Source organism: Hemibagrus wyckioides, linkage group LG03, assembly GCF_019097595.1.
Source record: "Hemibagrus wyckioides isolate EC202008001 linkage group LG03, SWU_Hwy_1.0, whole genome shotgun sequence".
Taxonomy (NCBI): domain Eukaryota; kingdom Metazoa; phylum Chordata; class Actinopteri; order Siluriformes; family Bagridae; genus Hemibagrus; species Hemibagrus wyckioides.
The window spans coordinates 26,642,431-26,714,519 of NC_080712.1; the positions used below are offsets into that span (position 1 = coordinate 26,642,431).

General features: G+C 38.7%; 2 protein-coding genes across 11 annotated transcripts in view; one reads left to right on the forward strand and one right to left on the reverse strand.

Moving 5' to 3' along the window:
* Positions 1-206: 206 nt before the first annotated feature.
* On the reverse strand, positions 207-32,217 carry tmem63ba (transmembrane protein 63Ba). 4 transcript variants are annotated; one of them, XM_058385688.1, is made up of 24 exons: positions 31,885-32,216; positions 14,534-14,767; positions 13,435-13,514; positions 12,833-12,871; positions 11,815-11,905; positions 11,281-11,318; positions 10,978-11,120; positions 10,735-10,786; positions 10,522-10,630; positions 10,320-10,390; positions 9,228-9,308; positions 8,985-9,108; positions 7,735-7,868; positions 7,343-7,480; positions 7,048-7,201; positions 6,702-6,808; positions 6,388-6,474; positions 5,178-5,243; positions 4,791-4,953; positions 3,822-3,927; positions 2,884-3,051; positions 2,379-2,494; positions 2,220-2,291; positions 207-1,560 (listed from the first exon to the last, which is right to left on the reverse strand). In XM_058385688.1, the coding sequence occupies exons 2-24, from the start codon at positions 14,711-14,713 to the stop codon at positions 1,381-1,383; spliced, it is 2,499 nt and encodes an 832-aa protein (XP_058241671.1). In that variant the 5' UTR covers positions 14,714-14,767; positions 31,885-32,216; the 3' UTR covers positions 207-1,380. The 4 variants fall into 4 exon arrangements, with proteins under 4 accessions (XP_058241671.1, XP_058241672.1, XP_058241673.1 ...); XM_058385689.1 differs by lacking the exon at positions 12,833-12,871; XM_058385690.1 differs by lacking the exons at positions 6,702-6,808; positions 7,048-7,201 and having other exon boundaries at positions 31,885-32,217.
* A 3,268-nt stretch (positions 32,218-35,485) lies between these two features.
* The window catches only part of LOC131350846 (arginyl-tRNA--protein transferase 1), an 80,094-nt gene continuing 43,490 nt past the window's right edge, over positions 35,486-72,089 (forward strand). For 2 of the 7 annotated variants that reach the window (XM_058385790.1, XM_058385788.1), the window contains exons 1-7: positions 38,371-38,527; positions 43,005-43,068; positions 46,796-46,858; positions 47,574-47,686; positions 50,643-50,849; positions 57,576-57,790; positions 66,180-66,308. In XM_058385790.1, coding sequence (XP_058241773.1) covers positions 38,428-38,527; positions 43,005-43,068; positions 46,796-46,858; positions 47,574-47,686; positions 50,643-50,849; positions 57,576-57,790; positions 66,180-66,308 — 891 coding nt within the window. In that variant the 5' untranslated portion in view covers positions 38,371-38,427. Of the gene's footprint in view, positions 35,769-38,369; positions 38,528-43,004; positions 43,069-46,795; positions 46,859-47,573; positions 47,687-48,132; positions 48,229-50,642; positions 50,850-57,575; positions 57,791-61,741; positions 61,871-66,179; positions 66,309-72,089 lie in introns of those variants that run through there. The other 5 variants (XM_058385794.1, XM_058385791.1, XM_058385793.1 and 2 more) reach the window with 5 other exon arrangements.

The window sequence follows — 72,089 nt, forward strand, 5'->3', positions numbered from 1 at the left end:
AACGATCCTTTAGTTACTCCTTTTATAAAACAGGTTGGGGACACAGAACTCCACAAAGACGTAGAACTCCCGATCAGACTATCTGTGTTTTTAGAGTTTTGCTCGTTCACTTTTGTTTGCGTCACAGGACATAAAAATTCGCATTCAGTGACAGACTACATTAATTGCTACATTTTTTATGGCAGGATAGAGAGAACTTGTTGATGTTGTTTTTTTTTTTTAAAGAAAGAAAGAATGAACAAAAGAAAGAAAGAAAGAAAGAAAGAAAGAAAGAAAGAAAGAAAGAAAGAAAGTCAAATACACAACTCTCATGCTAGAACGTGCAAGGAAGTGACGACTATACAGAGTCTGTCTTTGAGAACATTCAAAATCAAGAGTTCATAAGATCATATTACAATCAGGTAATAAAGGCATCTAAAATCAGTGTTATAACCCCACAGTCTGTTTAATAAAGTAGTCAATAAATCCCATTATCAATGAGAGCACCGCTGCAGCCTAACCCTGATGATAACGAATAACCCGCAGTTATAAAGCCCAATGATTCGCTGGACAGACGGCTCTGCTTCAGCACGGATCCACGTAGTGCTAAAACAATTCAATGAGGGGAAAATGTACGAGAAGCCAAGGCAGCTCTGTGTTTAGGTCAGCTTTAAACACTGCAAGAAAGCAAAGTACTTGGTGCTTGCTTAATGTTTTTTTCCCCCCATGTATAGCTGAAGCCACAAAGGACATTCGTAACATTAACATTTTGGCTCATAACTGCAAAACTGATGCATACTTTTTTTTAATAGAGAAAAAAAATAAATATCCCTGCATTTGCAAAGATAGCAAGGTGGAGTGTGTCCAGGTAAAATACTCACCTTTACAGAACAGTATACTTTTCTGAACCCGTGAACCTACTGATTAAAAACTCCAGACATGTAACACAAAATAGGTGCATAATGCATAAATACCATGATCAAAAGAATTTCTCCCAAAGCAAAACCAAAAACATCATCAATAATGCTCAAGGAATGGATTTGCAACCATTACAGATTCCTCTATCCAAAGGTGATGTAGGTGATTGACAGCCAGTCGTACATGATGTGAACAAGCTGTCATGAAGCAGCAGGAGTGCCTCAGTGAACTTGATTAGATTTAAGTTAGTGTGTAGTAGCACAGGTGGCTTTTTCCACGTCAAGTAAGAAAGGTAATGGTCAAGCCTTGTTAGTGTTTGCTAGCTGCCCTCCAAGCCCAAAGGAAGGAACGTATCCATGTTTGAAACCCTGGTCCGGACAGCATAAGGGCCCTGGAGCACAGCTTTATCCGATCTCAGTACAGTGTGTTTGCTTTTGATCTAATTATAGTCTATTTAGCTCTATTTACTGAATGTAGTGTGCCTCACTGGTGCACTTCGTTGTCGATAAGACTGTCCTCGCCTGACTGGAAATCGGCCTCATTGACAACAGAGCCCGGCGCGATGAGATCATCATCCTGTGAGGAACTCTGGCCATACTCCTCACCACTCCCAGAGCCTGACTCCTCTAGGCCCTGCTCCTGCAGAACCTGCGCGATGTACTTCTGCAGAGGGACAAGAGGAAAAGGGCAAAAAAGTAAATGTTTATTATTCTTTGTTTTTGTTTTTTTTTTCAGCAAGGGCCAAGATATTAGTACAGTATGCCGCTCAAATAGGACTGGACAATATGACATCATTATACTTGCAATACATCATATGTATTAGGATATACTGTAAGTAACCTTTGCCAGAACAAGTGCATCATTAAAACCAATGATGCCACTAAAACATCAGTATATTGACTACTGTTCAGCACACTATGTTCTTGATCCGTCTTTAAGACATCGATATTTTAAAATGACATTTAAATTTGCATTTGGTAGCTGTTTCACACTGTACTCTATTTGACTACCGTTTAATGCTGCCGGGCATAATAGCTCTGGGCAACCAGAAAGAAGAGTTAAAACAGATCTTGCAGACAGGTCTGACCTCTCTAACTCATTCATGAATGAGTTATACGTAATACATTTCCAGTTAAAAGCAATATGGCTCCATCTAAAAGTTACTCCTGATAAGACACTGTCTGTGTGGTTTTAATGCTGCATTCAAGGCAAACTGAGTGCTCAAAGCAATGCCACTTAACTGTAATTTATGTGACGGTGTGATGAGTTACATGTAAGAAAATGACACACAACATACTACACTAATAGACATTCAATCTCACCGCGGATTTGGTGGGTGGAGAGGTGCCAGGCGGCTGTCCGTTCTCTACTCCATCCACATCCTGCGAGTCGATCTATAGAGAAAACATGAAGCTCAGGTTCACAGAGAAGTACAGTACAGAACATACAACTACGTTCATGAATGTGGATTACACACTTACCTTGTAATTGTGTGCGCTCAGGTACTTAAAATGTCCGAACACAACGTGTGAGACGCAAACTATGATGGTGATGATCAGAACCACAAAAGTGAACATTGACGTGCCAGCGAAGAACCCTAGAAAGAGCAGAGAACAGAACACTTTGGTGGGATGCCCTTATTAATTCTATTCAAATTAACAAATTAGTGATCTTATATAATACATGAATACTGAAAATTGCAAATCTTTTACCAAGATGACAAATTATATCTACTTAATAGTCTCCATGTCTGTTAAGATTGGTACTCGCAGCTGTAAACCAATCATTGTACTGGAACTAAACACCATGGCATGTGTGTTTTGCTGCCATTATTTAACATCTTCGAATACAGCGTGCATTACAGAGATGTTCAAACTATACACAATACTTAAGCTACTGGTATTGTAATAAGCTGAGTGCAGTAATTATTTATGAGCATGGTAGTAGCAAAAATATTTAATGAAAGTTTCTTAGAAGGCTGCTCACCTGTGCGTACAGTGGAGAAGAAAAGCAACCAGAAGAGGCAGAGGATGGGTGCAGCCACCACCTGGTTCACAGCTCCGGAGTGGATCTTCTTATCCAGTTTGGACGGCAAGTAGGCGTAGTACATATTATACCTGTCGACTAGGTGCTTTAATAACATGTACATTAAACCTAAAAAGAGGACAGAGAGAGATATTAAAAGGCTTAAAGTAATTCTCAGAACTTCATGAAGTCTGTTTTGTGTCGGGCTGTCTGTATATTTTTGTGCCTTTTGTTAGCCTTAGCATTAGTCTTCTTGCCCTGTCGTGAGTCACCCTAAAACATATCCTCAATGCAAATCTGCAGCTGTCAGGTTAGACTTGATGGATGTCTTTCTGACTCATTCATGTCTGTTCAACTCCAATCAATTTTAGACATCAAAGAAGGCATGGCTCTTGTTACTCGATGCTGATTCACAGCAGCTGTCATATCAAGCATTAGGCTACTAATGTATCTTACACACAAATTATTTATTTATTTCTCGCAATGGCTATTATACTGCAGCTTACAATTGCCCCATATCACATGAAAGCTACTGGATGTGGAATGCTGAAACACATGGATGGAAATGCTTGGGAAGATATGACTTTTGCAATGCTTAGGGCCCTAAGACAATGCAACTGATAAGCACATCCTCAGAAGAAGTCATCAAGAATGATTTATGGCAGAGAAGATATTCAAGAATACAGCCATTAAAACTGTGCAGGGAATTACAAAATGATCCTCCATCAGATGAGTTTTCAACATCCAAAAGAGACTGAAGATAAGTTACAACAAAAGGTAATGTTTTGGTATATTTTAAAAAATCTAATATTTAAAGCCAAATGGTCAGTCTTTCTGAAAAGTCAGTCATTTTTTTCCTCTTTCCACCGTTAAAAGTTGGGTGAGTTTGAGAAGCTCACCGAAAGGAACGATGATCGGACAGGTGATGCTGTAGGTCATGACTACAGTGAAGACGTTCATCAACCAGGCATACGCTGCCCCGAACTGGAACTCATACGCTTGATGCTGTGTAGCAAATACCACATTAATTTAGCTTTATGATTCATTGTATTTTTACTGTTATCCTAATGAAAGCACTATATTGGGTTTTGATTTTAAGTATGCATAACTAATAATGAAATGCAAATAAAATGCCAGTGAGGATATGAAGAGGTTTCATGTATTTTCAGAGGTTGTGCGCACCATATGGCCAAAAGTATGTGGACACCCCTCGCAATTATTCAGTTCAGATGTTTCAACCACCCACTGCTAACGGGTACACAACATCAATTACACAGCCATGCAATTTTGTACTTATTTAGGTGGCACTGTCATAGGATACCAACTTTGCCAAATCAGTTCAAGAAAAATCTGCCCTGGTAGATCTACCCCAATCAACTGTAGGTGCTATTATTGTGAAATGGAAGCATCTAGGAGCACATCACCACTGGATTCTGAAGCAGTGGAAACATTGCATTGCAAAGAGCCCTGACCTCAATCCCACTGAATATCTTTGGGATGAACTGGAACATTGATTGCAATGCCAGGCCTTCCTGCTTAGCATCAGTATCTGACCTTGCAAACGCTATTTTGAGCAAATGGACACAAATTCCCAAGAATCTCCTAGATAGCATTTCTAGAGGAGTAGAGACTGTTGAAGCTGAAAAGTGGGGCCAACTCCATATCAATTACCATGTTTCTGATTGGGGTCTTCAACAAACTCATGAGTGTGATGGTCAGGTGTCCAGATACTTTTGGATATTTTGTGTATATAATGTTAATAGTGCATAAGACATTAACTGGCTTGTACCCCTATTAGCACCTAATAATGTGTAACATTAACATGTGCTAGTATGCTAAAAGCATGACGGTCTCAGGAAAGTCTATACCTTTTTAACATTGCGTCTTTCCGCAGTAGAGCGAGCCAAGCACAGGCGAATCATGTACATGAGCAGACCCGGAATGCGCAATAGGTCCAGGGCGTTACCGATGAAGGACGAGGCAATGACATAATTAACAAAAAAAGCCCCGTTGTCCGGAAGAAATACACACCTGTAGAAAAGAAAGAAATAAAATTTCAGTCAAAATCTATTAAGAAATTATATCTACATAGAGCTGACAATGTGCAGATGATGTATATAGATAATGTAGATAGTGTACAAATGCCAAATGGCACTGCTGCCAATATAATATACAAATACAATGCAATACTATAGTCCAAGCCTAATACAAAATAAAATGAAACTGATACAGTATAATTTTACAGTATAACTTACTCGAATCTCACTGTAGCATTATCCAGGAATGTCTTGTCAAAAAGCCATCGAAAAAACACATCCAGACTACATTAGGAAAAGAATGAAGACAGAGCATTTTACTAAAGTGACAGCACATTCCTTTATAGTACTTGGTACATAATACTTTAAATACCATTGATAAGCCAACCTCAAGATTTACAGGAATTTACACTGATCAGCCATAACATTAAAAACACCTGCCTAATATAGTGTAGGTCCACAGTAAGCTGCAAACAGCTCTGACCCCAAAAGAACTCTGAAGGTATGCTGTTGTATCTGGCACCAAGTCGTTAGCAGAAGATCCTTTAAGTCCTGTAAGTTGTTAGGTGGGGCCTTTTACTTGACTGGATTGAGATCTGGTGAATTTGGAGGCCATGTTTCTGAAAGAATTCCTGAACAATTTTTTTCAATCGCGCCACAATATCATGCTGAAAACATTACTGCCATTTAACAATTCCATTGCCATGAAGGGGTGCACCTGATCTGCAACACTGTTTAAGTAGGTAGTATGTGTCAAAATAACATCCACATGAATGCCAAGACCTGCGTTTTCCCAGCAGAACATTTCCTAGAGCATCACACTGCCTCAGATATCTTGCCTTCTTCCCATAGTGCATCCTAGTATCATTTCTTCCTCTAGTAAGTGACAAACATGTAACTAGTTATCTACATGATATAATAGAAAATGTGATAAATCAGGCCGTCTTCTTCCAGTGCGCCATGGTCCAGTTTTCATGGCATTTTTGGCAGGAACTAATCACTGCATACCAGAAAACCCCATAAGATCCAAGATGTCCGTTTTGGAGAAGGCATTTAACAATCACAATTTGGCCCTTGTCAAAATCACTGAGATTCTTAGACCTGCCTATTTCTCCTTTCTGCTTCCAACACATCAACATCACAAACAGACTGTTCACTTGCTGCCTAAAATATCCCACCCCTTGACCGATGCCACTGTAACAAGATAATCATTGTTATTCATGTCACCTGTCAGTGGTTTTAATGTTATAGCTGATCGATGTAAATGCCCATTGAAATCTTACACATATATGATGCACATAACTATTCCAAATATTGAAAGCATTTAATCATATACAGTAACATAAACAACTGTAAGATAGCCAGCAGTTATCACATTGCATTTTCCTCCAGTCTAATACTGAAGAATTTTATGTATTCAAGGTCTAACCTGCTGAGGCCTAGAGATGGCAGCAGCAGGACCATAAAGATGAGGAAGGTGTAGCACTTGTGCATAGTGGTTCTGTTCTCCCCAGAACTGTTAGGAAAAATGACCAAAACACCAGAATAAGGAAAGAAAACAATTGTAGATTTTCATTTATGTCCAATATGGCATAAGAAATGATTTTTGTTCAGCTCTGCATCAACTTAATTAGAAGCTTTCCCATTTTAAATAAACCTATCCTGTGCCTCCATTATGTGCTCTTCTAACACAGTGCTAGCTGATGTGTGGGAAAGAAAGGAAGCAGGGAGGTGAGTGTGTACCGTGTCCAGTGTGCCTCAAAGAAAGCAGAGTAGTAGACGATGGTGGGCAGCAGCGCCGAGAAGCACCACAAGAGCAGAGTGGGGAAGAACTGGGTGATAATGGGATTCTGGAAGTCCAGACCAAAGCAGAAAACAGTGAAGGGAAGGACATGAAAATCCATTCAGTTTATTACATTATAAGATCTCAGTTCTCATTAAGAGGAGCCCTAAAACACCTACAATGACTAGTCCTGCATTCCTTTATAATCTGTCGAACAGCCAAGTCCAAGTTCCATTAAACACACCATGCATGTATATAGTTCAGTAAAGGGCAGCCATTCTCATGCTACATGCAAAATCTACTTACATTCAGGTATTCCACAGGTTTTGTAACATTAAACTTGTCCATGGTAGATATGATGATGGCAGGAGTGGTAAGAAAGAAGAGCAGGAGGAAGAGGAAACAGTTGATAATTAAGCAGCGAAGCCACCAGGTTAGGCCGCTTACTGACAAGTGCTCCCTGCAGGAGAAATGAAAAAATTACTACCTAATCTTCATCTAATACTGGCTCATTTTTCAAAAAAAGGCCAGAACTTGTATTGCGGTTTGTGCTGTGATTATGATGGAACACAGTTGGACTGTTCAGAACAGAGGCTCTTACCAGTAGACGTTCTGTGGGTCAGGAGCGTAGCTGACTGACCAGTCGTGTGTATGTAGGATATCGCTAAAAGGTGAGGATTTGGGCTCACGCCGACAGTGACAGCCATGAAACTTGCACGCATTAAAGTCCTTAAGAATACTAACAAGAAAAAAAACACAAGAAACACAATACTTGTGACAAGTCTTGTGACAAAGAAAAATCAATTGGGCAAGGAACTAATGCAACCAGTCAGAAAGCATGAAACAAACAAATCATCAGGCATTACACTGAAATTACTGTTTATTTTATATGATCTTGATACAAAAAATATCTAACTAAAATACAGGGCCATATTATTACTATAATAAAAACTTATCTAGATGCATCCAAAACATCCAGTCTCTCAAACCTACACTGCAGTCATGGCTTCATTCTGGAAGGTGACGAAGGCCATCTCCAGAGGCTTAGTGCTGACCTTCTCTCTCTCCCTCTTATAATCCTCTCTCAGCTTGGCCTCCCGCTCTGTGTAGTAGATCATTGCTTCTCTCTGCACAACACCATGACATATCAGTTTAAATTTTATTGGGACAAGGTCAATGTCAGTCATGCACATGAGAACGTATACAATATTACATTGTGTGTTATATTATATATTAGATTATACCCCAACACAATATATGGCAAGTAAGTGATAATTTCATTAAACTTTGCTTCATTACACTTCCAAACAATGTTCTGCTGCCTGTTTATTAAGTTTCTGTATTTTGTTACATCATCAAAAGATGTAGTTCAACAATTTCTGGTTTGTTATTTTCAATTCTTCCAGTGCATATATCCACTTTAACTGTACAGACATGATGTCTTTTGACCTTGTACCTATAAAAATGAAGTGTGTGAGCCTTGACCGCCCATGACCCTGTCGCCGGTTCACCACTACTGACCACTGCAGACCAGGAACACCCCACAAGAGCTGCAGTTTTGGAGATGTTCTGATCCAGTTGTCTAGCAATCACAATTTGGCCCTCATCAAACTCGCTTAAATCCTTACTCTTGCCCATTTTTCCTGCTTCTGACACATCAACTTTGAGGACAAAATGTTCACTTGCTACCTAATATATCCCACCCACTAACAGGTGCTATGATGAGGAGATAATCAGTGTTATTCCCTTCACCGATCACTGCTCATAATGTTCTGCCTGATCAGTGTATGTCTGAATATGTCAAGTATCTGAACACATTTTCCCTATCATTTTTAAAAAATATTTTAATGCATCTTTATTTATGCATACGAATAAATTATTTCTGTTCATATTTAGAGGCACAAAGGCATCTGAATTGGACTAATACACCAGAAGTATGCTAAATAACCAAGACAAAAAAGTCTCCTGATAATTATTTCCCCTCACGGCACAATGCAACATCTCAGATATCTCATTTTCATTCGTTTTCTCAGCCGTGCTTTTCATGCAAACAAAGTTGACACAATCCTACTGAGCATCATCTGTAAAAGGACCCATATGTACTGGATGATGTACACCTGTATATCACACAGTTGTATATGCATTCCAAAAACGAACCATTTTTCTAAACAACTTGTGTTATAATATGATTCTGTACACTGCATTTTATCCAGTAAATACCTGTGGCCCTAAAGAGGCCTCACCTGCTCACAGCCCTTTATGATGCAGCAGCAAAGATGACCACAAGGTTTGGGGTTGATCATAGTATGTACGTGTTCCCTGTTATACAAGTCCGTGTAGAACTTCTTGCTGCGTCCCGTCTTTTTCCTATGAAGAGTAGCTTATTAATGACCTTATAACCACTCGGTTATATAACTAATCTCAGCCAGCCCAGAAGCCATTTTTGGCTGTTTAAAGGAAATGAGTTGGACACGGTTAATGTTCACCTTTCTGAGTCCAGATACATGAGCCTGGCCACATCATAACAAATGCGGGCTTCCAGTACAACACAATTTTCATATGCTTGCCTGTGTGTAAAAAGAGAGGGAAGAAGAGAAGGTAAAAGAGAGACAGTTCAGTTAGGGAATAAAATAAGTACACAAATTAATAATTTAATGAACAAAATAACCTTGTTCATGACTAATGGGGATGAAAATAATTAGAGAGAACAAAAACGTGATTTATAACACAAAGTTGACAACATTACTTAAACCAGTTCATCCTTCTACCTATAATGAACACTTTCAATTTTCTGCATAAGTGCATGTGAATTGCCCCGGTGCTTTTGAGCAGCCCGATGTGGGTATAGGGTATAGTGTTCGACATCCTGTCTGTTATTACTGATGAGCACATTAATTTGTAATGATGCTTGAGTAACTAACTAGTTAGGAGACCTAGCTAGCTTTTTATTTACTGCCCATTATACTGTGTTTGGATTTAGCCCCAATTTCCCATTTTGGCCATCTGCTAATTTCCATCATCCAGACAGCTTTCCTCATCATATGGCAGCTATCAGCTTACGGACACTGAGGGCTATCATGCGTTTCCACAAACTCCATGCTGTGCGAGTGGCGTCACAGAGCAGCTGGACACACTCTGAGGAAAGCACTACATGTCCTATTCCACACACATGAGCTCACATGTTAGTGTCACTGTGATTGAAGGGGAAAGAGAGTATATCACCCCCACCCCCCTGCATCAAAAACATATGGCCTCTGATTATAATGAAATTATAATGTAAATTTTATATGCATTTTTTTCTAAGCTTTTATAAATGTAATGCTAGATACAAACTACTTTTCATAGTGCAATTTGTAGGGACTCTATATATCTATTTATAACTCTGATACCGTCTTACAGCAAATGAGTAACGGATCAACTGGGTCCCATTGCTGACATTTACAGAAAAAGTGTGTGTTCCTGTCTTTGTGATCCAGTATACAGCCAGGAGTCAAAGTTACTATGGCAACCCTACTACTGTGCATCTAAAATAATGTAAATGATGGAAGTTTGAGTGTCATGGATATTAGCAGCCTTACTCAAAGTGGAGCTTTATCTGACTCTCTTCTGCAAATTTGTTGATTCCATGTATGAATAAAGTGCGTTTCACCTGTGAAAGAAAGAAAAAAGGAAAAATTTGTTATTTTGGACAGAACAAAATATGAATTATGAAGTACTTGATTTGGATTGTGCTCTTGGTGAAAACATCACAATATGGCAGCAGTGCTGCAGCCCACTCACTAGATCGTCTTCTTTGTAGTGCATCTTGGAGGTGTGTCGCCTCATGCTGTAGACGGTCAGTAACAGGTAAAGGAATGCAAAGATAGTGTGCAGCCATAGCAGGTTGTTCCTGTGTTAATACATCAATTGTAATTAAAAACTACTGTCGCACACAGGATTCACAAAAAGCAAATACTAAAACAGGCAGTAATTAAATTAATTCATTCAATTTACCCAGACTTTAAGTTGGCTATTGTTGTTCTCCCAAAACTGTACGCATTATGGTCTGTGAAGGACAAGGAAAGTTAAAATGAGCTGTTCGTGTATTCTTATTTCAGAGCACAGAAATCTGTTTAATTAGATCATTAAACTCATATAGCAGCAATTAAATGGGGAAAATGGTGATTGTCTTTAGAACAAAAGTCATTATCAGAATAATCATCAGGGCTCGTCCTGTGCACTGACTCAGTGACTCACCCAGAAGATCTCCTGAGAAGTTGACTGGCAGGATAATGCCCACTGACAGCACACCTACCACCACCAGCAGCCCTATGATGTGGCGCTGGAAAGAGAGATAGTGCACTGCGTCCTCACCACATTTCTCCCTGATCTCATCATCTCTGTGGAGGAAAAAAAGAGAAGCAGATCTATACACAGAGTGCACAGATACTATCACACAAACAATATTTCTAAAAGCTTTCACACACAGCCCACTTATCTTGCCCAGCGCAAACAACAACTCAATCACGAGCTCCATAAAAATATACAGAGCTTACTTACTTGATCCTGAAGATAGCTGTTAACCAGGAACAGAAACCCTGCAAGGAAGACACACAGCACTTTTATAGAATGTGTACACATATACAGAAAAACATGTGACATTGCCATGGTATTAGCTTTGCAGTGCGTGTGGTGTTGCGACAAGTGTAGGCGTCCTACGTACACTATATAAGTACTCTTATAAAATAACTGTAAATATAAGGAGGAGGTATCTGATAAATTGCCACACTGAGTGTATAAGGCACATTAGTTATTAAAGTATTCTTCATGAGTTTCTCTTTTTTGGACATGGCCGCTATGCTGCAGTCTTGCTGCACACACCAGATTACACATTATGGCCTACTCACTGCAGAAAGTGGGAAAGGGAAAGTCAAACAGATGGCTTTGACACTAAGCCTAGTAAACCTTTACAAACTACGTAGGTGTGTGTTTAAGGCCTGCCCAGCGAGTGACATGGTGAGAGGTGTGTTCCAGTGTGTGCTGGGAAAGTGTTGGGTAAACCTTGACTTAATCTGTTCTAAATAAAACACTTACGCTATCTCTTTGGTCAAAGTCGATAGAACTGGAAACCGAGGTTAGGCGCTCGTAACGGGAATCCACGGGCGTCTGCAATGCGGAGACCACACTGTGCGCAAACACAAACCAAACAAACCAGTTTACTAAGTATACTCTGCATGGACGCATAATCCTCTAAGGACATTTCGAGTCAATGCACTGGAGGCAGTCTTTACAACACATAGCACTATTATTTTCCATGCTAACTTTTTTCACCCATGTGTAATTTGAAGCGGAAAAGAAACTGAGCTGATCTGGGTGGCTAGATTAGTACTTCAGTCATGTAACTAGTATCCTAGACTTTCATTTCAATTATTTCCTTTAGATGTACGTATAGTTAAGGATCCACATCCACAGGATAAAGGACAAATCAAGCCTTGAGAGAAGGTGACATGCAGAAGAACAAAGAAAATTTAGTAATGGTTAGACAGGTACAAAGAAAGAGAAATCACCATTGTTCAGCAGACATGAGTGAGAAAGGGAATGAGAACTACGCAAAATCACATGAATGAGACAAGGTTGGACAACATGTGCAAACAAATTCCATCAGTTCAATTAGGATGACTTTCTCCACTTGCTAATAACGAAACCAATCACAGAAATCAATAAACTAACACTATAAACTTATACATTTTTTTACGCTACTAACACAGAGCATTACCTCTCCTTGCAAGCAGCCTGCCTCTGAGAGGTATACGGTGCAACAGTCAAGTCCAAAAAAGGCATGCTGAGCATTAAATTAACACACATGCATCATTGATTAGTTTATAACTTGATTAAAAATAAAGCCCTTCACCGTTCGGAAAAATGTAGAGGAATAATAGGAAACTATGCGATTATGTAAGAGAAGAATGCTGACAGAGCTATGTTAATGGATTTCACACCATCCCGGATGGAGAACGAGAGAAAAGAAAAGACAAAGAGAGAAGGTTAATCCAATGTTTGGAAAAGAGAGCAGGAACTCCAAAGACGTGATGAAGGTAAAAGCATGACATACTATTCTCGTTCGTCCAGACGCCGGTACCGCTGATCCTGCCTTGAAGTTTAAAACAAAACAAAACAAACAAACAAACAAAAAAACAATTGAAAACAAAAGAAATGGGCGTGATGAGATCATGTGATGACAAACCCACTGAGGGAAGCGAAATAACCCTCCGTGAAAACCTTTAACACCAATGCCACTTAACCTGGTGATTCTTACCATACTTAATGTTACTAGAAGTGACAGGCTGCAATTCACTGGAGATGGATGTGCTCAACATGTCAATGAGGTAACAACATAAAATGTAAATCTGTCAATATTAGTAGTCATATGAGCTGGAAATCCAGTGGTGATGAGGGTCATATGGTCATGCTGGAACCAAAATTGGAACAGAATCTTCTGACATTAAAGACAGGGATAAATGTTATACAGCAGATACAGGAGTGTATAACCTCTGATTGTCAGAGCGTGCGGTTAAAAAAAAAAAAAAAAAAAAAAAAGTCCCGAAGCTGCTGTGAGCAGCGGCTCATCAATACATTTAATGAAGAGGACAGACCTGCTCTGAGACAGATAATTATAGGTGAATTAGATGGGTCGACATGCTTTATTTGTCTTACCTGTCTGCATCCGAGACCAGCGCCAGGCGCCCATAATCCCATGCTACTTTCCTCAAGAAGGAGAACACAAAAAGCAGCCCCTGGATGAACAAACACACACACACACCTAACTGTAATCCAAAGATACAGTGAACAAAGAGACAATCATATTACAAATACTTTAATAATTAGTCTTTTTGTCTAGATGTTCTAAACAGCTTTAAAAGTTCTTTTGATACAGATACATCCATTTACACACCTAGATCCTGTTTGAATTGAAAAATGCTTAAGGCAAATTATATTGCTGTTGATTCACAAGACAAATGTACATGGTGTACACTCCCCAGTGTGTGTGTGTGTGTGTGTGTGTGTGTGTGTGAGTGAGAGAGAGAGAGAGAGAGAGAGAGAGAGAGAGAGAGAGTATGACAGACACTACAATGGAACACCAAGTGAAAAATTACAACAAAAGCTTAGCAGGAACTCTGGATAACTGCACTGCTATATGCAAAACTTGCAGCACTGCCCTAAAATACACCCACAAAGGTTCCCTAATGCTATAACAGTTAGAAACACCTGTTCCCTCTGCAGGGAATCTGTCTGTCTGTCTGTCTGTCTGTCTGTCTGTCTGTCTGTCTATCTATCTATCTATCTATCTATCTATCTATCTATCTATCTATCTATCTATCTATCTATCTATCTATCTATCTATCACAACTGAGCAGTTCAGGGTTAAGGGCCTTGCTCAAAGGCTCAGCAGTAGCAGCTTGGTGATCTTGGGGAAGGAACTCACAACCTTCCAGTCAGTAGTCCACCATTTTAACCACTGAGCTGCCGCTTCCCGCAAAAAAAGCTAAATCAAGGCTGTGGCAGAACAAGCACACGTGGGTAACAACAGTTATGACGTCATGAAGGAATTAGGACATTAGGCAACTATGACGCAAAATGAGCAGCAGTTTGTATAGACATGGCTGGCGGTCTTTTCGTTTCTCGGAGGAAGCACGTCAGCAAGTCAGCAAAAACATGACTTTCAACTATCTCACAAAAATAATAGTTGTACGGTGTTATAAGATAGGTATAATTGGTGTTCTCAGCCATTCTAACCAAAAAAGCTGTGACGTACCAGAAAGCACATGAAGTCGAGGGCGAGGACAGTGGGCACTCCTCCGAATGGAAGCCCCTGCAGCACAGTGCTGCGGATTTTTGCTGTATAGCACCACTCCTTGGTGGTGTTTGAGCAGTTTGTGCAGGCCTGAATCTCGCCCAACACAGCCATCATCAGCACGAACAACACTAGCATCATGCACAAGTAGCACTTTCACCACAGCTGCATCCTGGATCTGGACACAAACGCCACCTGCAGATTACAAACACACACATACACACACAAAAGAGTAATTTAATACAAGAAATAAAAGTTTGAAAATAAAAAAAAAACTCTACTGACAAAATAAAGCAGTAAAAAGCAATGAGCCACCTTGGTGTGCATAAAACAGGAAAGACAGGTTTGAACATAACGAGTGATTCTGAAGACTGCAGAGAAAAGTAATGCAAAACAGATCATCGGAAAACAGAAACTGGGCAGAACCAGAGGGTAAAGACTACCCAGTTTGCTAGTCACCGAAGGAGGATGTGTATTTCTCACTGTGTGTCTCACTGAGCACTCCCTCACTCTCACAGATTCCAACAAACATCCTTGTCAGAGTTGGGACAGTCTCAGGTGTGACTCACAGATTACGTAACGGAGAAAAAAAACAAACAAAGGCAGTAGTTGGCAGCCAAGAAGTCTTCTCTCTTAGACATGGAGATGTGTATGATCCGTAAAGACTAGCCTCACAGGCTCAGATTATTCTCTCTCTCACACACACACACACACACACACACACACACACACACACACACACACACACACTGAGAACTCTGTGACATCAGCCAAGAAGGAGGCTCAACAATAGACAAACAGAGGTCAGTCAGTTCGGTCAGTCTTTCCTTCACCAACAGTATAAGCATGATACACACACACATGCAATATTTCAATCCTGCACATTTATCTAGATTGGGATCTGATACAACTGGATTTGCATTTCTAAATGAAACAGTTAGATACTTTTACAAATAATCCTAAGAGAAATCTGAGAAGCTGAATGAATAATCCACATCGTAAACACTTGTTCAAGCTATGATTCAATGACGAACAAAAGCCGTGGTCATACTGTGAGCAGCAGAATCTTACAGCATGTACGCTAATGTAGGTAAGAGATCATTGCTTGGTATGAATAATCAGTGCATTTTATCATTTTTATTTTTTTTTTAAGTTTTGTTTTGTGTAGCATTGTCTGAGCCTGAATTTGTGTTTCTCTTGTTAGCAGCCCAAGAATGTGTAGCTTGGGTATTCTGGCTTGGATGTATCAACAGACAGAGCATTATATCTCATTTACACTGATAAACATTTGAAGGGTGCAAATGAAGAATATCACACTCGTGCTGTTGTACTGAATAGGTGTGATATAACTGTAGGCTTAAGGCTGCAGGTAATTACAGCTGTGCTAATATTCAGTACATACAGCATGACCACATGTGTAATAACAAGAAATGAAATTAAAGTTCCTGAAGAAGCCACAGCTGGATCACGGGTCGCATGCTGCCATGAATCACAGAGATTGAGTGCCTGTAGTAAGAGTAGTAATGGTTTTAGTGTAATGTAATGCAACTAGAGTGCAAGTAATCAAGCAGAAAAAGGTCAAGTTCACAACAAACATCAAGTGGGCACTAAGTGTATTCATCCATTCATCAATGATACGTCAGTGCTGTCATGTACATTAAATAAGGAGTGCACATTCTCACTCTGTCTATGTGGGTTTCCTCCAGGCTTTCTGAAAAACATACTGTTAAGATGATGGTTACACCAGAGGGGTCAGTCACCAACAGAGCAAAATCAATCTGAATAAGATTGCAATCTGGCCTGGCTTATACAAATTAGAATCTGAATTAAAATAGATGAATAAACCTAAGGCCTAAATTCCTGCTAATTCTTTATTAGCAAGTTAAAACACTGATATAGACAACATGACCAAAAGTATACAGACATCTGACCATCACTTCTACATGAAGACCTGGCTCACAAGGTGTTCAGTGGGTTTCTCCACACAAAATCTGCCAAACCTTTATAAACTGTTGGAAGCTTATAGTCTAAAATGTTTTTGTATTTTGCAGCATAAACTTCACCCTTCATGTGTATTAAGAGTGCCAAACCTGAAAAACAGCCTCAGAGCATTAAGCCTCCTCCAATATTTGCTACCTACATTCCATTAGCTAGCGTTCTCCTGGCATCTGCCAAACCCACATACATCCATCAGATCACTCCAGAAAACAAGTTTCCGCTGCTTCAGGGTCCAGTGGTATGTGCTTCATTTCAGCTAAATCTTAGGCTTGTGTAAAGCTGCACGTTCATGGAAGAAGCACATTTCATGAATGCACAGTTGTTGTGCTGATGTTGCTTCCAGAGGCACTGTGAAACTCTGTAGGGATTGTTGCACTAAAGGACAGGTGATTTTCATGTGGTGCGTGCTTGTGAGTTTGTCATTTGCTTCTTCATGGCTGAGTTGCTGCACCTAGATGTTTCCATTTCACAATAATAGCGCTCTCAGTTAACTGGAGCAGATCCTAGCAGGGCAGAAATTTTATGACGTGATTTGTGGCAAATGTTCTTAAATGCTAGAAATAACTAAAACCCAACTTTCGGACAGCACAAACCTCCTGACCTCCTGACTAAATTATCTTCATTATGGTTTAACATGTTAACAAACTAATGGCACGCAATTACAAGCCGAACCACAGATCAGAGCCATTTTATCTGCAGCATGCATTATTTGTTTAGCTGTACAACACAAATCTGTCAGGGTAAGTGGGCGTTAGCTTGTTTTAAGATTTACTCACAGATTAGCTTTACTTGTCCCTCCGCTTTTCCTTCTGTAGTGTAAGAGGTTAGAAGAGGAATAGTGTTGTTCTGCTAGTCAGACAAAGGCTCTTATTGAATAAAACTATGAATGAAAATTGAGATTTTTCTGTTATTTAAGGTCTGTTATTTGAACACATTTAAAAAAATATGGAAAAATAAAAAGAATGTTCAAAATAACAGACTTTAGGGATGTTTAATAAGATAGGGGGAAAAGGTCAGCAATCCATCTACAGATGACGTAGAGCTGGGGGTGGATTTTGAGGAATTTGGTTTGAACCTGCCCAGAGATACTTTCCAGTTCTGAAAGCTTCCTGGATAATTTACATAACACACGCACGGCTCATTATATAGACCCATAGACCCATTATGAACATCATTATAGCACAGATACTGTGCAAAACCATAACAGATCAAATCTGTTTCTCTCTTAAAAGAAAAAAACCCCAAAGCAAACAAACAAAAAAAAAAAAAAAAACACAACCCGTCGTTTTACACAGGAACCGGAAAGTGTAAACTCCTCTATCCTAAAGAATTTCCTGTGCCGGGAGCCTGTTAGTGCTTACAACAGAGACGCCTTCCATAAGTTTTAAATAAAATAAACAAGCGCATGAATATTACACGATCGGTCATTTTACAGCCAGAAACAGAGCCAGAAACACTATCTCAGTCGAGCTGTGATACAAAAATAATGCACATCTTCCAACCAACCAGATTCAAGCATTCAACACTGGAATAAAGGAAAATAAAATTTGACATTAAGGCCATTTATAGTCACTTTATGAATATGGCGAGACTGGCTGAGGGTAGATTGCACCTTGAAAGATTAAATAACAACCTCGTGCCATCACTGCTCCTACTACTGTCTGGCATCCACCCAAAACACACGGCCGTGTCAGCTTTATCAATTTTATCGTATGCATCATGTGGTGGAGTATTTATTTAGCACATATCCTCATCCTTCTACACCATTGACCAGTGACTCATTTCAGACTATTATTAAGAGAATACAAATAATAATAAAAAAAAATTATATATATATATATATATATATATATATATATATATATATATATATATATATATATATATATATATTTTTTTTTTTTAAACTTGTTAAGAAAGCCTATAAAACTGTATTAAAATATTAGTAGGGCAGAGGGTGAGATGTTAGAAAGATAAAGGGTTGCTAAATGGATCCTATTACAAGGAACCAGCGTACACATGAATTAGTGATGCTTTAATATAGAGCTATCTGAAGAAAATGAATAATGGATAGAGTTGCCACTGAATGTAAGAAACTTTCATCGTAAAGATAAGGTATGAATTAGGACCTGAAAAATATATATACTTTTAATTGTTGGCAGCTATAATGATTTTTATGAAGCTTCATAACTAATAAAATTAGCTGATTAGCTGTCATTTTATATTCAGTAATCTTTTAGAAATGGTAAAAACTTGAAAGCTATGAGAGCAATAACAAAAATCTATTTTAAGCAGCTAACACATCGAATTCACGCTTAAAAATTAAGTTCCAAAAAATAAAAAATTCCAGGAATTAAACCATATTATTAGCTAATAATTTGTCACCAAACAACAGTGTGATTATGTGACATCTGAAAAGATGGCTTATGAAATTTCTATCAGAATCAGATGAAACTGTGAAGAAGGTTATTAAAAACACCCCTACATTTGCCAAGTTTACACACACAGCTTATTTTCACGGCAATATAATGTGTTGTGCTAAATCGGTTTTAATCTATAAATAACAGTCCCAATATACACTGATCAGCCATAACATTATGAGCAGTGAGAGGTGAAGTGAATAACACTGATTATCTCCTCATCATGGCACCTGTTAGTGGGTGGGATATATTAGGCAGCAAGTGAACATTTTGTCCATTGAACATTGTGATGGCTAGACCACTGGATCAGAGCATCTCTAAAACTGCAGCTCTTGTGGGGTGTTCCCGGTCTGCAGTGGTCAGTATCTATCAAAAGTGCTCCAAGGAAGGAACGGGGTGAACCATGGGTGGCCAAGGCTCACTGATGATTTGTGGGGAGTGAAGACTGGTCCAACAGATGAGCTACCATTGCTCAAATTTCTTGAAGAAGTTAATGCTGGTTCAGATAAAAAAAAAAAAAAAAAGGTGTCAGAATACACAGTGCATGATGGGTCAGGGCTGTTTTGGCAGCAAAAAGAGGGACCAACACAATATTTGCCTAGTCATAATGTTATGCCTATTCGGTGTAGATCCCTGTTTTGCAAAACGTGCTTCATGCAAATGTAGAAATGATGTTTGTGCTCTTACACAGTGAGGGGAAATAGCCATTAAGACACTTTTGTTTTGTGTTATTTGACACACTTCCTCTCTATGTATCCGATTGAAATGTACACGCATGGTCTCCTTTGACTTACGTATAAATATAAACAAAAAAGTCTGTGTTCATAAGCATAAAAAAACGAATGTGATCAGGAAAGCAGTATCCGAGACTACATAAAATCAGGTGATGACGTTGGAAGATTTTTATGCTACAAGTAGCAATCATAAACACTTGGACTGCAAAACTACAGAGCCACAAAGACCTAAAACAAAACTGATGATCCCAATATCACCATACATGTTGTAGAAGGAAACATTAACGGACAGATGTACCAGGACTACAGATCTACAATTGCTAAGTACTGAAGTGTCTGATTTGTGCTGTCTCTATTTTTTTTCCCCTTGAAACAATTCTTATGAATGTGTAAATTTGCTGTAAATATATGCACTGGAAATTAAATAAAAAAATTAAATATTAAATAAAAAAGTGCAGTTGCTTTGTGATGCTGTAGCTGTGTACAGTACAGTAACTGTATAAAGAAACCCTTTTAAGTGATTAAAAAGAAGGTGAATGTGTGATATAGATAAATATAATAGTTCATGGCTTTTAATAGCAGCATTGTGCCACTGATGACCGGCTGTGCTCCATCTGGTGACTTCTGATCAACAGATCAATAAAGCCTCCTCATTGCAAGCAACCTTCAGAGTAGAATATCGTGGACCTTAGGATGATCAGCAGGAGAAATAAATACGTTTCTGAAAAATCCACAAGTTGCTCTAAAGTACCATTTACATAGGATAAGGCTTACAGATGTAATTCTGATACACTCAATAAATCACAGAAACAGAATCTCTGGTTGTTCTGACCTTATTATTATTATTATTATTATTAATACTATTATTATTATTATTATTATACTAATACTTGTTGAAGAAGGGTCACATGACCGTAATGTGAATGCTGTAAAACAGTTATAACAAACAAAAAGCCCTGGAAGTGTTACTTCTCTAAAAGATCTTCTAAAATGGTGTCTATATTTTATTGTTCTCTGTTTGAACAACAATCCGCAATGTTTGGTTTCCATAGGAGACAACAGAAAAGAGCGACACATAATACAATAGAATATTTACCAACACATCAATCCGAACAGGGTAGATATTCCCTTGGGTTACTTCTATAGGATATTTCATTGATCTGTTTCAGTCACGTGACCTTGTCCTCTAAGCTGCAATATTTATGACTATAATTTGTGACCAGTGGCAGGAAGGTAATAACATCGAATTTAAAGACACGTGAGAAGTGTTACCTAGAAAAACCAGCAAGCCAGGAAAGTCCCGGGAAATTTACAGTGAGAGGATATAAATATTTTTTGTTATTCAATATCCTTTCAGTGTAAATTTCAACTTCAAACTTATACAAAGTACTTGTAAATTTGACCAAAAAAAACATATTTTCATAAGCATAAATGAAAGGTTTAAATGAAAATGATGGAGAAATGTATTCAGACACAACATCAAAAAGTTACATTAATATAAATCAAGCTCTAAATATTGGCCAAACACCATAAAAGGAGTTCTGGTGAAAATCATTCCCGATGGCATTATAAATGTTACTAGTGGTTGTAGAGAATTCATACATTAAGCAGCAATCCCAGTGAAAGAGAGTTCTATAGATGTCAGGTTCAGCATTATAAAACAACAGAAAACTCATACTGATCAATGAGTATGAGTTTATACCCAATACTGATCGTCCAGAGACAGTTACACCAGACGATTTCATGAAGTGTTCTCAGACTAATGATAAAAAAGGTACGAGAGAAGCCAGCAGTCACTGGAAAGGAGTTGCAGGATGACCTGAAAGCAGCAGGAACAACAGCAAGATGGAGAACAATAAGCGACCAACTGCACCACAATCACACTCAAATTCTCAGATTATTTATTTAGCCTAGTTTATACAGCTGTAGACACTTACTGAATGCTATCATACTCAGCCTATGTAACTAGCCACCATCTTTTTTGGCAAACAAGATCTTTCTCTTTAATTTAAAGGCCTACTGATACCAGGATAGAGAACCTCCTGAATCTTAAACATCATAAAAGCTCATAAACAAGGCAGTGTGGACATAAAGGGCCATGAGGCATGAACAGTAAGTGGCTAATGTGGAGGTGACTTAAATCACAGAATTTGTCTGGTAATAACATCCTAACTCCAACTCCCTGTTTAAAGCTAATGCAGGCCAAATATACACTATATTGCCAAAAGTTTAGGACACCCCTCTAAATCATTGAATTCAGGTGTTGTTTTCCAGGGGTTGGGCTTGGCCCCTTCCAGTGAAAGGAACTCTTAATGCTTCAGCATACAAGACATTTTGGACAATTTCATGCTCCCAACTTTGTGGGAACAGTTTGGTGATGACCCCTTAATGTTTCCACATGACTGTACACCAGTGCACCAAGCAAGGTCCATAAAGGCTTGGATGAAATAGTTTGGTTTGGAGGAACCTGACTGGCCTTGAGTCCTGAACTCAAACTGATAGAACACCTTTGGGATGAATTAGAGAGGAGACTGCGAGCCAGGCCTTCATGTCCAACATCCGTGCCTGACCTCACAAATGCACTTCTAGAGGAATGGTCAAAAATTCCCATAAACACACTCCTAAACCTTGTGGAAAGTCTTTCCAGAAGAGCTGAAGCTGTTATAGCTGCAAAGGGTGGGCCAACTCCATATTACATTCAAGTGCATGTAAAGGCAGATGTCCCACAACATTTGGCAATTTAGTGTAGCTTTAAGCCTCAATATAAGCACTACTTAAATCTACTAATAAATGCAACAATTTGAGAAATTTTGCCCTTTATGCTAGAGGAAATTGCCAAAAAAAAAACACCACCTAAAAAGTGATTATTAGTTTTGATCCACACAAAGAAATGTTTACAGTAAAAAAAAATTTCTGTGGAAAATTCAAGGAACCACAAATAATCGACTCTTTGTTTAAATATTAAGAGAACAAAATTATCGCATCTGTTCAACATTCAAGCTTGGTATAAAATACGTTCAGTTGGCTTTACTAAATGTTTCCATTAAACATGTCTCTTAATAGAACCGTCATCTGATGGTATTAAAGGCACTCAGTAGGATATGTCTGAGAGGTAAAGGGAGAGCATAACAGAGGAGTTTCACCTGTTAGTAGAAACCTGTGTGGTAGTCTCGAATGACTCAGCTGGCCCAGTGAACACCACTTGGACTCAGAGTGTCATGCAGTTTAATATTCTTGTTGCATTTGTCACATTCCATCAGGCATTTGTTAGAGATGTATGAACACACTGATGGTTGCTGATTATGGAATGCTCACCTGTCCGCCTGAGATACATGCATTTTATCATGAGATCAATGTTCACTGAGTAATCTGGATATTTTGTATGTTACACTCAAGACTAAAGGTGTAAATAACTAAAGAGTGAGTGCACATGCCCCTGGTGACCTCCTCTAGTGCAAAAAAACCCCATTTATAATAATAATAATAATAATAATGATAATAATAATAATAATAATAATAACAGGTTGACCAAGTAGCTGTATAAAAGAGTACAAGAGGAGGATAGCAAAATTCTTACACACCATGCAGTAGCTAAACTACTTATATATCAACTGCTGAGCTCCAACTCATTACATAACACAGAGGGAATGCAGCGCAACACAAGTTCAACTGTGTAAAAGAAAGCAAATCTTTCAGCTAGCACTGTAAAGTGATAATCTAGTCTCGATGATAAGACTGACTCAAGGCTGAATTCACTGGTTTATCTTTAACTAGGCTAGGTCTCTACTTGGCTGATATGACAGAAATATACGGCAATATCTGAACGTTTCTGTATGCTGAGGTTATGTAAACAATGGAGCCGTCTTATGCTCTATAATATGCTCCAACTTTCCAACATTTACTGAAGTATCTGAAGTATTTAACAAGGGACATGAAACAATTCAGTATACTCCAGAGTGTTCCAGTGTCCTTCACAATTATTGGCACCCTTTATGAAAATGAGTAAATATTATTCCACAAAAAGGTTTGATAATGAGCTCGATGTTGCTTGTCTCCAACATCCACACCCTGTCTTTCTTATGAAGACCAGAGGAGGGAACACAGTTGTATGAGCTTGCTTTGCTGCCTCGGGGCCTTGGTGGCTTTAAACACTTAGAGAACAATGAACTGTAGATCTTACAGCAGAATGTCAGGTGTCTCCGTCTGAGCTAAAACCAGACAGCTCAGGAAACATGTGACCTCGTTCCTACTGAAGTACTGTAGTGTGAATTGAACAAGGGACTTTCAGTAAAATATCCTAAAAGTCATGCATCTTAAATGTAAAAAATAAATAGACATCAGATATTCCATCAAAGATTTTTCTGACCAAACATAACACGCAGCTCACAGCACAATGCTGACTCTTCTTTTCTCTGATTTTCATTTCTCATTTTCTCTTATTCTCATGTACATTTTGCTGTCATTAGTTGTTTAAATGCTAAATCATCATTTTTAAAGTTAATCAAAAAATATATCAAAATAAAAATGTTTTATTATTAAATTCTTTAAATTGAATTATTGCACAAACCTATTATTCATTGCTTAACGTAAAAAAGCAGTGTAACTCACCACTGAGTCAAAGCTAACAATGTGCTGACGGGCCATCCCTCATTACCTCACATCCACAATATTGTAACAAACACAAATTAATAACAGCTTTAGCTTCCTGAAGCTGGCTCACAGAAGGTCGCTAGCGTAGGAATCAATCGGAGAGTGAAATCTGTCAATTCTTGGCCTAAATACGTGCTTGGCGTTTAGACAACATTGCTTTTATCAGACTGACACGGATCATCTGATCAGTGACGCAAAACATGAACCACGTGTGATTTCCTTACATGTGTTGTTTTTGAGTTTTTCATAATATGGGGACAGATGTAGGATTCTGTGGCTTATTTCACGTGGAGACGGGTTCTGTGCTAGCAAGTCAGCGCTACTTTTCAAATGCTGCCAATTCCTGAGCTTAATCAAACAGCTCACACCCACATAGATCACCTCGTGAAGAATAATATGAGCTCATTGAGCTTTACAAGCCACATATGGAGCTCTGTTGTTAGTCCCATGTCCATATTAAGCTTAACGACATAGTGGTTCAATCGGTCGTCAATGCTTGACAGTAATCACTGAATCAGCATCTTTCATAACACAACTATGAAATAATGATCTTGCTTGTGACTTTTTACGTTGCTGCTAATTTTGTTTAGAAATAAGAGAATGAGGGAGAATGCTGATTGAATCTCTTAAACATTTACAAATAAAAGCGTGGTAAAAATAATTAAGATTTAGTATGTAAAGGTGGGTGTGTCTCTGTAAAAAACCAAAGAAACTTTTTCTAAACACATGGTCTTCTACCACCAGACCAGTACTCTCTTCAGTTTTAAAATGGTTTGTAATACATATTTATACACTTTATAATAATGGACATATTATAAATGTGACATTAGCCCTGTACTCACAGAAAACATTTCTACACGGTGATTTCTTTTTGTTTGGTGGGCGATGTTAGTGTGTGTCAGGGTTTACTTGGTTAGCTGGCTTGCTCTTTGACCCCTGCTGAGTGTACTTTACTTTTCATATTGATTAAGTGGCTCAGTATTTGTCTGCTTCTTATCTGAATGCTGCTAGAGACCATTACAACTAAAGAGCAAAAGCATTCCCAAAAGTATGAATCATCTGGAACAAAGTACACAAACCGTGTTTTCGGGTTATTTTCTATATAAAGTCTGTACCACCTTAGAGTTAAAATCATGAAGGTGATCGCTGTCTCTGTTCCTTATGTTTTATTCATTGATTACAAAATTAGACGCTACAGAACACTGCTGCTGGAATTAGTCATGATACAAAATTAGACGCTACAGAACACTGCTGCTGGAATTAGTCATGATGTTACACCGAAACTTGATTTGTCTTCTGTATCCCATAAAGTTAGTGATTCTAAATATTTTACCTTTTTATTAGTCTCCCTTGAACAGAATGACTCTTAGATTAGCTCCTGGATCATAAAAATATGAAGGTCATCTCTGATAGTCAGAGTAAAACCCTTTAGACACAACAGTTTGTTTCTTCTGTTCACTTATGAGCTGCACATTATATATATATATATATACACACACACACACACACACACACATACTGATCAGCCATAACATCATAACCACTGACAGGTGAAGTGAATAACACTGATGGATGTATTCGACAGCAAATAAACAGAACAGTCAGTTTTCAAAGTGGATGCATTGGACGCTGGAAAAATGGGCAAGCGTAAAGCTCTTTGACAGGAGCCACATTGTGATGGTTAGACGAGTGAATCAGAGCATCTCCAAAACAGTAGGGTGTTGTTTGTTGGGTGTTCAGGGTCTGCAGTGGTTAAGACAATAAGAGAGAAGGGTCAAAGGTGCCAAAGGTTTACTGATGTGAGTGAGGAGTGAAGGCTAGCTTCTCTAGTCCAATCCCACAAATTTCTTTGTTATAACAATGGTCTAAATAACAACTCAGTACTCCATAATTTTTCTTGAGCATTTAATAACAGTCAAATATTTCCCATGTTTGTGCTTGTACGTCTTTTACTCATGCTATAATGAGTAAAACTTCTCAAGCTACTTCAAGCTGCATATTGAATGCACAAAACATGTACTGTGGATAAACCCTCTGTACTGAGCCTGTTCAGTACGTCTTCACTTTCTTGTGTGAAAAACATATTCATGAGTGAGCGTCCTATCAGTGATGTAAGTCAAGGGGCTTTGGATAATTCCTGCGATTACTTTAGGCTATCTCGTGAAGTTGTTTATAAATTCAGTGGTTGCTTGTTGCGGTTTTTGGGGGATTACGTTCTTAACAGGCCATCACTCCAAATCCGAAATTGAAGATGCTGCTTAAAAGCAACTGGCAATATGATATAAAAAAGAAAGAAAGAAAGAAAGAAAGAAAGAAAGGATTTGCCATTATATAAGCATTAACAGGAAATATAAAATATTTGTAATATATATGATTAACTTGGCTACAAATCTAGTTTCAGGCTGATCAGTAATGCATTGAGAGAAGTGACATAAAAAAACAACAACAAAAAAACAAACTCATCACAGCACTAACGCTAGAACTTCCCTCTTCCATCTAGTTAAAAAACTTGACAGATCAGTGAAGCATAGCAAGGCAACATGCATCACCACACCTGGTATAATAAAACAGGACAAAACTACCTTCTAACATACTTTGTTGAGAGGCTGATTAAATCATTCAGGCCTGTGGTAGTGAGGCTCAACAAAATCGGATCAATAGTCCCATTTTTCTGTTTATAATGTTGTTGAGATTTTATCAGACAAATGTACAAGTATCTGTGTGTAAGAAACAACTGTAACAAAACAATAATTAGTGAATTCCCTTTTTACCAGGCCAGAGTCTTATTCCTTTCATCATTTCAACTAAAACACAAGCAGAAGTAGCCGCCTTTTCTACACATCGGTGCTTATAAATCTGTAATAATTTTACCTAGATGTAGTTTTTTGGTCATGCTCAGACACAAAGCTCATGACTAGTCACCAAAAACAGAAGTCACTTTAGTTTTGGGCGAGTCACACAAGGGGAGATGACGTAATATATATATATATATATATATTCCTAAATATATATATATATTTTACGTCTATAAATAATATTATATATATATATATATATATAGACGTAAAATATATATATATTTAGGAACTTCACAGGGATAGAACATCTTTGGGATGAATTAGAGAGGAGACAGCAAGCCAGGTCTTCCCTTCCAACATCAGTGCCTGACCTCACAAATGCACTTCTAGAGGAATGGTCAAAAATTCCCATAAACACACTCCTAAACCTTGTGGAAAGTCTTTCCAGAAGAGTTGAAGCTGTTACAGCTGCAAAGGGCAGGCCAACTCCATATTACATTCACGTGCATGTAAAGGCAGACGTCCCAGTTTTTGTCTGGCTTGCGGTCTCCATCTCTAATTCATCCCAATGGTGTTCTATCAGGTTGAGGTCAGTACTCTGTGCAGGCCAGTCAAGTTCCTCCACACCAAACTCTCTCATTCATGTCTTTATGGACCTTGTTTTGTGCACTGGTGGGCAGTCATGTTGGAACAGGAAACTGTTCCCCAAACTGTTCCCACAAAGTTGGGAGCATGAAATTTCACTGGAACTAAGGGGCCAAGCCCAACCCCTGAAAAACAAAACCTGAATTCAATGATTTAAAGGGGTGTCATATATATATATATATATATATATATATATATATATATATATGTGTGTGTGTGTGTGTGTGTGTAATATATATTATTGTCAGCTGTTAAATAATCAATTCAGCTATATCTAACAGAATAGTAAGAAACGGATTATTGAAAATGATTTGCATTAAAAATTAAAGTCACCACTATGGCAAAATTTTGCCTTCTTTGCCATCTTTTATGATGCTCAGCATGTGCGTGTGTGTTTGTGTGTGTGTTGAGAAAAGTGTGATGAACCACAGTGAACCTGTGAGCATACATAAACAAGTCCCTCCAGGATTTTGCAATTATGTGAATGCAGAAATTAATGCAAAGTCAAGCAACCGCTGTGAGCCTCCCGCAGATATGGGCCAAGACGTATTGTGTGACATGAACACAACACACACCCAGCCAAAGCTCTCTTTGATTCACGTGCGTGGAGGATAGGTATACAGAATTATCTGTGTATGTCTTTACTGGTAGGAGTTTAAAAGAAGAATCATGAAGCTGGAACTTCAATTCAAGTAGTTTTCTCCTGCATTTACAAGTGGATCAGGAGCTTCATCTCTTTTGATCTCTAGCCATTCTCAGTAGCAGAGACTTATTAAGAAATATCCCTTAATATATGAGATTTAATCTTTTTTTTTTTCAATTTGGTTCAGTCAAATTCATCTTTCTTAAATTAATAAAAAACAAGAGCAGACCTCATTTCAGAAATACCCATGTTACACAAAGACATAAAGGCAAAAAAGTGATAGAGAATAAGTGTATGAGCCTATACTATACAAGTATTAGCTACACAATATTGCCAAACTCACTTATCCATGTCTTTATGGACCTTGCTTTGTGCACTGGTGTGCAGTCATGTTGAAACAGGAAGAGGCCATCCCCAAATTATTCCCACAAAGTTGGGAGCATGAAATTGTCCAAAATGTTTTGTTATGCTGAAGCATTAAGAGTTCCTTTCACTGGAACTAAGGGGCCGAGTCCAAGCCCTGAATACAATGATTTGGAGGGGTGTCCCAAAACTTTTGCCAATATAGTGTACAAAAGCCACATCAGGGCTTTGTATTATTTATATATCAAGCTCAGTGTTATTGAATCATTACTTTAATCAGTCATTTGATTGAAATAAAAGCGTATCACTCAAAACTATTGAAAATAATAATAAAAATTAAAAAATTGTGTATTGTTAAACTAGCAAATTATGACCTAAAGGAGTTTAAGGAAGGGCCAGTCATGATTCAGTATTTCCATGTGACTCTTACACAGGTTTCACCTTTAGCATCGTTCGTTGAATAGACTCCTGTTCATACATGTATTTCTTTTATCAGAAGCTCACAGCTTCACAATGCATTTTACTCAATGCCTCCTTTTCCAAACCCACAATTTCACCGTTATTATGTGTATGTGCTCAATAAATTGCTAACCTCCTGTTATAATAATTAAGCTTTAAAAGCTTAAAAATAAAGCTGGGAAGTAAATTCACATGAGTGATTAGCATATATACAGGAACTGGCTAAATTAAAGCAGAAAACACACTGTGCTCTGAAAGCTGAACACTTTGCTCTGACTAAATCTAATCACGTCAAATTTGCCCTGGGGTTGTGCTGCAGAGCTGCACCCTGCTTTAACACACAGGACAGAGCTAGTCATTCACTTGGCAGGCACGGACGACCTGATATATGAGTTTTAGTCTTCTACCATTAATATAGGCTTATGGGAAATGACAAAGTAGGATGTTCAATATGCTGCATATCTGCCAATTTTGTTACGCAACACAGTTTAAAAAATTGTCATGTGTAGGAAAGAGGACACAATGTCTTCTTAGTAAAGGTGTGAAATTCCACTTCTTATTATCAGGGTACCTTAAAGTGGAGGCTGAATTCTCAATAACTCAAAATCGAGTGGTCGTATTAATAACGTCTACTCAGAGCTGTTCTGTTCAGTAAAAAGAAGGAATGCCATTGTACTAAGCTTAAGACTTTTACTGTCTTCATTACTGTGATAGAAAATACTGATAAGAAGAATATCTTATATGGTGACATTTAATATTCTTTAGACACTAAAAGGCTACCAGCAGTAGGCACATACAGAGTATGACGTTTTCAAGTGGAAAACTGCCTTGAAGCATGCTTACTTAATAATCCAAAAAGTCGAGGGAAGCATCAGTCTGAGCCAGTGGACCAGTCCTCATTCTTGTTGTGCTTCTCATTTATTAGCAAAGGCTAAAATTATAACTCTGTGGAAGCTCAGTGGGGCAATGAGCGTACTTCCCTGTAAATTTCAGTCGATCACTTAAAACTGCTGATTAGTATTTTAATGGTAAAAAAATGATGTTTGTAAATGAGGACTTAAGAGATGCTTAAGAATAATAATTGTTCAGCTCAATGGAAGGGGCCATCCCCAAACTGTTCCCACAAAGTTGGGAGCATGAAATTGTCCAAAATGTCTTGGTATGAAGCTAAAGCATTAAGAGTTCATTTCACTGGAATTAAGGGGCCAAGCCCAACCCCTGAAAAACCACACCTGAATTCAATGATTTAGAGGGGTGTCCCAAAACTTTTGGCAATATAGTGTATGTGCCACTCATTGCTAAATGTTGTCACTACGGCAACCAGGAGTAGAAACATGAACTGGAATTTTCTTTGTGAAGCAACTGGCGAATTGCTGAGATAGGTCACTGTATGTGTGAACACACCCTGAGGAACTCAATAATAAAGATTGGTTGTGATTTCCAGCTGTTCCAGCTTGAACCCAACTTTGAGAACCACTGATGCCACAGGGTGCAATGATCGTGTTAATGCATGCTCAATAGAGACTTGAACTTAATCTGCTGATTAGTCCATACATCGGTCTCATCACTCCCCAGCTACAATCAAGTACGTTTACTTGCAACCATATAATCTGTTAGTAATCGGATTGGTAGCTCAATTGGATTGAAAAGCCTTCATGTAGACACCTTAATCGATTTGAATGAAAGTTCCAAGCAAATTTAAAGGGTGTGGTGAAGATGGTGTAATAAAATAAGCAGGAAAAAAAGAGTAGCGTAAACTCTTGAATCCGACTATTTTCTCAATCGGATTCAAAGAATACTTTGTGCGCACGCGCAGCAGCGTGAACGCGGCGACAGGCGCTCTGCGCATGGGCAATAATTTTGTTTAGAACGTATATAATGCATATGTAAATGAATATCTGCATCACTGAAAATTGACGAGTGTAAACATATCTATTGACTACTCGGTACTAGCCCAAGCTTTCAGGAGAGGATGTTTCACAGCAGGTGTTTGTTTCTTGTTGAAATGTTTAATCCTGATTCTTTAGAGAAAGTGAGTGTTAGCTCAAGCAGCACATCATCTCAGGAATCGGCTCCCTAAAGCGGATCACTTAATGACTCGGTTATAACTTCACTGTCAGTACTGTGGAAAGCCATAATGTGAGTTAATTGTAGGATTGAGACTTGGGTCGTGACAGAAATGTAATAAAAGTCGCATCATGTTTCACACTGCTGTGGATTTTAGAGGTCAGTTCAAAACACGCAATTCAGTCTGCTCCACCTCAGAGACCCTCATGTCCAGCTCCCTAACATTAGCCGCACCGGTAACTGTCCGGTTCTCTAATCAGCACTTTTAAACACTCTTTAATCATCATTTCGTCCAGTTTTCATCACTCTACAAAATACCTGTCATTTAATTCACACACAAACATACTGTCAATTATCTCAAGTATACTTGCTAGATCGCTAGCAAGCTAGGTACATAAAAGGCTCTTTCTCTCAATAAAAGATACAGCAGCTGGTGTTTTCTTTTCTTATATATATTTTTTTACACTAGTCGTAACATTTTCTTATCAGCGCCGGGATATAAAGTGTTAGAATGCAGTCCAGGCTGTAAACTCACCTCACTGTAGTGTTGAAAAGGCAGGCACGGCGTTAGCAGCAATGCTAGCTCTCAGGCTGAGAATAAACCGAGAGGCTGAGTGATTCTCCGGCTCAGTGTTGTGTGTGTTCCCAGGACGCCCTCTGCTTAATGTGTCAAAAGGGGGAAAAAAACACTCAAAACCGGCATAAGCAAAACGAAGAGGCGATGTTATCCATTCCTACACGATTCCTAAAACTGACACTAAAATAAAAGAAATATTTAAAACAATAAATAAAACAATAAATACAATAGCTGTGCTAAAAGTTGCGTCGAACTGACTGGGTTAGAGCTGAAAGACTGAGTGGGGCGGCCGGTAAGGGTTGCCAGATCTGGGACGTTGAATCATTCCATTATAAATCAATCAATAAATGAATAGATTCAAAATGATGCTAGACAAACCCTGCGACGTGTAACATCCAGTATCATGACTGTAGGCTATTTTCTCTAAATAGTTTTTAAATACCAAGGTATATAAGTGAGGAATAAAACACTTTTCATGCTGCTCTAGGAAAATAATCAACGACAGGAAAATGTAATGCAGCCTGACTATTAAAAAATTCTCTTATTTCACAGCAGTGATCCAAAAAGTTTTATTGATTAATGAACTTCATACTTTTTTTTAAAATCCGTTTTTAGAGAAAGCTTCACCAGAACATCTTTGTTACACAACAATGTACTGTTTATTGTTGAGTTTCTATTATTTGAAGTCGCTGTAAATGATTTGTTTGATAATATTATGGCCAGAGCTACTGTGATTGCTTTTTCTTTAAAAAAAAATTAACCAACACATTTAGACCAATCAGATTTAGTGAATCCAGAAGCTGGGTTAGTCATGAGATGAAGCAGAGGGAGTTACAGGTTTTGAAAATCAGAGCAGTGGTTGTTTTTTTGTTTTTTTTTTAGTAGTGCAAGGATTTCAACACTAGTTTTTCCACATTTGCCCTCAATAACTTTAAGCAATCTTTTTTTGGGGGGGGGGAAAGTGGTAGCTCAAGTGGTTAAGTGGTTGTTGACCAAAAGATTAAGGTTTAAGCCCCAGCACCCCAAGCTGCCACCGTTGGGCCCTTGAGCAAGGCCCCAACCAACCCTGCTCCAGGGATGCTGCATCATGGCTGACCCTGCACTCTGACCACAACATCCCAGGATGAAAGAAAGAAAGAATTTCACTGTGCAGTAATGTATATGTGACAAATAAAGACAGCAGAAGTCATTTACTAACAGACTCCTTTAGCTAAATTTTCTGTAACTTTCAGGATCTCTGTGTAGTAGATAAACACAACCACAACCAACAACACATATACATATCATGTATAATATATTATTCATTGTTATTTCTGAACCTCTGTTTTATTGCATCTTTTATTTATTTTTTAGTCTTTTTACATTTTACATTTACTTTTTAACATATCTTTATTTAATATCCAGTGTGTTTATTTTTACATATGTATTTAATTTTTATGTTAAAGTTATTCTGCTGTAAAATAACTATCTATCTTTAGTGTACACGTCTCACGATTTATTCATTCATTAGCATGTAAATAATATATTTCTTAAATAGAAACTCATAACTGCAGGGTCTGTGGATTAATTGTATAGGGTGGGATGAGAGGTTGTGTAATGCATTGAACCCCGCACGGAATCGATGGTTGTGGCAACCCTGTAGCCTGTCAGGAGATATGAGCTCAGCAACATCAGCGCAGTTGGACAGCGGGGCGTCCTGCTAGACAACTAGCCTGCAGGGCCCCCTGGTGGTCATATTTAAAATGACTCAACATGACAATTAGTCTCCGTTTGCATTGTTTTAATTTAAATGGTTAAATAATTACCATGATTTCTGATTTATTTTGAATACATCTATCTTATTTGTTTTAGAAATCAAAACGAAGGTTTCATTAATAATAATTACTAATAATTATTAGTAAGTCATAAGAGCAGTGATTCCCAACTCTCGTTCTGAAGCATAATGACAACAAGCTAAAACAGCTTTTATGAGGCTATATTGGGCAGAGTTATAGCGAAAGATGATTTGTATAATTATTAAATAATAATAGAAAAAATACTTCCCAAGACTTTCTTGCGTGATAATTTAATATTTATAATAAGAAGCGTTGTATCATTTGAAGCAGTGTACCACAGCGACATCTAGTGGTCACATACGAATATAGCCACAGTTCGACTGTATCGAATTAAAACACAAAACGTATATTTGTAAATATAAAAATAGCAAATAATTGTACACTTAGCATACTTAAAGTAAAAGCAATATTCTAGGCAATCAGTGTTATATATGTAATATAAAAAGCGCAAGACCATTATTGGGAAGCCCCAGGCTGGACAGAAAATCCCTGAACGTCCAAAGCCCTGTATTGGGCAGTAGTAGGATACACTCCTCAGTTTCACATTAAAAGTCCGGCCATTTTGTTGCAATGTCATTATATAGGAATAAATACAACCCAACCTGGGAAAACCAATTCAGGCAAATTAAGTTTGTCACATTCATGTCATAACATGACAATTCCAATTATTATTGTGAAAATAAAAAAATATAGGAGCAGAATGATTGTAATTTATTTAATAAACAAACCTTCTCACAAAACTTAACATTAAAAGAAACATTGATTAGCATTTAATTATTTATTTTAATTCATTTATTTATTTATTTTTGTAATCTCTCTTCTGTGCTCAAACTCACTCACCCAACCAAGGTCTTCTGCCCAAATCAAAGCTTTTTCTCATCAGGAGGCTTCATCTGTGGGGTTAAAGCTAAACTCATTTTAAAACCTGTTTACTAGGGGAAAAAATCATTTAACCCTCTTTGTTTACATACATGACGACTTTGAGAAGAACTGATGTCGGGATAGCAGCCTTCCAGGTATGGGATGGAAAAGGAAACCATGGTTTCACCCAGCCAACACCAGTGTGTCGTTTGTGAAGGAATCGACTCTTTGGATGAATCACACACCATGCATAATTCTATTCTATTAGGGACGCGTGTGCTGATTAGTGCACATGTTCATAATTATTTATTTATAAATATAATATCATATAAATATTAATAAATAGTTTTAGAAGCACAATGTAAATGTAATCACGTTGTTTTGTTAATAAGAAGGTAGAGTATACAGAGTATTTCAGCAGTAGATCTGCAAGGTATTATGTAAAATATCTCCATATTATTATTATTATTTACATTTTATTGATTTCATTGTTGCGAGTGAACTTATGACAATAAAGTTCTTGAAGTGAATTTTGAGTCAAAGCCTTGGCAATGAAAACGGCATTTCGGGAGATCCGAACTCTCATCCGACTCTTTTTGGTGAACCGATTCATGTTCCTACAGCTATATATATGGCGCGTGCGGCAGTTTAGTCACGTGACTATTTCCAAGCTACGGAATTATGCCTAAACACGCATGCACAGAATTGTCCAAAAAAGTGACATTTTGATGAGTTTGATATTTTAATGAGACTATATCGTGCGCTTTAGTGAAGCTGTTTTATGCACACAATGTCCCCTAAATTGTATTTCCCAGAATTCCATGCTTTGTTTACGAACGTCAAATCAGCCCATGTATTATGATGCTTTCTGTAGCGTTCTTCTGCTTCATGTGGTCTATGTCCGGATGCGGAAGAAGTGAGGTTGCAAGCTAACCTGGAGCTAAACACCTCTACACAATGTGATTTGTAATAAATCTATTAACCATATACAATATAAATAGATATATGAAGATATCATACAAATATTGAGCAGCGGGTAGTAATCAGTGTGTTCCTGGAGCATGCACTCGATTGTGGAAGTTAAAGGCATGAGATCTGGATATCGTTGTGGATACTGTAACAACTTTTGGGGAAAAGTGTCCTATGGTAAGTGAATATAAAGAGGATAATGCTTCTTCGTGATGTTTAGTATTCTGAAATGATATTTGTGTCAATTTTCCCAGCATACACAACGCTTCTATAGCAGTATTTGGCTCTCTTATTTGTTATGACCTGGCAACCTTAAATTGATCATGTTGATGGTGTAATTTTGTCCAATTACTTTTGGTCCTTGTAAAAAAAAGAATGGGGGCACACTTATAAAGTGCTGTAATTCCAATACTGTTCTCTTGATTTGGATGTCAAATCAAAGATGCAAGTCATGAGCTTATAATCACTACATTACTTCCTACATTCATTTTTACCTTACACTGGGTCATGTGGAACCTGGAGCCTATCCCAGCAGACTCTGGCCACACCTTAGACAGGGTGCTAACACGTCACAGAGAGATGAGAGATACCATTTGGTTCTCCCATTTGTTATGATTTGGGAACTATTTTAGAACATTGAGGGAGCGTTGTGGTTTGCTTAGCACAGATTTGTCTTAAACCTCCTGAGAACCCTGATCACATCACATTGATCTGCAGTATTATTTTAGTAACTATACATACATTTCCCAGAAATGGTATCTTATGGGCGTTTCTTGATTTTGACAAACATTTAACACAGTAATGAGTGTTTATAATATTTCTCTAAACACTCAATGTGTTTAGAATTCGAAATTCAACAATAAATTCTACTCTACAATGTTAATACCTTCAATATAGTCTTCCTAATAAAGTGCTCTGTGAATGTACAGTCAAAACCATAGATATTTGGAACCATAAACATTGACACAATTATTGTTCATTGAATCATTTTCCACAATAGACTGAAGCTGAAATTAAATAATGAGTAAAGCAAAGACTTTAAAGGTATTTCTATCCGAAATGGACTTACAGGCTTCACTTCAAGTTGCTATTAACTCTCACTATGAAGTCTAAAGAGCCATCAGTGCCAGTGAAGCAAAGCACCTTAGGCTGAAAAATCAAAACAAATTCACCAGAGTACTAAAAGAAATGTTAGGTGTGGTCAAATCAACTATTTTGTACATTCTTAACAAGAAAGAAAACACTGGTGAGCTCAGGAACACCAAAAAGCCCCGAAGACCAATGGAAAACAACTGTGGTGAAAGACATGAAGAAAAACCCCTTCACAGCAAGCAGCATGATCCTCTGCAGGATGTTGGCGTATCAGTTTTAAAGTCAACAATCAAGTCAACATCACCAGAGGAAATGCAGAGGGTACAAGATGTAAACCAGGAAGATCAGATTAGTGTTTTTCAAAAAGCCCATACAATTCTGGAACAATATTCTTTGGATAAATGAGAGGGTCAAGTGAACAAGGCGAGATCATCTGCTCAGGTTCAGCCAAATGCTTCACAACTCGTTGAATGGTGCTTCACTCTGTAGATGACTGAAAGTAAACTTGGAAGGTCCATAAAGACATGAATGAGTGAGTTTGGTGTGGAGGAACTTCACAGAGTCCTGACCTCAACCCGATAGAACATCTTTGGGATGAATAAGAGCAGAGACTGCGAGCCAGACCTTCTCATCCAACATCAGTGCCTGACCTCACAAACGTGCCTTAGTTTTGGAATGGCTCACAGTCTCCACTCTAATTCATCTCAGATGTGTTCTGTTGGGTTGAGGTCAGGACTGCAGGCCAGTCAAGTTGACCAGTCATTGAAAACACCTCTTCTATGATTTGGAGAGGTGTCCCAAAACTTTTGTCAGCATAAATGTAGTTGCAGTGAAGACCTGGCAACCTTAACTTAATCATTATGTAATTTTGTCCAATTACTTTTGGTCCTTATAAAAAGAATGGGGGCACTCATCTAAAGTTCCCTTAATTTGGATATAATTACACTCAATTCAAAGAGCTTATAATCATTACATTACTTCCTACATTCATTTTCTCTACCACTTATCCTACACTGGGTCATATGGAACCTTGAGCCTTTCCCCGCAGACTCTGTGCACACCTTAGACAGGGTGCCAACACGTCGCAGAGAGATGAGATGCATGTCTCTGGACATGTCAGAGGAAATCGTAGTACCCTGAGGAAAGCCCCGAAGCACGTGTGCAGGAGGTTCAAATACCACTGTAGCTCACCTCATGAGTTTACTTAACATGATTTAATTTCAACTCCGACCAACTGTACGAGAAAGTACCTCAAATAACAATAACTTGTTATTGTCAGAGTCCAAACGTTTATGAACTTGACTGTATTTCAGAAAACATGTGATTGTCTTGTGTTCCTTGATAATTGATCACTTGAGATGTTTTTCGTATTATGTTATTTAGGATTTTACAATAAACAAAGTGTTTTGTAAATGCTCTTTAAAAGACTGCATTAAAAACACCAGCGTTATTGATATTTGGAAACGTAAACATTTTAGCACTTTCCCTTAAAACCGGTGTGATATGTAAACTTGAGCGAAGCATACCAATCTGGCAACCCGCTCTTTATTTATTTATTTATTTTTTTGTATATGAACATATATAACAACAAGACAAATACACTGTTGCAGATAAATAGATAAATGCCATCAATACACAAGATTACAAGTAACATAAAATTTAGCCAGGGACCAATCTGGCAACCCTGCCTGTCAGTACGTAGAGTATTAGCATTAGCAGACGGAAGTGCGGTGACAGAGTCGACATGGCCGCTGGAACCTCTTTCAGTGTAGTGGAGTATTTTGGCGGTGATGATGGCCACCGGTGCGGCTACTGTAAAAATGCAACGGGTAATTTTTCACATGGTGAGTGAGAGTCTGTGTAAAAACGCTAATTCGAATCTTTACCCGGCATTTCTTTGACATTTGATTGTGAATATCCACAGCTGTGTTGTTTTCCTTTTTCGGCTTGAGTAATGCGTTTGAACAAGTTTCTAAATGTAATAGAAAATAAACAGCCAGATGTTCTTACTAGCGCGCGCGCGCTGTTTAAGTCTGGATCCATCAGTTGTCATGGTTATAGATTGTCAGCTGGAACAGCTGTATGCGTGCTAGCTGACTAGCTCTAAACAGATAAACTTGTCGCATGTTAAATATTCATGTTTCAAAGCTGTAACTATAACACCCACCGCCCTAATGGCATGTTTTTTATTATTATTATTATTATTATTATTATTATTATTATTATTATTATTATTATTATTATATATTTACTTGGTTAAATTCCAACGTTGCTTGAATGACTCTCAAGTTTAGTGCATTTGCTAGCTAGCTAGCGTTAGCATGGGATGAAATTGTGCATCCCTATTGACATCCCTGTTATATTGTCGTGTTTGTTTGTGTGTGATCTGTGTTTAATCCATGTGCTCCAGGTGACTGAGAAAGGCAATGTGTTGGAACAGGGAGTTATACTCAGTCACACAGACTAGTGTCAGAGAAACTGAAACTCTAAACACAAACATTGCCATAATAATAACAGTAACCTTCACAGCTCCCACCCTGAGAATCATTCCAGCCTGGGCATCATCATAAAACTATATCCAAAGCTGCTGAGATGTGAACAGAAAGTGCTGTGTGGATACTGTGGCATTAAAAGCTTTCCCAGCCCCTTAACAAGACAAAGAATATAAAATAATTTGTCTGTACACTTGTGTAGTGGACCATGAAAAACCTTAGACATGGTCAAATGACACTCTGCTATATGTACATACACCGATCAGACATAACATTATGACCACCTGCCTAATATTGGGTTGGTCCCCCTTTTGCTGCCAAAACAGCCCTGACCAGTCATGCACTGTGTATTCTGACACCTTTCTATCAGAACCAGCATTAACTTCTTCAGCAATCTGAGCAACAGTAGCTCATCTGTTGGATTGGATCACACGGGCCAGCCTTCGCTCCCCACATGCATCAATGAGCCTTGGCCGCCCATGACCCTGTCCCTGGTTCACCATAATTCCTTCCTTGGACCACTCAGTCAGTATCCACTAGATACTGACAACTGCAGACCGGGAACACCCCCCAAGAGCTGCAGTTTTGGAGATGCTCTGATCCAGTCATCTAGCCATCACAATTTGGCCCTTGCGGCTGATAGGTGTATTTTAAGGGTAACTGAAGCCTAGAAATGATAGGCAGAGGCATTCCTGACACTGCATTGGTGTTGTGTTTCACTTGTTGAGTGTTTCAAGCAGGCCACCTAATGATTGCTCACACAGTGCAAAGTGCGTTACTGACTCCCACAGACTTCCATAAAAGTTAATGGAAAAGTGCACAGGCAGATGGAAGTTACATTAATAAAGTAAAAATAAGCAGTGTGAAATGAGAAAAAGGCAGAAGTGATTTTGAATCACAAAAGTTGTAAGGAAATGTCCTCAGCAAATTCAAATCAGTGTCAGATCCTATATCATGACATGACGAGTGATTTCCCCCTTCACCAATGCCAAGTTAGAAGTAGAGATGTTACAAGACATTGTGATGCAAAATAAACAGACAATATGCACTGTGATTTTCATCATCCCAAGCAGCATTTTGTCAAAGATGCACTGCAGACTGTTTGAACATGAGGTTTGCTCAATTAGAATTTAACGTTTTAGTGTTCCTTTTGTAAATTCCTTACAAAATGATTTGATATAAGAGAGAAAAACATGAAAAGACAAGATACACCAATCAGCCATAGCATTATGAGAATTATGAGTGAATAACACTGATTATCTCCTCATCATGGCACCTGTTAGTGGGTGGGATATATCAGGCAGCAAGTGAAAATTTTGTCCTCAAAGTTGATGTGTTAGAAGCAGGAAAAATGGCCAAAAGTAAGGATTTGAGCAAGTTTGACAAGGGGCCAAATTGTGATGGCTAGACGACTGGATCAGAGCATCTCCAAAACTGCAGCTCCCCGGTCTGCAGTGGTCAGTATCTATCAAAAGTGGTCCAAGGAAGGAACAGTGGTGAACCGGCGACAGGGTCATGGGTGGCCAATGCTCACTGATGCACGTGAGTAGTGAAGGCTGGCCCATGTGATCCGATCCAACAGACGAGCTACTGTTGCTCAGATTACTGAAGAAGTTAATGCTGGTTCTGCTAGAATGGTGTCAGAATACACAGTGCATGAAGGGGGACCAACACAATATTAGACAGGTGGTTAAGAAGCTTTTTAGTACTGAAAGGTGCAGCTTTGAAGGGACAGCTTTTTGACACAGAGCTATATTGTTTTTGGATCTCACCATCACCTTACAGTACATTAGACATTTTATTATTTGACCATATTTACTTATCATCTTATCATTTCTGTTACAGCTTTTTATCTGCCTTTACTTGTTATATCTCTTTCCTTCATTTCTGTTCTATCTTAATGCAATCAGCAGGTTTTGTGCTCTGTCATGGTTCACTGCCGGCCAGCTGGTCTGCCCAGATCACCTGAGCTCCCAGCTGAAAAGAAAGGAAACCTTTTTCCATGTGAAGCTGTTCTACTAGATACATTAGATACACAAGCTCTGTCCTCAGTCTAGTCTCGCGTTGCAGGATTATTGACATCGATGACGCTCTGACTGAAACTCGATGAAGAAATCTGCTTTAAATCAGCTACAGAATTAACCGTTATGACCGTGATGTAGATTCTATGATGTGACTTAGAGATTTGCTTAGAGATTAGACTTAGAGATTTGCTGTGTATAGCGTATGCTTTAATGTGAACTTAGTGTGTAAGAAAATATTGAAATATGAAAAAAAAAAAAAAAAAATTATTTATATATATATATATAAAATATGTACAATATTTTTATTTATACATAGTATTTTTGTTTAATATTTTTATCAAAAAAACTTAAACTTTAAACAAAAAAATATATATAAAAATCTAATTTCTGAATCAGTTTTAACTAGGACTGTAAAAAAAAATTAATAATGCTTCAATTGGAATGAATTATCAAGTAGGTGTAAATATTCCTAAATGAGTAAGTAGCAAATATCATTTGACTTCTTTTTTTTTTTTAAATAAAATAATTATAAAAGAAATTCTCTAACATAAACCAGAAATGGAGCTCCAAATTTGGCTAACATGATCCAGTTTCTCTTTCCTGAGCAGTGTAGATTTCAACACCATGCAATTGGTGTCCTTGTAAAAGCTACTGATGAACTCTTTCAAACTGCTCTAATGGAGCTGTGTAAACATATCGTCTCGAACATTTCAGCATTTTTTTTTTTAATCATTTCATTATATTTTGAACATGGAAAGACATCAGAACTTGGGCCACACCTCTGATGCTCTAACTCATGCCGTTCCTATTTGATGCAGCATTTCTGAATCAGTGTACTTTTGATCAAACAAAAAGGTCTTCTCCCTCACCTGTAGGACACTTAGGATAAAAGTGTCAGAGAAACTGAAACTCTAAACACAAACATTCCCATAATAATAATAACAAGAACAATCTTCACAGCTCCCACCCCGAAAATCATTCCAGCTTGGCCATCATCATCTTCATCATAAAACTATATCCAAAGTTGCTGACCAGACAGTGCTGTGTGGATACTGTGGCTTTCCCAGCCTTTGAACAAGACAGATGAAATAATTTGTCTGTATGCTTGTGACCATGGAAAAACTCTAGACACTCTGCTATATCTAAAGTACAAGTAAAGCTGTGTTTAAGTTGTTACAGGAAAATAATCTCACGCTGGCTGAGGTTGATATTGGATGTGAGAGTTAAAATACACTTCACACAGAAATAGCAGAAAAACCATTTCCGACCATTTGAACTTGATGTGACTGTGACCTGGACAATTCCTGTTTGGATGGAACAGCTGGCTGTGTGTGTGTCCTAATATTTTTCATTATGTCAACAAGACCTTGTGATATTCATTGCTCTAATTCTGGTTGATGATGCTACTGAGAGATATGACATTTTAAGCCTAGAAATTAGTAGCAGAGGCTGACACTGCCTTGGTGTTGTGTTTCACTTTGAGTGTTTCAAGGTCAGGTTTCAAGCACCTGTACGTCACTTTGGAGAAAACCGTCTGCCAAATGAATAAACACTTTACTGGATTTACTTTTATATTTTAGTCTTGCATCTAAGTCTGTCCTTTTGTCTTTGTTCACACCGGAAGCATGCTCGAGTTCAGAACTACAGTAAACATGATGGAGCCTCAAATTCTTACTATTCACTGTATTCTTGTGTACATTACAGAAACTGTTGTTTCATTAATCATTAAATAATAATAATTATCGATATCTATTATAATTAAATCACTCTTCTCCCACCCCACCCCCCCTTTTTTCTGTATTCAGGCATGTGGGCCCATTCAATGACGGTACAGGACTACCAAGACCTCATTGATAGGGGATGGAGAAGGTATGTAAAAAATAGTTATGCTTTTGTAAAATTTCTCCATGCAGCCTATAGATAGATAGATAGATAGATAGATAGATAGATAGATAGATAGATAGATAGATAGATAGATAGGTAGATAGGTAGATTTGTCCTTAGAGAGGAAATTCATTTTCACAGAGGATGCATATATAATACAAGGGCAACTACACATTGCATATAAACGTGTTGCAATACATTCTAAAACAATTCAGAAACGCAACACATGCAAAAGCGTAAGATGATGGATGATTTCCTATGTGTTTAAAGCACGTGTAGCTGAAGGAACAAAACTTACTAAAGTTAGTCCTCCAACACATAGCTAGTCTATACCTACGGCCAGATGGAAGACGAATATAATACCGATGGAATGGGTGATCTGGATCATTTAGGATTATATGTGCTTTCTGAAGCGTGGCTGAAGTGACGCAGTCTGATAAATTAGGAGTAGGAATACCAATAATCTTACTTGTGAGCCGAGGCATTATTAAAAGTTTGTTCTTATTAAACAGCAAACTAAAGAAAGAAATGGCACCATACAGAAGAACTGGCTCAATAATACTCCAGTGCAGGAGAAGAAGAAGAAAAGGCTGAACTGCTTGAGGTCAGCTGCTTGGAGAACTTTTAAGTCTCTGTTGACAGCATGTGTAGATACCTAGAACATGCTGATTAAAGTTGAGATGATCATCCAAAGTAATGCCAAGGTATTTAAAAGGCTCTACCCTTTAAACCATCTCTCCATTGATAACAACACTGAGATGGATCTGTGTTTTGAAGGCGCTAAAAACCAGTCTTTGGATTGTTCAGGTTGAGACAATTCTCATCACACCATGTGCTAAAATATGTTATGGAATGTTGATAGTCCAAAAAAGGATCATTATCACTGTTACTGAGCAGCTCAAGAATAGCTGTGTCATCTACATATTTAAAATAATGGGTAGTAGTAAATGGACAGTCATCCGTATAGGAAATATAGAGAAATGGACTTAGTACCCATCCCTGAGGGGCCCATGATTAACAACAGTGGTGGGAGATAATGAATTGTCCACTTTTTCCACTTGCACAATACTTCACAGCTGATTAAAAGTAAAGAAATCTAATATCGGCTTTATTTATTTAAGGACTAAAACATGATGGAGTACGCTGCTTTAGAAAAATCAGTTTTCGAATGAAAGTTTTTTTGTTTTGTTTTTTTTATTTCATGTTCACTACAAACTTTGAGTAATTAAGTAATACAGTATAGCACCTTGTTCCTAAAGACTCTTTGGGAAACCTGAGGCATTTTGGTGGAAAGCGTTTTTATTTATTTTATTTTATTTTTTCCAGAGAAACGTAACTGTCTATGTTTCAAGCCATTATAGTGAATATATTTTAAATGTAATGAAGTAGCCACTGTGAATGATGTCATCACACCTGTCAGCTAATTATGATATGTTTAAGGTAGCCAAATTGTTTTAAAAGGAGTTGTAATTTTATATACTTAGTTAACTATTCTAGTTCTAGTTCTAACTATTCAGTGGCCGGGTTAGCGCCCTGTCTGGAAATTGAACCTGGGCCGTGGCAATGAGAGCGCGGGATCCTGCCACTGGACCACCGGGAGGCTTTTTTTCTGCTGCTAGCTCGAGTATTATATATTAAAAAAACATGAGTATGAATCAGTGATACAGACCCAACACATCTCAGCCTAGATAAATAACACTAACCAGCGCACTTATACAAATGAATATATTTAACAGAATCCAGTCATGTCCTCGATGGACCTCATTTATCAAGCTGATGACAAATGAATTCATAATTACATTGTGCATAGAAGCAAGAAATTTTCACGATAAGGCCTTTAGGTCAGAAAAACATTTCAAACAAAGAAGCTTCCGAGTTTGTGGAAAATTACACATAAGAGTCTCACTAATGCAGATCTTGATTTATCGGCTTCAATCATTTGCATTTGTGTACTGGAATTGTGCTGTCATTTTAAATAGTCAATATATTTTAATTGCACATTTTGTGAAACCCATTTTTTTAAATGTTAAATATGGGAAAAAATAATAATTATGAATAAAAACGATATGCTAATTCAGCAATTTTTATAGTCGGATGTGAGAGTCAGGACAGAAAAAGTCTTTTTGATGTGTAATTTCAGTTTAAAACAATAACACAAACATGTACACCTAAAAAGAAACAAGTTGATTTATTTGAATATCCCACCCAACCACCATTATGAATGCAAATATATTCAGGTCACGTGACTAAAAGCATGTGGCCAACCAAAGACAACATTTCAATCATTTCCCTAGAATGCACAAACTCGGTGAGTAAAACTCAGTTAGATCGTTGAAAACATCAAATCAATAAGCAAAGCTAGTGGCTCGATGCACACACTTATTTTTTAGTTTAAACTTTATTTATTACATTCGAGCTCATAAGCACTATATGGCAGAGCATGCATTGAATAGCAATTAGGGGATATAATTTTGCATTGAAAACGTGTACAGCTCATTACAGTCCGAACACAAAATATGCCTCATAGAGCATTACCTGTGTAATCTACTTTTGTTGTAGGTTTGATAAGCAGCTGTACGACTTTTTTTCACTGAACCTGTCACTTTTTTGAGGTCAGGACCTGCACAGAGTCGTGACCTCAACCTGATAGAACACCTCTGGGATGAATTAGAGTGGAGACTGTGAGCCAGGCCAAAACTGGGACGTCTGCCTTTATATGCACATGAATGTAATATGAAGCTTTCTGGGAAGGCTTTCCACAAGGTTTAGGAGTGTGTTTATGGGAATTTTTGACCATTCCTCTAGAAGCACATTTGTGAGGTCAAGCACTGATGTTAGATGAGAAGGCCTGGCTCACAGGCTCCGCTCTAATTCATCCCAAAGGTGTTCTATCGGGTTGAGGTCAGGACTCTGTGCAGGCCAGTCAAGTTCCTCCACACCAGACTTGCTCATCCATGTCTTTATGGACCTTGCTTTGTCACTGGTGTGCAGTCATGTTTGAACAGGAAGGGGTCATTCCCAAACTGTTCCCACAAAGCTTGGAGTATGAAATTGTCCAAAATGTCTTAGTACTCTGAAGCATTAAGAGTTCCTTTCACTGGAACTACGGGGCCAAGCCCAACTCCTGAAAAACAACACCTCAATTCAATGATTTGGAGGGGTGTCCCAAAACTTTTGGCCATGTAGTGTATACTTAATAGGACACATGGAAGTGTTACGTGAATTTCTTCACACCTCCTGTCTCATTAGCATACGAAAAAACTTTTTTAAAAATTCAGTTTTATTTTATTGTACAAGAACAGTTTGGGGGATTTGATGTTATTGACCACGGCTTGAAACTACTTTACGTTGCTAATGCTTTCTTTCTGCTGTGTGCAGGTCTATTTTGAGAACTTATATTACTTTAAAGACACTAAGCCTACAGGATGCTATATTGATGCACGAAAGAGTTTTATTTACATTAAAAAACCATAAAGATTTTTCTTTGAACCGCTTACAGTTTGTCGTACATGTTGTTACTACAGAAATGTTTCATATAAATGTTTTTGTCAGAATAGAAAATGACTCAACACCTGACCAATCAGATCTGAGAATTCAGTTGCTTTTATATAAAGCTATGATATGTCTGAATATCTGTTGAGTAAAAATGTTATTTGTACCTCATGCAGATGACATAACAGCTTTCTTTAACCATGCATTTTTTTGTTTTTAGAAGTGGCAAGTATGTTTACAAGCCTGTCATGAACAAGACCTGCTGTCCACAGTACACCATCAGGTAAATGATGTTTAAATGATTACATTTAATTCACTGGTGCTTCAAATATGTATACAGGTGCAAAGATTTATATGTAAAGAAAAAACATATACTAGAGGTAAATTACACTGATCAGGCATAACATTATGACCACTGACAAGTAAGGTGAATAACACTGATTATCTCCTCATCATGGCACTTGTTAGTGGGTGGGATATATCAGGCAGCAAGTGAACATTTTGTCCTCAAAGTTGATGTGTTAGAAGCAGGGAAAAGGGGCAAGCATTAGGATTTGAGAGAGTTTGACGAAGGGCCGAATTGTGATGGCTAGACGACTGGATCAGAGCATCTCCAAAACTGCAGCTCTTGTGGGGTGTTCCCAGTCTGCAGTGGTCAGTATCTATCAAAAGTGGTCCAAGGAAGGAACAGTGGTGAACCAGTGACAGGGTCATGTGCGGCCAAGGCTCATTGATGCACGTGGGGAGAGAAGGCTGGCCCGTGTGGTCCAATCCAACAGACGAGCTACTATTGCTCAAACTGCGGAAGAAGTTAATGCTGATTCTGATAGAAAGGTGTCAGAATACACAGTGCATGAAGGGGGACCAACACAATATTAGATGGGTGGTCATACTGTTATGCCTGATCAGTGTATGTTAATGTAAAGTGCGCAATGTAGGCATACGTAGAATAAACATGATGTTCCAAAGCTAATAGTTATATTATATGTATGTTGAAGGTGCCATGCCTTAAACTTTCGTCCTTCAAAGACGCATAAGAAGATCTTGAAGAAGATGACAAAGTTTCTGTCAAAAGGGGAGAAGCCAGCAGGCGATGATGCTGGCTGCGATGGTGCGTTCCTGCTTCCATCTTCTAGTTTGTTGACCTCTGTGTTAATCTTCAAGTGTGTTTGTGGTTAATTCTACACTTTCTTTAAAATGGATTAGAAAATATTTTTGGAATAGTAGGATGACTGTATTTTAAAATTCTGTTTAGCTCTAAAACAAACCTGATAGATAGAACCTGACAAATTTAGAATGATGATGTGATGTTTCAGTCTTATTTCCAGAGTAAAACTGAAATTAACCGGTTGGGGCATTCCCCATGTGGAAAGTACTGTCATTGTGGAAACACTTTGAGAATTGCAGATCTTGTTACTTTGTGGACATGGAAAACTGTTTTAAAGGTCCAGTATTGTATGATGTATTGCTTTATAACAACACAAGCAGGCATTTCCTACAAGTGTAGCCTCTGTCACTCTTTGAGAAGTCAATTTGTTTCTGGTAATGTAATCTTAGGTGTGTTTGACATCCCTGGCTTCCTAAAGCCTCTCATTTCGTCTCTTCAGAGGACAGCGGCTATAGCTGCTGGAGTATCCCAGAAGTTTTTCTCAGGTGCGCTTCCCATGCTGTGCCATGCTAGAGCACCATTTCCTCCTGTCCTCATTCAGATCTTTTTACTTCATTGTGTTACATTTTTGACTTCATAGAGCTGTGGGTAGAATTTTTACCCAGGGAAAAGGGAGACAATGCAAACTACTGAACTGGAATTGAGATAAAATCACAGCGAGGCTGAGATGGATTGTAGTGTTTATTACTAGACTTTTGATTATCTAAATCTGAAACAATATTGTAATTGTTTGCATACACATAACATTTCATTTGTCCACAGAAAAACTTTCAGCATGTTATCATACTGCATGTTTTCTCTACCAAGAAATCTCAAATGTATATCAAACTGCCAGACTTGTTTTTTTTTTTTTGACAGGGGACTGATTAACTGATTAGGGTTGATTAATAACAGGACTGAAACAAAAACATGATAGTTAGTGAGGTTTGTTCTAGAACTAGTTTTTACAATCCCTCGTAAGAGAATTGCTGCCATAGTGCTTCTAGTGGAATAGTGGTAAAATCTCCAGGGTTATTATATGGGCAAACTCTTGCGTCAGTATGTCACTGATGAGCCAGCCCACTGTATCTCCAGAAGATTCAACAGTGAGACCTGGCATCCCAGGACCTGATGTCTCCTTAGCCTGGTATCCTGGGTGATCTCAATAAATCAGTGATCACTCAAACCACCTCCAATGGTGATTTGGAATGCATGTGAGCACAGAACATTTATAGTATGAATGCTAAGCTTCTGGATACATCCTGAACAGCAACAAATAACCGTCTAATCAGCTCCATCATTGCCCAAGCTGGAAACTGGAAATTGTGTTGAGTGTTACAAGCTCTATGAGCCTCTGTCAGTCGATCATTTCTACCAAATAGATAGAAGCTGGATCAAAACTTTTTAAAATCAGCCTGTACTGGTACATAAGGTAGAATACATGGGACATTTTTGCCTGAACATAAATGCAGTGGATGACTGTCATACACTATTCCTCCAGCGCAAATGGTGTAAGGAATCCGATCACAAGTGGTCATTGGAGACGCTTTAAAACTGGCAGGTATAAATGCCTGTGCAGTTCAACTATTCACTTATGACCGGATCAAGTGGAATGATGATACCGGGTGTGACTTTAATGCCATACACCCAAGAGAGTCTGTTCCTCTTTGTCTAGAGCCTCTGCCTACAATTTTCTTTTCTGAGCTGCTTTGGACATGGCTACAAATTCTCTACAGCTTGCCTCTTCTGGCCAGATCCTGAATCTCCAACCTCATTGTTGAGTGTCCACTGCAAGCTCAGCATACAAAAGTCTTTTGCTCTTTATGTTCAACTCAGAGCCCTGGGAAGATACTGTGGACTTATATAGATGTAGATGAAATAGATGTGAAGAATTGGAGTTCCTCCCTTCTCTAAGAAACGTTAACTAGGATTGTTTAAAAGAAGTAGGGGTCGTAGTAGTGTGTTGTGCATTTGCTGTGTTTCCAACCGAGTACCTTGTTGAACCACCAGTTTATTGGTCTTGTACCCAGCTATAAACTGTTTCAGTGTTGCTTTTTCGGGAGATAGCCGGACATCATATGTTGCTCTAATGATAAGGCTTGGCTTAAAGACTTCCATATCTCACAGGTCTTTCCTAGAGGTCCTTCTCTTCTCAGTTTATCCCTTGACCTGATGAGCGTGTATGCACAATATGGCCTGTTCTTTTTGATGCACTTCCTCCACTACAAGGCTAAAGCCTCCCTTCCCTGACTGCACTAGGCCAACAAAATACATCCTAAAGCTTTGTGTTTTGCTAGTTTTCACATCCTCTCAGGTGACAAGGTGGGTGCAGCTCTGGTTAAAGTAGCTTGCAAGACTCTGGCAGTATCATCTCCAGCTTTGCTTGTACTCCTGGAAATGTGTATCTGGAGGATTCCTTTGGTGTAGAGCCAACTGCTGCACAGACACCCTTGTTTTCTTGTATTACAGTTGATTGTTCTGTCCAGCTTGTAAACATTTGATTGCATCCTTTTAGATAGTTAGTGGCCACATGAGATGGCGCTATTGTGCAAAATACAGGCACCAAAGTCCTGTAAGTCCACTGTCCTGCCTGAGCCGATCTCTTTGCTCTGTGCCCTTAAGAGATGCATCATACCAGTGTCCAAGGCAACTTGTTGGTCACCACTGGAAGTGGTTCACAGTCAATATTTGAACATTGCTCTAATCTTTCCTGTGTAAATGATAGTGCTTCCGATTTTACTAATTTTGATCTTCAACTGAGCAAATCTACCTGATGTCTCATGGTCCTGGCTGTAATGAGTGTTGTGTAATATTTTCCACTATAGAACAAATGTATGTTTACTTATACAGATATGAAGCTATCTAGGTTTTTTTTTTTATTAAGCTGGTATTGATATTAATGCTGTGTACTGATTTATAGGTGAGCAGATGGACTCCATGATTGAAGAGGGAGCAGAAGTTCCTCTGGTGGAGCCTGTGAATATCATGCACTCTCAGGTGGAGCGACCCATCATCCCCAGCAGCCCTGAGAAAGACAGCGATTCCAAACCATCAACATCCGAGACTTCAAGAGAAGAAACGGTTTCACCATCAGCAGGCAAGAACCCGCGCCTCACTCCTAAACCAGGTGAGCTTCATGACAAGACACTTAATGGAAAAAGTGTAAAGACTTAGTAGAAATAAAAGGTAAAAAATCAACTCTGCTTCAACTCTTAAAAATAAATAAAAAAATAAAGGTATTACAGTTTAATTATATGAAAAAAAACTTTAACAAGAGTACACTTACTTTTAACCCACTGCTGCTTTAGGACAATCAGGCTTTTTAATAGAAGTAACACCCAAACCACTGTTATGCACCAATCAGACATAACATTATGACTTCACTGACGTGAATAACACTGATGATCTCCTCATCATGGCACCTGTTAGTGGGTGGGATATATTAGGCAGCAAATGAAAATTTTGTCCTCAAAGTTAATGTGTTAGAAGCAGGAAAAATGGGCAAGCGTCAGGATTTGAGTGAGTTTGACAAGGGCCAAATTGTGATGGCTAGATGACTGGATCAGAGGATCTCCAAAACTGCAGCATTTGTGGGGTGTTCCCGGTCTGCAGTGGTCAGTATCTATCAAAAGTGGTCCAAGAAAGGAACAGTGGTGAACCAGCGACAGGGTCATATGCGGCCAATGCTCACTGATGCACGTGGGGAGCGAAGGCTGACCCGTGTGATCCGATCCAACAGACAAGCTACTGCTGCTCAAATTGCTGAAGAAGTTAATGCTGGTTCTGATAGAAAGGTGTCAGAATACACAGTGCATGATGGACAGCAAAAGGGGGACCAGCACAATATTAGGCAGTGGGTCATAATGTTATGCCTGATCAGTGTATACAGTCGTGTGAAAAAGAAAGTACACTCTCCTTCAATACTATGCTTTTAGTTATCAGTGTCTAAATAATGATTGTGTGGTTCTCACCAACTTCTATAAACAGACTAAAAACCTAAGGTCTTGGCGAAAAAAAAACCCCAATAGATTTAATGTTAACAGATTTCCAAAATGATATGAGAGACAGATTGTACTTACTTTTTCTCCCACCATGTTTCAGATTGTTGGGGGTAAAAATGATGACATTGAAATCTAATGTGTTTTTGTTGTCACCTGAGGTTATTTGTTTGCGTATAGTAAGTTTTACGTTTGCGAGAACCACACAGTTGTTATTTAGGCCGTGCTAACTAAAAACATAAGCTTGAAGAAGGGCATGCGTTTTTTTCTTTCTCGACTGTATTGCCTGTGTTTTATTGCTGTAAAAAATGGGTCAGGAAGTGGAACATTTCAGGCGAGAAGTTCTGCATCAGTGTTACATTAGTGCTACAGGGGGCAGCAGATACCCAGAAACACACACGTATGATGTACAACTTCTTCCTGTCAGTCTGACCCTAGTTCCTGTTCGTATTTTTACAGTGTCAACAAATTTTAATCATAAAGCGCTATACAACGGTCAAATGCCAATGATTTGACCCCAAAGTAAAAGACAATTTGAAATCTGATTCTAGAAAACACCATTTCAGGCTCTGCATCACTTAGTGTGATTTACAGCCAAGAATATGACCAAATGAAATATAGTACTTCCACACCTCACCGAAATGAGCAGCCCAGGAATGTTTCGGAAACAGCAGAGATTTAGAGATGCTCCCCGAAGGAGGAGAAAGAGCTCCTTTCAGCATCACACACACACACACACACACCCTCCCCTTCCCCTCCTTTTCCCTCAACGGAAAACACCTGGTGACAAATTTACGGTAACAGACTTTATGACCACCTTTACGACTTTATTGCCCTGAACACAGATGGAGTTAAGTGATTGATATTACACAGGTTTTCTACATGAGCAGGAATTTATAGGAGACTTTCTAGTATCTGGATATGTGTTCGTGTGCACACACACACACACTCCATAGAGGAAATGAATAAGTCTCGCACAGCAACTTTTTTTGAAGTTTATTGTATGGTTGTGAATAATAAATAAATTGGGGATGAATATTTTATGAATATTAAGTTTTTTTACAACTAAACTAGAAGAATGTTATATCACATTCATGCGCTGCATTTATTATTAATATTGTAAGAAGTGGAATGAGGGAAATTCTGAAATAATAAATTATTTGAATAAACCGTGTAGTCAGAGAAATATGCATCTCCCTCATTAAATATAGAAATGACCGATTCATGTACACAAGACGCCTTTTACGCCACACTAAAACTGACCCATGGGTATTTATTGATGCATTTTTTTTTCTTTTAATAAACTGAATTTTCATGACTGTTTAATTAATGTCTGTAATTTGCCATAAAATAAATGCAGCTGAAGCTGATACAGCAATAAACTTAAATAGATACTAAAAAAATTATTGTAAAATTAGTATTAATATTATTTAAGATATGGCCTATATTTTAATTCTAAAGCTTGTTTTATGATGTGGTTTTTTTATTCTTTAGAGCAAGTAAAGTGACACTTAATATTTCAAGCTCCCCGTGCTCATATTTCAAATGTTTCTGATTTGTTATTTGTGAAATTCAACATGTAGATCTTCTCTTGTGGATTCTCCTCTTCAGCTCACTCCACTTGAATTGAGTTTAATGGTCAGTGGACTGGGAAGGCCACGTCAAACCCTTGATACTGAGGTCACTGAACCATTTCTGTGGTCATTTGAATGTATGTTTTGGATCGTTGTCCTGTCGAGAAATCCAACTACATCCTAGCTGTCACTTTTTGCCAAAGACAGTCAGCTGTTTAGTTCTCAGTGCCTTTAGAGGAAAAGCAGCCCATACATCTCAGAATCTCCATCATACCTACCAGCAAGGATTAGTGTTTTTTTTTCTCCTAACTCTTTTAATCCGAGTCTGTAAGTCCATTTTTATTTCATCTGACAATAATAAAATCCAGTTCCAAATTTCCAGTATGTGTTCTTTTGGTCTGTTGACCATGCAGCTGGTGTCTAATTGTATATATTGAGACTCTGTGACCATAAAACACTTACATCTTTTTGTGAATCTCCACCTGAGACCGTGAGGAAGTTTATTTCACCATATTGCACAACCCAAATCTTTAAAATTCTTTTCTGAAATATCTTAGACGTCTTCATATCCTTTTATAAATAGAAAAAATATTACATTTTTAATCTGCTTGTTTAAGGGTTATAGATTTATACTTAACCTTTTAAAATAATAATTATAAAAATTTGTTAGGGTTTTTTTTAAAACCTTTTTATGCATAAAATATTATTTGATTAATAAATTCATTCATTAATTATATTTATATGAATTATTAAACAGTTTTTTTTTAATGATTTAGGGTTGGGAAATTGTTCACAAAGCGATATCACGTGTTCCATAGTCGCATGTCGTGGAAATGGCTTTGCGAATCTTGATCTAATATCTTTGTCTTATCGCCCACCCCTTTTCCTAATCCTTCTCAAGAATGCTTGGGGGTGAAACACATGCGCATCCTCTCCTAGGCTGCTTCGTCACGGCTCCACTTCTCGTTCTCTCTGTCAATAATGTTCAGCATGTTCAGGCGTATTGATGTTTTTATAGATGTTTCTTGCTTTATTTTATTCTCTAATCTTCTCTGTCATTTCTACATCATGTTTATGAACAGGATGTACATGCCAGTGCAACAGGAAGTCATGGATGATGTGTAGTGTATTTCAGTTAAAGGTTAAAAGTCTGGTATTTTCCCTGTGAGAAAATGAAACACAAAAGGTTTCTTATCATGATATGTACCAAGGGTGCCAATAGATTTGGACCTGGAAATGGACATGGAATATTTGGCTTTGTGCAAGACCGTGTGTGTGTGTGTTTAGAATTCAGAGCAATTGACCTTCTGGTTATTGCTTGTAGTAAGTGTCTTTCCACTCCTCTGCATCTCCGTTCCTCACTTCCTGTGTTTTCCTGTCCCATAAAATATAGTGCCAGAGGCATCACTCATGCAGAAATACTTTAGGGCTAAGCACTAAATATACACCTCACTGCCCCCTCAGGAGATATTGTGTGTGTGTGTGTGTAAGTAGCTTATTTGTTTCTGATGTGTATGGGAAAGAGTGTGTACCACATTACACGTGCCAATGGTGCATGTAGTTTAGTGAGCTCATTATTTTGCGTGTACGATCTATTCACACATGGTTCCCATAGCAAACGTTAGTCCTGGGTCTTTATGATGTGTTAACGGCTCAAAAGGGAGAATCTGTCTTCAAGAGGAACACATCTCATTCCCTTCCTGTATATCGCATGCCTTTTGGTAGAGTTTGTGTTTACAAAAAGAAACCTTCCTAACAGTTATTCACAGACGCTTTATACACTAGATGCCATTCAGTGCGTTGGAAACGGATCTACGATGACAATAACACCCTGTAATGTCCTAGTGTGCGTGCACTCAAGTTTGTAGCTCGAACACAGCTCTGGACATCAAGCAAGACAGTAACAGGGCCCAGGCCTCAGCTCTGGAAGCAGCCCAGCATCTGCTCTGCCTCTTCTGTGTGTGTTTACTTTACAGAGAAAAAAACAGTCCAGCGAGTCGCACGTCCTCGCTCCGTGTTTATAATGTCCGTCGGAAACGTTCCCTATTTAGCCGGTCGAATTTATGAACAGGAAAAGTTAGAAGGTGAATGAACGTCATAAGGAAAAACTAATCGTCACCTAAGCCGATAACTCGCTGTCAACCCTCGTGCACCGCTAGGGAAAGAAAATCACGACTGTGTTTTTATTTCGGGGAAAAAAACAGAATATATTTTAAAAATGAATAATAAACAGCGTGTAGATTTCTCTTAGGAACATTGAGAAATTTCTAGGTTTTAGTTTCAGTCTTTTAGCACACGATCAGGGTGTATGATCTTACAAGTCCGGTGCTGACTTGTCCATTTCACTATGATTTATTACCCACAGTTTCTGGACTGTTTGAGGGGTACTGTTTCTTTCCTATGCACCGTGTATCGAGTAGCGTTTGGGTTTTCGTTCTTCCGGGCTCTCTCTCTCTGTCTCACTCTTGGCGGGTGACGGGGCCGGCAGTGGGTATGTGGGCAGCTGGCACGAGGCCAGGCAGGAAATGGCCTTGCTTTCCTTATTGCTCCAAACAGGATGTCAGTGTGTAAACTTTTGCTCTCAGGGTCTGGCTTCAGCCCAGAAAGTAGGGGAGGAGGAGGAGGAGGAGGAGGAGGAGGGGGAGGAGTGGACATCAGTGTAAAATCAATTGAGGAAAGCCTCTTTCCCTTTGCACACACAGCAGATCACATTTTGCTGTTTGTTCTTTGAAAACATAAGGAGGAACTGAATTTCAGAAATCCATGGAGAAGAGTTGAAGTGCAAAGGTTTGGATGATATGATGATTTAAACTGTTATCATTAATAATAATATTTGTTCTGTGCTGAATATCATCTCACACCATTACACTCATCCACCTTTATTTGTTTTTTCCTGTCCACATTCTGTCCAGGAATACCTGTGTGGTTTTTTTTGTTATTTTTTGTCCACGGAGCCCTGGGCCTGAGCAAAAAGCCTCCTCCCTGCTTCCATTTAAACCTGAGAGGTCTAAAAAAAAAAAAAAAAAAAAACCTGCTAAAAGCAGCAGGAGCCAGTGAACAGAGTGCATGTTGTTTTACAGCCTCGGCTACAATGATGTCATGTTGTCGGAGGACGAGAAAATGAGTTCCATGTCCACGGAAGGACTGAATCCCGTTCTTCACTACAGTGAGCTAGAAAGCCTCCTTCGGCGATGGAGAGACGGCTTTGCAGATTGCACACATGCATCCTCGCCATGTGGCTTCCATATGCAAACACGTAGACCATCTTGCATTACTTTCAAAATTTGCTGGAAGAACTATAAGAAAAGATTTTTTTCCTTTCTTTTAAACACGCAAGTATAGGCATGCATCCCCGTAGCCCTGCAGCTATCCAGCACATAGCAATTGGAAACACGCTCTCACACCCAGCAAAATGGCTCCAAATGTAGAATTCGCGCAGTATCTGCTGCCCATTATAGTATTTTTCTTGTGGCTGTAATATCCTCCATTTCAAACTGTTTGGGGGAAACACCCGCTTTGATTGTAATTGAGTTTTGAAGTCAGCGTGCAAAAGGTGGTATAAATCTTGCTGCTGCCTTCTGTGAAGCAGGTTTATGTTTCTTGCTATAAAGTTCCTAGCTGTAACGTTCCTAGCTGTAACGTTCCTAGCTGTAACGTTCCTAGCTGTAACGTTCCTAGCTGTAACGTTCCTAGCTGTAACGTTCCTAGCTGTAACGTTCCTAGCTGTAACGTTCCTAGCTGTAATGTTCCTAGCTGTAACGTTCCTAGCTGTAACGTTCCTAGCTGTAACGTTCCTAGCTGTAACGTTCCTAGCTATTTTTTCCTTTGCTGTGACTCCTGAAGCTTTTGCCACTGAATTCACTTCTTCACCAATGCCACCAATCTCCAGTTAGCGGTTAATTAATTCACGTAGCCAGATTGTGAAAGAGTGTGATAAATGTTGGCGTAGCAAACGGAGACAGACATTAAACACTGAACGAAACACTGCAGCCTCATGATTCGATGCTGTTTATCCACATGAGCACATTAAACATGGCTCCTTTCTCTCTGTGCCTATACACACTGTATGAGCAGCAGCTATGGGTTTTTATCTTAATAACTACACAGTTTATGGGTGTAGAATATTGAGCTGTAACTGTAACTGCTATAACACATATTAAGTAATATAATAAGTTCATAGTCATCTTGACAACTGTCAGCTTAATACACCAATGATACCAAAAACAAAAATGATTCCAAAAAAAAATTCAATCTTCTCTGTTCTGATTCCTGTTGACTCAGGAGTGGGAGCCGACCCTAGCAAACCTCCTTGCCGCAAAGCCAAGGATATCCGGAAAGAGCGACGACTACAAAAGGAGCAGCAGAAGCAGCAAGATGGAGGAGGCACTGCAACAAATCCCAAGCCTCCTCCAGCAACGCCAGCATCCGGTCAACCCAAACCACTAGAGGAATTCATCAATGACTCCGTGCCTGATGACCCTCTTCATCGCTTAGAGGTTAGAAATCACTAAAATATAATTATTCATCACGAATCAAGCAAAGCATTAAAGTCAAAGATGAGATCGAGAAAAATCTTTTGCAGTTGGTTGGGTGAGATCAGCTTGTCTTTGCTAGAAACATCTATATTTTGACCCATGAGGCACAATTCAAACCAGATTTCTTTTTGAAGTAACCACTCGGCTTGAAAGTGACGGGGGTCATTGGATTTTTTTTTTATTTTTAAAGCAGATCGCTGGACAACGACGGCCTCACCTCACCAAGGTTACCTTGCACTTTTTAATGTCTGCTTTGCTTCAAACCATTTAATTATTTCATACATAAAGCATTCAGCACACAAGACGAAAAAACCAGCACCGACTCTTTCCCGGAGCGTGTTTGACATGTGGTAACTGTGCGCTGTTAAAGTGCAGTTCCTCCAGCGTGTCGGTGTCAGCCTATCTCTGGCTCTCTGGCAGATCGGAAAACGGAGGAGTTTCTGCTAGCGTGTGATATATCCCACACTTCCTCCGCAGGCTTCTCCTCACTTCATCAGCCGCACCGTTTGGGATGCCGTCCGAGGCCATTAAGCCTGGAGAGAGTCGAACACACGGGACGTGCGGCACCAGCTTCTTAATGAGATGTTTACTTGTGTGCAATCAACCCCACTCTGACTGTGCTTTATCATCCACCGCACGCTGCTTGCCATAAACAGAGTTCTCACTAACACAAATTAGGGGTACTTAGTTACAGGCTATTTTTTTGTAATGTGATTTTTTTTTTTTTTTTTTTTGTTTCTAGTACACGTTTCACAAAATTGCAGCCAGCCAGCAGAGGTTCTATATGTGAGCAAAACCTCAAAGAAAAAAGCTCACAGATTTTTCAGCAATTTTTATTTATATTGTCTCATCCCAAGCGGACGAGATTTTGAGGCAGGAACCAAAGTCATTACTGAGCTTTGACTCCAGATTTGAATCATGGCAGCCTTGTCTTTTATAGTTCGGAGCGACTCGGGCCAAGATTTTGATTGCTGTTTGCTCCATTATCCTTGCACTTTGTCAACGTTAACAGGCTGAAACCTGGGACACAGGAAACCCCAGACATAGTCCAGCAATAACACAATCATTTGTCACTGAGTTAATAAACAGAAAGAGCTGATTGACTTTTTCCTCTTAGAAAAACTCAATAACTGTTAGTCGATGCAATGCGCAATAACTATAAATCATTCCTTTGCACAATTCCTGAATATTAACAAAAGTTATAATATTATAATATTTATATATTATATATAATATTTAATAAAATTGTGCCATGTTCATGTATACAGTGCATCTATGCTATGAAGTCTTTCTATTCCTGGTTACCATAGTAACAGTGTTTATCAGTGGGTGGCGCAGCTAGTTTCCAAATCACTCTTCTCTCTGATAAAATGAAATATTCTGGAGGGAGATTTGGCATTTGTGTATAAAACCTAGCAGTGTATATCTGCATCATATCATATATATATATACGAGATGAGAGAGAAGCAATGTGAGCTCTTTGCGGTGGATCACATGCGTGCACTCAGTTTGTCAGATGGCTGGCCGCGCCCACATCTAGTCACGAACGCTTGCTGTCGCTCATGTCACAGGAAGTCACCAGCTCTCACTGGAAATGAATGATTTCCACTGCGAGTCAGTGTACGTGTAAATGTAGCATAAGTCATAAACAATGAAATGCCCAATGTCATTTCCTAGAGTGTATTACGGCTTTAACTGGATAACACTCATACAGATGTGAATCAAATTCATACAGCAGTTTGGTAGATGTGTGATTTTTTTTTTTTTTTTTTTTATCTAAAGAGAAAAACTTTGTAGTGTTATCTTTAGGTAAACGATCCCTTTAATGAACTTTTCGTCCAGTAGAATTAAATTCATGCTTTGACCTGCGGCCTCCTCTAGGGGGCAGTGGAAGCACAGTGAAAGCTTCCTTTTGTAACCCTGGTTTTTCCAGAGGCTTCTTTTTCTCCATCTTCTCACATTCACTTTCCCTGAACGTTCCTGGTGCTGTTAGTGTTAGGAGGACGAAGCTTGCTGTATCTTGGTTACTCCTTGTGTTCTTGTACACAAAATGTCACCTAAAAACCCCAGTCAGGCTGCTTAAAAGATACACCATCCATGCATCTCAAGCAACCCTGCTCCCTTTTGAAAGCGAACGTAGCTGTTTCTTCATATTAATCCAGGAATCGAAGTAACAGCCAACCAAAATAAATCTTATACCAGTTTCCTTTTAGATCCCAGCGTGGAGACTTGAGAAGCATAAGCACTTCATCCAACACAAATATGACAAGAAGGACTAATAATTAGAAGCTGGATTGCTAGTTGAGTAAATATTTGAGCAGGGCTACTGGAGTTCAAGAAGTTGTTAAAATCATATGTGTGTGTGTGTGTGTGGGGGGGGGGTCAATTTGGACTAAGATTTTGAACATAGCAATGGTCATTTTGGTCAGTTATATTCAACAGCACAACCTCTGAAATCTGCTTCATTACCGGTTGCTAACAGTTTCTCACAAATATTTTGTTAATCAAGTTCATCCGAAGGTAAAATATAGTAGATCATGACTATGACTGTTCTCACCTAACCAACTCAATGCAAAATCTATTCCAGGGTAATAATAGAGCGAGGACCAAACATCTGAGACCACACTGAAAATGATGCGTCTCAGTTGACGTACTACACACCATGCACTTTACCCTCTAGTGCATGAGTTTTATTTGGTACATCCTGTATCAAATACTAAGAAATTCTGAAATTCATGTCAACTTTAACGTCTATGATTTTGTCTTTTCACTTGTTATTGCTGTTTAGTTTTTTTTTTTTAATAAAAACTTTATTTATTTTAATTAAAACCAAATGCCAAGGTGAAACATTTACACTAGTGCTCTCAGACATTTTGGGCCTCACTGTACACTGACCAGGCGTAATATTAGGAGTGTAGAATTAATAAATGAATGTCCATTTTTATAATGATTCAGTCTCATACAGTGCTATAACAATTATATTTCTCACACATAAATGCTTTTATAATATAGAGTATACACCGATCAGGCATAACATTATGACCCCCTGCCTAATATCTGTAATATAAAACAGCCCTGACCCGTCATGCACTATGTATTCTGACACCTTTCTATCAGAACCAGCATTAACTTCTGCAGCAATCTGAGCAGCAGTAGCTCGTCTGTTGGATCGGATCACACGGACCAACCTTCGCTCCCCATGTGCATCAGTGAGCCTTGGCCTCCCATGACCCTGTCGCTGGTTCACCACTGTTCCTTTCTTGGACCACTTTTGATAGATACTGACCACTGCAGACCGGGAACACCCCACAAGAGCTGCAGTTTTGGAGATGCTCTGATCCAGTCATCTAGCCATCACAATTTGGCCCTTGTCAAACTCGCTCAAATCCTTACGCTTGGCCATTTTTCCTGCTTCTAACACTTCAACTTTGAGGACAAAATGTTCACTTGCTGCCTAATATATCCCACCCACTAACAGGTGCCATGATGAGGAGATCATCAGTATTATTTGTGCTCATAATGTTATGCCTGATTGGTGTACATATTAATGTTTTAAAATAATAATTTATCTTATTTTTACATTTATGAGTTTCTGATCATAGATATTTTGTATATTTTGAGATTTGACACCAAGTTGCTAGCTCCTACCATTTGTTTAAAAAAAAGAGAGATGCAGTTACTGTTTGTAGCACATATGTTGCCATGGATACCTGTGAATGGACTGGACCACCCTTGACCAAATATTATTTGTGTCATGGTTACAAGTAAGTGCAACCTGGTGTAAATTAATTTGTGCAGTATTTATGTTCTTAATGTACTTCTTCTGTCCAAGGTATCTGCATTTCTGACTCAGCTCAATAATGCACCTGTTCATTTATTTTTTCCCTTGGTGAACATCCTTTTCTTTTGAAGGTGAGGCTAGTGCGCTCCATGCCACCCAGTCCACAGTTCAAAGCTTCTTTCGACGCCTCTTACCAAGTGTACAAACTCTACCAGACGGTTGTTCACCACGACCCACCTGATAAGCCTAGTGAGAGCCAGGTCAGAGGTCACACAGCTTCTTCTGGGGTGGGACACTTGACTAAGTGGACATGACATGGCCTTCTTTGAGATGTAGTCTTTAGGTTCAGTCATTAATAGATATCTGGTAAAAATCAGGGAGATTGGATGTGAAGTGGGATCAGGTTGGAGCTCAGTAGGCGTGTAAAAACTCTACAATCCTGTGTTTTGCTAGGAAGCCTTGTTAGCAAGCACTTTAATCTTAAGAGATGTGTCCTGTTCTTGCATCACATGCATGTCCTAGCTAGTGTCTACATTCACAACATGTTTAACCATGAGGTGACAGCGTGTAGTGGCCAGGTGAGTTATATGACCCCTTTGTTTTCAGATTATGGAAAGAAGAAGAAGAAGAAAAATGGAGCACATGCTAGTGAAGATACTTCATAAAAAACTATCCTAATGTGTATTTAGTGCAGCAGGCAGTAGTATTCAGAAACACACACGTTACCCATTATTCATTCCAAATTAAAATTTTTATTTTGCTTTTAAGAATTGTTTATCTAACTATGAATTAAAGCAGAATAGCCTGAAGCTACTTGTCCTAGACATCCAAATTAGTGATTTTTTCCCCTCTCTGCTTATCTTGCTATGGCTTCATCTGAGGACAATTATTCACAAGTTCTTTACCTTAGAGGAAGCACAGATTTGAAAGCAATGATTCAAGGCTTTTGATCTTTCCTAAGAGTGAAACAAAATGAGATAATCAGTGCCTTTTCTGTGTAATTTTCAAAGTCATAAGTTAAAAAAATATATAGAGTTTAATCTCGAGTTTCATTGTTTATAAAATGCACATATTAGCTTGTACTAGGTAAGTTTGATGCTTCACTTATGAAGAATGACTTTAGTAGGAACACCTCTACTCCTTCTCATTCATTCAAATATCCACTGGGTTAATCACGACGCAAGAACTCATAGCCACACAGGTCAAGAGCTTCATGTGAATCTCAGTGACTTGTTGCCGGACAGACTGGTTGGAACCTGCTAATCATCTTAGGCTTTCATACACAGCAGACTGAAGAGTTTACACATGGTATGGAAAAACAAAAGGGATCCATTGAGAGGCAGGTCTGTAGGTAAAAATGCTTTGCTGATGAGAGTCAGACTGATTTGAGCTAACAGGAAGGAAACAGTGACTCTTAATAATCACTCTGTACAACCGGGATGAGCAGAAAAGCAGCTCAGAATGCACAAACCTGAGGTGAATGGGCTACAACAGGAGAAACGGTATCCACTCCTGCCAGCCAGCTCTGTTGCTGCAGTGGCTTGAGCTCAGGTATAAACCAAGGATCCTTGAGCTGTGATGCAGTGGCATCACTGAACCATTTCATTTCAATTGCATTTGAGTGCAATGATGCAGCGTCTGTGAGAAAGAAGTTTGAGGAATGTGACGACTTGAGCTAAGGTGAAAGTGATTTGTGGGGTAAAGAAAGAAAAAATCTAGACACAGAAAGCACACAGACATTAATAAGCCGATTGTTTAAACAGAGGTGTGATGGAATAATCTGTTCAAACAAATCGGATATGAGGCAAAGCTGAAGCCTAGGGGAAAGGGATTGAGCTCGGGGCTGCTTGTGAATGTGCGAGAGAGAGAGAGAGAGAGAGAGAGAGAATGAATGAATAGAGTCTTCAGAAAGAAATGGACATGTAAGAGGGGGGAGGAAATGAGAAAACCGCTCCCATAAGTAGTGGGTACGCAGTGTTTCTACAGGTGTCCTGGTAAAATTGGGTGGATGTTAGTCTTAAACTGCTTGGGCTCTTGAGCAGGTATTATACCTCCCTGCTTTTCACTGGCTGTACCAATAAACATTCATCTTCTGTCCGCTTGTGCCCATGTGCAGACTAGCGTCTGAACCTCTGCGGTTCTGTTAATGAAATTCTGCTCTGTTTTTGAAGCCACAAACGTCATTTTCCTATTAGTTGCCCGTAAGCCACCTGAAACGCAAATTCTTCACAAAAGAATTGATCTCCACGATCATGCAACGGCTGTATTTTAACCTCTTTGGTAGAGATCAATGGTGCACTATGTAGGTCATAATTTCAGTTTTTCCATTTCTTGGGGACTTCTAATCCTCAAACCACAGTTAAAAAAAATTCCCTTAGTTTTGCCTCCATTGAAACTTTTTCTGTTATCGTCATCTACTACTAGAATTCTTGTCTTTCACGCGGTTATGCTATGAAGTCATCTGTTATAAACTACAGTGTTGTTTTTGTGGCACCGCACTCAAGTCAAACACCAAAGATTGACACCAGTTGGCTCACGTTTGGACAGGTTTAATTGTTAGCTAGAGGCCGTGGTAATGGTTTAATGGGAAAAGCAAACGCAAGGTTTGGATCCGTTTTTAATTCAATAGTCAGTAATGAAAGACTCAGAAAACGTACTGTATGATCAAACTCCACTTGAGATTGATGGGCTTCAGCAACTGTGCGTCTTTTTTTCCTCCTCAGGGACGGTACTAGTACATACAGTAGTGCTTCAGATTTCCTTATAACCGTCCAATATAATAGTGAATAGTGTTTAAAAAAAATACTTTAGCACAACTTCACCTGCCTTCTAAACTGTTACCAAAAGTTTTGGGACACCCCTCCAGATCATTGAATTCGGGGGTTGGGTTTGGCCCATTAATGCCAGTGAAAGGACCTCTTAATGCTTCAGCATACCAAGACATTTTGGACAATGTCATGCTCCCAACTTTGTGGGAACAGTTTGGGGATGACCCCTTCCTGTTCCAACATGACTGCACACCAGTGCACAAAGCAAGGTCCATAAAGACATGGATGAGAGAGTTTGGTGTGGAGGAACTTGACTGACCTCAAACTGATAGAACACCTTTGGAATGAATTAGAGCAGAGACTGTGAACCAGACCTTCTCATCTAACATCAGTGCCTGACCTCACAAATGCGCTTCTAGAGAGGAATGGGCAAATATTCCCATAAACACACTCTTAAACCTTGTGAGCCTTCCTAGAAGAGTTGAAGCTGTTATAGCTGCAAAGGGCAGGCCAACTCCATATTAAATTCATGTGCATGTAAAGGCAAATGTCCCAAAACTTTTGGCAATATAGTGTGTAACATGTAACATGCATGCAGTTATCCTGAATGGTAATTTTTTTTTTATTCTAGCCTATTTTTGTTCCTTCTCATTTTTTAATTCACAAAATCTAATGGTCACTGCTGAAACAGGTTGGGAAAAAAAAACTCTTAGGTGACTTTTACTTCATGGTGACTTTACTTTCTGTCTCTGTCCAGTTTATGGTAATGCATGCTGTCTGCACGCTTCAGGGGTTTCCTCAGGATCCCCCAGTTTCCTCCAGTCCAAAGACATGGCTTGTATGCAAATTGCCATTGTGAAAACTGTAGTGTGTGTGTGTGTGTGTGAACGTTTTTGCCCTCTGATGGGCCCCTGTCCACCTTGTGCACCTACTCTGTGTAGGAGAAGTGCTAGAGAAAATAGAATATGTCCAGTGCTTCTGTTGTTTCTTTTCCTTTGGTTTGCTTAGGAGTAACATATTCCTGCTGCTTGTGAAACACACACACCAGGCTTATTATGTGAAGCACTAAAAATTACTAATCCATATAGCAAGAGATTTAAGAAATGAGTAATGGTTAAAATGCTTTTATATTTAGGCTCGGGTTTTCTTTGGTGGTTGTTACATTTTTTATGTCTTCATTCAATATTGAATGTTCTTTGTTAGTTCTGGTGTGTGTGTAAAATTGTGCAACACAAGACAACAATGATAAACCATCTCAAGTCTCTTTTCACCACATTTTTTAGGACTGTTACTGGAATGACGCACACTTGGATAGTCCCAGATATAAAAATCCGGTCTTTTGGGATTTGGCTTTTCACCGCTGCTTTAAAATTGGGAGCAGGGCAGAGTGCTAGCCTCACCTTCAGATTCCTGTCGTCCTCCATTCCCTCCATTATCCCCATCACTGTTCCTTTGCTCTTGGATACATGATACGGACAAATAACAGCAAATTAGTCTTCTTGAGAGCAGAAGATGAAACATTTCTTAATGGATCTTTTACAAAGAAATGTTGAAAATTTTTATGTTTATGAATAGAACTGTTGTTTCCTTGTAAGCTCATCTTGTGATCATCCTACTGCTTTCTCTTTACTTGGTCTCTTCCTCCCCATTTATACCGTTCTTCCTTCATTCTAAACCTCTACGCTTTGCTTCTTCTCCTTGTATCTGGTCAATGTTCATTTTCATTCCCCTGTTCAATTCTGGTCACTGGGCCATTTTCCTTATTTCCCACTAATCATCCTCCATCCTGCTGCCCTTGAAGGTGAGGCTAGTGCCGGTCAGCTTTGAGGACCCTGACTTCTTGGCGTCTTACAAGCAGTCAGTGGAGCTGTTTGCCCGTTACCAGATGGCCATTCATGACGACGAGCCATTCGAATGTGATGAAAACCAGGTACGAGTCTTCTCCTGCATACATACTTTCTCAACTCTTAGAAGTTTTTTTATTGTTTTTTTTTCCCCACCCACTGCAATAAAGAATTTTTTTTTGCACAAGAGCTGCTTGAGCCACAACATGTTAGTCAATTTGAGTTTTTTTTCTTTTTTTCTAGGATATTAAGAGCTGTTTCCTGTGTGCGTATAAAAGAATAATTTAGAAGAAGTGTACTTTTCTTTTGGTTTTATTGTAAGAGCTAGCTATTTAGCTCAGTAGAAGTGAAAGCTAATCATGAATAATTGTTCTTTGATATTGCATATGCATGGAAAACTGCAGTGGGCCTAGAGGAGAGCCTTGTGGAACAAAAAAAATATGTATATATATAAAATATATGTATGCAGAAATGATACGTATCTCTCTTTGGAGACCCTGTCTATCCTGCTTGGTGCTGTTCACAAAAACCAGGCTGTGACACTTCCTTACAGGATTAACATTCACGGCATACAGCCCTTATGCAGGGTGACTTACATTTTTTATCTCATTTTATACAACTGAGCAATTGATGGTAAAGAGCCTTGCTCAAGGGACGTAGCCCAAGACTTTAACTGCTAAGCTGCTGCATCTCTCAATAGTGCCCTCAGTAGTGCAGGTGGACAAATTCCTTAACACCTGAGTTGGCAGATTAAAGTCCCTTAAGCATCTAAGGTGGTAAAGACACTGATACTCACTAAGGTGCTAATGTGACTGGACTGTTAGAGGTCCTGCATCATGTCTAGAAGAATATGTTGTGTATGTGAAATAAAAGGCTGCACTATGTTCACGTAATACAAGCAAACAAACACTGAATTTGTTTCAAATAACGCACTGGTCTTGGATCTACGAAACTAGTTCATGATTCTGAAGAGGATGTCAGTGACATTAATTCAGTATTTCCTGACATCAAATTGTTTGGCTTTAAATTATTTTTTTTTTAAATCTTGTCCAAAAAAAGTGTAAACTCATTGCTGCTGCATACTGTTGGTATTTGTGTGACTTTATTGATAAATTAAATAAAAATCTAGAGTTATGCTGATCTAGTGACTGATCAGTGCTTTCGTTTTAATTAATTAATTCTTTTTATTTGTCAAGATCTCTTACAGCTCAAATAGGTGTAGTTGAATAAGATTTGAATTGTTTATTTATTTATTTATTAATATTTACTAATTATTTATTTATTAATATTTATTTATTTATTTATTTATTTTTTAATTTTCTATTTTGTACCATGCACACAAAACTCCCCCATAAACTACAGTGGTTCATGTAGTGTACTTTCATGTGCATCCAAATTTGAAAACTACAGACACTCGAAATTTGGCCCACGTTTAATTATGAGAATGCTCAGGTGTGCCTTTGCCATCCTGCTTTCCTTCATGATGAAATGATCTACCTGATTATGTAAAGCAGGTCATACAAACAGTCTAAACCTTTATCCAAATTGTGTTTACATACCTGTCCAGGAGCAGCATTTGATCATTTTGTGTCTAGCTTCACCAGCGTCATTGGTAATAAACTACTCTATCATGGTGAAAGTGTTTGTTCTGGTTTTGCTGCGTTTTGATTAGTTGTTTCAAAACGTAGCATGTTTGCTCAGGTTGATTGTTTGGCTGTGCTGGAGGCTTACCGATTTAAGGCTGAGATGGAGGAGGAATAAACAAAAAGAAGCGTTCCAAACTGTAGTTACGGTTTTCTGAAGAGGTTTTCCCGTTCCACATAATACACTTGTGCTGAAGCTGTGGGTTATGCTATTATTTTTTAACATATTTTTGTACACTATATGGCTAAAGGTTTATGGACATCTGACCATCACACCCATATGTGCACCAACAAACTGTTAGCACAACGTTTAAAATACATGGTTGTAAAATACATGGATGACTTCGTGTGCTGTTGCTTTACAATTTCACTTCACTGAACCTCATCTAAGGAATCCAAACCTGCCCATCATGAAAGTGCTTCAGATGAACTCAATGAACTCTGTGAAAATGTGGTGTGCTCAGGTTGGAGTGGAAGTACTTGAGTGTCCAGCACAGAGCCCTGACCTAAACCCCACTGAACACCTTAGGGATGAACCTCCCCACCCAATACTAATACTCTTGTAGCTGAATGATCACAAGCCATGCTCCAACATCTAGGAGAAATCCTTAGCAGAATAATAAGGCTTATTATTAACAGCAGAAAAATGGAATAAAAATCTGGAATAGGATTTTAAACAAGCACATCAGGTGTGTGCAAACTTTTGGCCATATCGTTTTTGGCCTAACAGAGATGCAGCTAATCTATCTAGAGTTTTAGCTGGGAATTCTGGGAATGCTTGTTTATTCGAAAAGTCTGTTGTTTTCAGCTGTTTACAATATGAAGCCATTGGAAAAAAAAAAAAAAACATCAGGTCAATGAAATCTTCATGGCCATTATCAGTTCCTTAAAACAGACCCAGTTTTTGTAATCAATTGTAGTAGAATCTGATTGTTTGCAGGGAAAATCTGTAGAAAGACCTTTGAGATACTGCACATCTGTCCAGTGTTTGGACTTTTTTTTTTTTTTTTGTGATTCATTATTAGAACTAGCCTCTTGTTTATCTCCAAAAGAACAGGCTGGTAGGCAGTGTGATGGTGCTGTGAGCCCAGGCATGGCAGTCTGTGTAGAAACCGGTAACATAGAGCAGACCTAAAAGCTCTTGAACAACAAGGCAGTGTGAGAGAATGTTCGAAGGGGAAGGAGATCTCCAGCACTCTCTGTAACCTGTGAGAAGGTTTTTGTCCCCTCAGGCCTGGAAACTGGCCCGACTCTGCCAAGGGGGCTCAGCAAATCAATAAATAAGGCCAGCTTATAAACCATCGCTATGAATACTAAAAGCTGTGAGAGTCACCAGTCTTGCCCAGATTCTTTCCTTGTGCCATAAGAGAGCAGTGTTTATAGTGGAGAAGCTGTACATGTTGGTGAGTGCGTTTGCATTAGCTCAGCTCCAACTGTTTATGGCCTGAGTGGGACAAACACTCTTCCCTGAGAGTCTGGAGCAAGAACCAGGGCATGGGTGAAGCAAATCAAGCTGGATATACTTAACCAGTTACTCAGAAAGTTTGCCTTAATGTGCCGCATAAATGCCTTTGGCTCCAAGTTCCAGTAGCAATAATGGCTGCGATTTGTGCATTACTTATATATTCATACATACATACAAACTCTCTTCCTGGTCTCATAGCATTTAAGAGCACAAAATTATTCATTACCAGGTGGGTAAGTCAAACCATTCAACCTAATGTTAGCATTGATTGGTAGCTGCCATGTTGACCATGAAGAGGTGGCTGATGGGGGCAGTGAGTCAAGAGCAATTTACATAGATAATGGAGGAAAAATCCAGAACAAAGGCAGTGGTGTGATATCACATTAACATCATCTTAAAGATGTAATAACTGACATGTAGGATAGGGATGTACACTAATCAACATTTCACCTGTGGATATTGTCCTGTTTTGATAAAAGGAGTACTCAGAGACTTTCTGTGTACCCGAAGGACACACTGATGTCACACATACACAAGTGTATGATTTATTTATTTATTGATGATGATGCTCTGTTTATCAAAGATGGGCACTCGGTAACAAAATAGTAGGGTTGTTAGAATCTTTGGGTCAATCTCAACACCATTTTGGCCTCCCCTCATCTTTTTTTTTCTTGGTGCTACAAAGACATTCGATGGAAAAAACAGCTGGTAGCTGACTAATTCTCTCCAGGCCTTCAATAAGAGACATAGCCTACTGTTGTGTAGCGTTTAAAACCACAGGAGACTGCTTTCTCCAGAATGTACGTGTTTTTGTGTGTGTGTGTATGTGTGTGTGGGGCCGTGCTTTTCGGGTAACAGTAGAGATGTTATAATGAGTTATTTACAGAAATGGTGTTTTATTGACCTCTAATGTGTTAAATGTTCCCAGACACACTCATGCAAGCAGATTTATCACACATATATGGGAGGACACTCCTTCTCTCTCTCTTTCTCTCACACACACACCCACACACAAACATGCTCTCTATTGCTGTCTCTTACTCTCATTCTCTGTTAAAGATGACTGTGTGTCCAGTACAGGAAATCTTGCTGTGCACACAGAAACACAAATGAAAAAGAAAGATTTTTCCCCTTTTATTATATGTTTTACAGTTGTGTGTCCTCCTTAGACCTATCAAAATCCTGTGGTTTGGAATCATGAGTCTAATAATTGTATGGGGCTCCTGGCATGAGCAAGGTGTGTGTGTGTGTGTGTGAGAGAGAGAGAGAGAGAAAGAGAGAGTTAAGGGTATATGGTCACGCTCTTGTCTGACTCCATTACTGTCTTGCAGCCAGGCCAAGCCAGGGGGTAAGGATAAAACTCACCTTTCTGGCGCCTGGAGGAAGCTATTACACACACGCACACACAGAAAGAAAGACAGAGAGAGAAGGACTAGAAGAAAGTCTGTATATGATCGCAGACTTTAATAGGAACACCAATTTTAACAGGCTTGTTGAATTTAACCAGTTTCGTTAAGCCCGTTAGAGTGTTATTAAAGTGGCCAGGTGAACATATACATACATTTTTACTTTCCTTTGCCCATCACAGCCCTAGATGCTTGTTCTTGATACCGTCCTCTGCTGGTCTAATCTGTCTGCATTAAGGTTCTCTGTGTTGTGAGATGATTTTCTGTTCTCAGGGTGATTTTTGAGTTCCTTCCTGTTCTTTAACCAGTCTGTCCATTCTCCCCTGACCTCTCTCACCAACAAGGCGTTGTCTCTTGTTTATTCAAACCATTCTGTGTCTAAACTCGAGACTCTGTTGTGTCTGAAAATCTCAGCAATGTCTGAAATGCTGAAATCAGCCTGTCTGCTACCAAGAACCATGCCAGTTCCCTGAGTATCACATTTTTTCCCCTCCATTTGGATGTTTGATGTTAATGTGAAGCTCTTGACGTGTATCACTGCGCTGCATCTGCCACATGCTAGGCTAATTGGATAATTGGTATGAAAGAGCAGGCGTTCCTAATAAAGTGATGCTTTAGCGTCTGTAACTTACTTCTGGATCGTGCGGCTAGGTTTTTCTCCCAGCGCCTTGTGCTGCCTGTTCTATTTAGTGTTGTTTCATCTATCTTTATTATGATGGCTTTTAGAGTGTTTCATGTTGCCCTTGCAGTTATAGACGGCAAGATTTGTGCTGAAGCACACCTCATACATCAAGGACATACGTGTGTGTGTGTGTGTGTGTCTATATGCGATTCTTGTAGCTGCAAGCGTACAAGCCACGCAGTTCAGCCGCTGTTTCTCATTTAGTTCGGTTTGTGAGCTCAACCTATAAATGCACCCAGTTTATCCATGAGACCTGAGAGTCACCCAGTCAGTTTAAAAAAAAAACAAAAAAGAAAAGCAGATCCACCAAACACAGTGGAAAAAATACTTGACAGACAAAACAGACAGCATGCACTAGAACATCCTGACAAAGGCAATTTGTTTGTCTTTGCCTCGTCTTTTTTTTTTCCCCCTCAATGCTCTAGGCTGTTAGTGTTGTTAAAAGCATGCTACAGTATGTTACCATGCACTGAGAACTGACCAAAACAAAGAAAGGGTTTATTGTTGGGAGAAAAATAGTGTGCGGGATAGATGATGGATTTCACAGAATTTAGAAATGTCGAAGGATAGATGGAGCATGAAAACGCTCATGGAAATAAAGTCAAGTTGGCCATGTCATGTGATATTTTTTATTTTATTTATTTATTTATGTGTGTGTGTATATATATATA

Coding starts and splice junctions, on each gene's coding strand:
- tmem63ba (XM_058385688.1), bottom strand. CDS start 14,713: ATGATGCTAGTGTTGTTCGTGCTGATGATGGCTGTGTTGGGCGAGATT. Junction 10,631..10,734: donor ATAGCCAACTTAAAGTCTGG/GTAAATTGAATG, acceptor GTATTAACACAG/GAACAACCTGCTATGGCTGC. Junction 7,202..7,342: donor GACCCACAGAACGTCTACTG/GTAAGAGCCTCT, acceptor TTTCTCCTGCAG/GGAGCACTTGTCAGTAAGCG.